This window comes from Molothrus aeneus, chromosome 1, assembly GCF_037042795.1.
Source record: "Molothrus aeneus isolate 106 chromosome 1, BPBGC_Maene_1.0, whole genome shotgun sequence".
NCBI classification, from domain to species: Eukaryota; Metazoa; Chordata; class Aves; order Passeriformes; family Icteridae; genus Molothrus; species Molothrus aeneus.
This window is the reverse complement of record NC_089646.1, coordinates 5908342-5969289: the sequence shown is the minus strand read 5'-3', so window position 1 is coordinate 5969289 and position 60948 is coordinate 5908342. Positions and strand designations below refer to the sequence as shown.

At 44.2% G+C, this 60948-nt stretch overlaps 1 protein-coding gene across 1 annotated transcript; it reads left to right on the top strand.

Moving 5' to 3' along the window:
* The first annotated feature begins 568 nt into the window (after positions 1-568).
* Positions 569-20774, top strand: EXOG (exo/endonuclease G). Its single transcript, XM_066550810.1, has 6 exons — positions 569-740; positions 1869-2018; positions 3604-3743; positions 5463-5539; positions 8582-8696; positions 19357-20774. The coding sequence occupies exons 1-6, from the start codon at positions 593-595 to the stop codon at positions 19816-19818; spliced, it is 1092 nt and encodes a 363-aa protein (XP_066406907.1). The 5' UTR covers positions 569-592; the 3' UTR covers positions 19819-20774.
* Positions 20775-60948: the final 40174 nt, after the last annotated feature.

Here is a 60948-nt window from a genome sequence, read left to right as displayed (position 1 = left end):
ATGTCTCCAGAGATAGAAAACTGTGACCTCCCTTTTCCCGTGCTCTGCCACCCTCAATGTAAAGAAGTTCTTCCTCACGTTGAGGTGAAACTTTTTATTTTGTGGCCATTGCTCCTCATCCAGTCGCTGGGCACCACTGAAAAGAGTCCAGCACTGTCCTCTTGGCACCACCTTAGAGAAACTTAAATGTATTGAGATCTTCTCTCAGTCTTCTCTAGACTGAACACACCCAGCTCCTGCAGTCTCTCCTCATAAGGGAGGTGATCTTTTCTTCTCCACCTAAAGACTTTAAAGCTCCTTTCTGACCCAAACCATTCTATGATCCTATGATTCAGTAATCCTCTGCGCTTGGAGCCCGGGCTGGTCGCCCCAGCCAAGCTAGATGGGTGCAGTTTAGCCACTACAGTCCCTATAGTCCCCATGAGGGAACTCACTTTATTTTTCCACAGCTATCGCGGAAGCCCCGGCCGCCTCGTCCCCTCACCGAGGCGACGCCGCCATGGCGCCTTCAGGGCTGTGCCGTGAGGGGGCGCTGCGGGGCCGCGCCCGCCCCTTCCCTTCCCTTCCCTTCCCCTCCCTTCCCGCCGCCGCTATGGCGGCCTTGCCCCGCCACCGCCGCTTCCTCGGCGGCTTCGTCTGCGGGGCCGCGGCCGGGGCTGCCGCGTCCTGCTGGGCTACATGGCGGCTGCTCCGCAGCCAGAGCCAGCCGGAGCCGGGCCCCGGGCGGGCCCCAGCGCAGGGTAAGAGCCGCGGGCAGTGGGGACGCCGCGGCCCGGCGAGACGGGAGCGGCCGGTTCAGCGCGGTCCCGGGTCCCGCAGCCCCGCTCCCCACAGCCGCTTCTATCCCTAAACTTTCTCCTTCCCCTCAGAAGCGCCTTTTCCTTCCTTCCCCCATTCCCGGAATGCCCAAATAGTGCCAGGAGATCGTGGGGTTCCCCTAGTGCCTCCGGCGGGCTGAGTGAGGAGGAGGTTATCTGGGGATGCTGGGCTGCAGCTGGTAATTAACAGCGCTTCGCTTTACACCTTCTCACGGCAGTGTTGGTGGCAGGAGAGGAATGTGTATTTAGTTTTAAACACACATTTCGGATCAGAGCATCACTAAATTTCAGCTGTTGCTGCCCTGAGCTGAGGTTCGTTTATCAAGTCTGGGGTCTGGTGGGGTTCAGGTGTGGGGAGGGATGTTTGGGGCACCTGAGGGAGTGAATGGTTTTCTCTGCAGCTTCAAGGCTTTAAAAGTACCGGATTGTTGGAAAGCAGAGGAAGAATGGCTCTAAAAACATGAGTTGCTGTTGGACAGATGGCTGGAGAATGAACAAGACAGTAAGATGGGTGTAAATATTCTTCAATGAGAAAAATTATTGCTTGAAAAAATAATGAAAATTCAGTGAAGCTTTCATTCATTCAGCAGAGTATAAGCCTTCCCAGAGAGGGCAGGACTGCCCAACTTGTAAATCTCAGTTTGTGAGGAATTTGATTTTCAGCTCCAAAGGGTGAAATGTATGTGTTGATCTCCTGTGTCTGTAACTCCTTGTTGCCTGATTTATCCCTACACATCTGAGACCTTTTCTTCTGTAGAAAGAAAATATCTCATAGCTTTTCTTCTGCCTTCTGTAGGCATTAGTGTAGATAGATGACTTAGTCCTAGAGCTGAGATTCTCATGTTAAAACATGATGAGAACTACAACTATTTTGGCAGATGAGAGTTTCACCGGATAGTTCTCTTAATATATTTTAGGTCTTAATTGTGGCTGTAACCTCAAGTAATTCCCTATACAGTACGTTCACACCCACTGAGATGTGTTTTTTTTACTGTCCTGTTTATGATCCCATTTCATCTTTGGATGGTTTTCTGTTTATTTTTTCCTTAGAACCTATAGAAGAGGCTCTGCTGGAAAGATATGGATTTCCTGAGGCTGGAACAGAGACCAGATGTTACACAAATCATGCACTGTCTTATGACCAGGCAAAACGGGTGCCTAGATGGGTGATTGAACACATTTCAAAACAAAAGATGCTGGGTATGTAGGTGTTTATTCGTTGCAGTAATAAGCAGACAGGACTCAGTTTCTTCATGCAGAAAAGCCAATCTTTAATGTTACAGCCCATTTTTATACAGTTTTTAAGACCTGGTGTATAACTCTAATCGGTTCATAATTTTCTTGCCACTCAGTTCATTGGTTAGCAAATGGCATTTTACATGTCCATCAAATTTCTCTATTCCTGTATAGTTTACATATTTTGTTCACTGATTGCCATGGGATAGACTTTATGTTTTTGCAGGTGGGAAGGGTTCTGTTTCCAGAATAGATTGTTGTGCTAACTGACTTTCATTCTTGCCATTTTTTCACATGGGAAGTTACAAGCTAACTGCTAGCTTAGCTAGAGTAGCAGGGCCTAAACCATATTTTATAAGGGCTTTCTTTAACAATATCTCTAACTGTATACAACATTTATCTGCTTACATTTGTGATGCTCTGAACGACCTTTGCTGCTCACAGAAGGTGGATCCTGGAGCAGTCAGGGAGAAAAGTCTGAGTCCTATAGTGATCTCAGGGAAGGAAGCTCAACTTGAGTTTTTGTAACAGGAATGGAGAGAAGATGAAACAATGAAAATTAACCTTTCCTTACTTGATTTGGATCTGCAAAGTTGCTCGAGTGCATTAGAATGGCTTCTGCTTCCTTAGCAGTGGAGTTAGTTCTAAGGTCCAGTTTATGTCAGTGGTAGGCAGAGTTTTTAATGTACAGATCTTAGAGATTTGCTCAGAATGGCAGGAGAATGTCCATTTGTGAGATGAAAACTGAGCAAAGGGCATCAATTGTTCAGAGCTAGATTGGGCATTAGCTCCTCACTGCAGCCATTATTTACTCTGATGCAATTCTCATACTCTCTCCCTGTTCTTTATGCAAGACAGAGGCTCAGTGATTTTTTGCTATCAGTGGTGAATGAAATATGAGTGGTATACAGTCATTGTAAATTAAGTTTATAGCATTAGTTCAGTTTTTATAAGGCAGATTATTACTAATGGAGGTAACCATGTAATTGTAAAATGCTTTATGAAAGCAATAGCCCTCTGAATGTATCTAAATCACTGTCTTCAAATTACCTTTGAAAATTAAAAGCAAGATCTTGAAAACATTATGACCAACCCTTAAGTAGCATCATTGATCCCACTTCTGTCTGAGAAGAAAACAGTAATTTCAGGCTTACTATCAAGTGGGCCTTAACAGCTGAATTGTTAAAATGTTTTCCAAATAATCAGATACAACTAACTTCAAGTTGAAATTGAGCATCTTGAGGCATTCAGTTCTGACTTATGTCTGTAGCTACTCAATATTTGAGGCAGACCTGTTTTGTTTTGGGCAGACTGAAAAGTCATGATGTAAAAACCCCATCTATTTTATTGGTAAGTAAGAACTTAAACATTTAAAACACATGGCAGAAAGAAATTAGCGTTGCCTGTAAATGAGATGTACAGAGTTCAGATTAATGTACTGAATCCTCAAACATGGATCATCTGGCAAGATATGACAGAATTAGATCTTTTTGTCTTGTGATTTTGATGGTTTCATGATAATCTGACCATTTAGTGTGCTGTTCTGCAGGTGATGCAGATCGAAGGCACTGCAAATTCAGGCCAGACCCTAACATCCCTCTGATGTTCAGTGCTGTCAATGAAGACTACCTTGGCAGTGGATGGTCACGAGGACACATGGCACCAGCAGGAGATAACAAATTTTCAACAGTAGGACTTTTTCTCCCATCTTTTTAATTTGTGTTTATCAGTTGGAAAGGGTCAAAAGACCCTTAGAAGTAATGTGCAATGTTCCTTATGGAGTTTGTTTTGAGGTGGAGCATGATGTCATTATTGATGCACAGAGCTGGATTTGGAGTTACAAGGTCTGTTCCTGACTGAGCAGTGTAGGGTGCTCTCACAGCCTCCTTCAGGCAACTAAATCAGGTGCATGCTCTGATGACATAGCTCTCTTCATTAAATCACACCTACATCAGCTTGTTTGGCAGAGATGATGTCTTGAACAGTGTGGTGTTCAAGTTTTCTCAGTCTCTTGCATGTCACATTGTCCACCTGTAAAATGAAGATGATAACCTTTGCCAAGAAAACCCTGCAAGGTTTCAAAGCTCAGTTAAAGGGAGACAGGGACAATGATGTCATTGTGGCCAACAGCTGCTGAGATATTTAAGGCTAGATTGAGCAAAGCAAAGATGCTGTTAAGTACTGTTCTGTATTGGCAAGGGGATTGCCTGGATGATTTAAAAGGCTTTTTCCTTCCTTGCAGTGTGTATGAGGTAAATTAGACCCTTTTGCCATAGTTCTTTCAGTCTATAAAATGTCTTCACCTGCCATTTATTCAGGCTGTAAGAGAAGCATGCCTTAATGCCTTGGCTGACTCACAAAGCAGCTTTGAATTTATTGGATCCTCTTGTGAAATGTGCCTAATGCAGCAATTTGTTAATTAAGAAGCAGTTTGAATTAGTATTTCTCCAGACAGATAGTGTTCAGTGGGGTGGAGTCACAGCACAGTGGCATGTGGTAAATGAAAGAATCAGTAGTTTTATTTCTATTGGAAATGTCTTTGTTGTTATTTATTTGTGATTCTGGGTATTTTTGCTGGTAAGCTACCTGTGCACAGATATCCTGGACCTGGTTTGAAATGCAGTGAGATGATACAGTCATTCAGATATAGGATTATAAAAATTGAATTTCTAATTAGTGGAGGTAGTTTGCTCATTATCCTAAAGAGTTCTGTCAGTCCCATCACTTTGCAGTAGTAGTATGTGAAAAATATTGAAAAATACAGGACCTGTGAAAATTCTGGATTAAGATCTTGGAATTTTTTCTCTCTGTATGTCTTGTGATTTATCACCAGGTCCTTCACCTCTGGAAGTAAGTGGACTTCTGTTCAGAAATGTTTATGACACTTCTACAAGATGAAATTAAGCAGATATATGGATGTTTGACCATTATGGTCTCATAAATCATTTTATTGCCTGTACATTATATATGTGTAAAATATTGATGAGTATATCTAATAAAACTTTTTCTTGTAAAAGAAAGAAAAAGTTAGCCATTAAACAGTCAAATAAATGAAAAGCATGCTTGGAAGTGTCCTTCCCTTTCAAAATGAAAAATGACTAGTTGCTTTCAAAGACATTACCAAACTGACACTGGGTGATAGTAATTCCTGTGCCTCTCAAGTTGGACATTCTCATGCTGTTTCTGCCAGGATAAAAAAGTAGATAGCTTTGCAAGATTTCACCTCAGTTGTGCACCTCTTAATCCTAAATAATTTTGTAGGTGTTCTGACTTCGGTTTTTCTGATTTTCTGTGTTAATAGGTGTTAAAACTAAACTAGAAATGGGATTCTGATCCACAAACTGCTAAAATGTGTCTTCAGCTCATGATTGTTTCAGTGAAATTACAGTATTTTCTTTCTCTATGCAGAGAGCTATGGCTGAAACGTTTTATCTGTCTAACATTGTGCCTCAGAATTATGAAAATAATGCTGGGTTTTGGAACAGGTGAGAAATTACTTGTAAGTAAACTAAGTGAAAAATACCAGGCAGCAGCATAAATCAAAAATGCTTTATTTTTAAAGGTTCTTCACATCCAGGTATTTTAGAGCAGTTTGTCTGTAGAGGTCATAGGAGCTTTCTCTGAAATAAAAGCCAGCTCAGTCCTCTCAGTGAAAGAACAGTGTAACAACTACTTTAGTTCTTCATTCAGTCAAACTGTTGAGGACATTTATTTAGAATAGACAAAATTATTTCTTCTGGCTGATTAAAAGTACCAGGTTTAACTGTCCTTAGGAAAGTTCCAGCAGAAGCAAGGAGAGGGTTTAGATCTTCCTCAAAGAAGCACTTGCAGTGTGAGAGTCTTCCCATGTCTGTGTGTGGATGTTGGTTCCCTTTGAATTGCAGAACTGAGTGCTCCCCACTGAGCCATCACTCTTCAGGTCTGAGGTCCCAAGGAGCAGTCAGGCAGGAGCTCTGTCACTTGTGAGTGCTGACTGGATTGTCTTTGAGGTGGAGTAGTTGATAAATTTAAACTTGCTTCATGTAAGATTTTTATTCTTCCCTTCCTTTGAGCAGAGAAGATAGTAAAAGTAGCATTCATCCAGTGCTTCTTGTATAGGACTTAGAGAATGTGAAGGCTCAGAAACAGGAGGGGAAAATGATAAATTTCTCAAGGTTCACTCAAGGGAAGGTCAGCAAAATTATATACAGTGTTGTAATAAAAGTCCATCAAAACTGCATCATCATTCATCTGCACACTGCTTTCCTGTTTTACAAGAATGTGTATAAAATCAGATGAGCCATTCAGTAAGGTTATACTGTTTTATAGACAAATAAAATGCCATAACATTTTAAGAGGGTTTTTTTTTCTTTTTTTAATAACTCAGGTATTTGAGCATAAATTTTCCTTATACCAAAGCTAGGCATTTGTATCAGTTCAAAGTAGGGAAACCCTCTTTGTTTCCCTTAAGCAGGATCTCTGCCTAATCGGGAAATCGTGGGGAGTGTTTGGAAATTTCCTCTGGCACTATCAACCCTGCAATTTAAGCAATTATTGCCACTTTTCCCCATCCCCAGCACCCTGTTCCCATAGTTTAAATTCACGAAAAAGGCAACAATGCCACTTTTTTTTGTCAGTCATTTCTTTAATAATAAATATTTTTAAGGATACCGTATTTCACATGCGTTACATTGTTTCCTAGCTTCAATATTCTCTTCCTTTCTCTTGTTTTAGTTGCTTGCTTCTTGACCTGTCTTCTGAGGTGCAGGCAGCTTAGTCAGTAGAAGTGTCTGTTGTTTTCTAAAGTGGTGTTTGCCCTCCTGCCTTGTGTTTTTGCTGCTTTCCCAGTTCCAGCTTTGGTAGTAGCCTGACTGTGGTGATTCAGTTTCATTTGCCAGCCAGTTAAAAACTGATTCTTGTTTTGTTTTGCTTGGTTATGTTTCTGCCATATTGGAAAATTGGATCAACTCATGAAATGAGTTCTAGAACCAACATGGGAGATGGATTAGGAGTGGTCAGCTGGGACAGACAAGGGGAGCAGTAGGAAAGGGGAGAGCAGGACTATAATCATCCAGGACTATAATCATCCATTTGGACTGGCTCCATGGTGTGCTCCATCTCCACCTTAGTATTCCTCATTCTCTTCCACCTGATATTTAACTGTTTTCTGTCTTGTTTTGAGTGTGATTTCATGGTCACTGTAATCTGACCTCTGTCCCTCCTGCCACCAAAAGCAGTTTGCTCCCTAGCTGCATTTATTCCCATTCCTTCCAGGAATGTGTTTGTATTTCCCTGCCATGAGACAGCCTGAGGAGCTGGGCTGCTTGGAAGCAAAGCTGGTGACAGTAGGAAAAGAATTCACTTCTAGTCAATGCTTCAGTGTAGCACATGAAGAAAAGACTCATTCTTGCTCATTCTCATTTGTGGGGCTCATTCTTGCTGATTTAACTCACTAACCCAGAACAAAAAAAAAAAAAAACCAAAAAAAAAAAAAAAAACCCAAAAAAAAAAAACCAAAAAGAAAAACCTACTGGTTTTGTTCAGAGTTGACAGATAAGGAATGCTCAAGTGGCCCAAGGGAGAGGTGTGAGGAACAGGAATTAGAGAAGGAGGTGAAACCTCCCCCTGTCAGAGGCAGCCAGATTAACTGGGATAATCTGTTTTACACTCTCTGTCCATTTGTGTGAAATGCAACTCACCTTTGTAGAGGACCAATGCTTGCTCACTGTATGTGATTTCTTTAACAGTTGGGCTGTTAAAACAAAAAAGTGCTATATTCATAGAATTATAGAATTATTTGGATTGGAAGGAACCTTAAATACCACCTAGTTCCAACCCCACTGCCATGGACAGAGACAGCTTCCCCTAGATCAGATTGCTCAAAGCCCCATCCAGCCTGGCCTTGTTAATCTTTTGTTTTCTGTAAAGTAGATGTGATCCAGGAACCTTCTTATTTGAGAAATATTATATGCTGTAAACTGAATCAGTTTAAAAGGCAAAAATATGGTTGTGTTTCTGGAGTTACTACTTTATTTTGGAAGAGTTTTATATCTATAAAGAAAACCAGTAGAGTTAGTGGAAATGGCAAACAGAAACTTCAGAAAGAACTGTGTTGCAGGACTTTGATTCCATGGGGATAAACACACAAATCCATTAATATCATAAAACCTTTCAAAGTAAAAATGCTTCAGCTTGCTGCTTAGAACAATTCTATTTTTCCAATCCCTAGTGACCACCAACAGTATATTTCTAGTGTCAAGTGTGGGAGTAAGTAGAGAACTCAGCTATTCAGCCATGTGCTAAGGCTGCAGAAACCATTTTCAGATGTGTGCAGTAACACATGTCTATCTGTGAATAAATGAACATTATTTACAGAGGACAAATGGGAAGCAGGACTTGGACCTACATTTTACCTACTTTTGCTTGTGAATCACTCAAATGAATCTGGAAAAATGCTCCCTGTCAATAGTTCACCCTTCCCTTCATAGTGTGTCTCAAAGACTAAATCTTCCCAGCTGACTTTTCCCTGTCTGACAAATGTGTTCCAGAATGGAAATGTACTGTCGGGAATTGACTGAGAGATTTGAAGATGTTTGGGTTGTTTCTGGACCTCTTACCTTGCCTCAAACAGATGGTGATGGAAAGAAGAGTGTTACTTATCAGGTATGTATATATCTTGCTGGGATAATAGTGCAGTAGTAATTATTTATTTAAAATAGATATCATAAAAGTTGGGCATCTTAGTACAGGCAAAATGTATAAAATGTTCAACACTTGTTAGGACAAGATTAGCAGAAATGTTATATCTTGCCTACACTTGAAAAAGCAGAATTTTAAAATAATTTGTTTATTTACAGAGATCTATTTAATGTCCACAGTCAGCAGTAGAACTCTTTATCCAGTCAGAGTCAGTGGGGTTTGCATCTATTTAATAAATTTCTTCATGTGTTTTAGAAAGAGTAGAATGCAAAGGTAGGATGGGTCTCTCAAAACTCTACAGGATATTGGAGTGTCAGTGCTCTGTTAATTTCACAAGCAGTTGTTTGCTGCTACACCATAGGCATCACTTGGATGAGGCCTTGCAGCTGAGATTCTGAACATGCCAGAGTCACTTGGAAGACTTCACTCAAGTGCAGTGTCAATGGTACTGATACTCCCCTTCTTTTAGCCCCTTATTTTTATTACCTGCTTAAAATACTCTGAAGATTCATCATGTACAATCTGTAGAAACCATCACTGACGGACAGATGGGACAGGCTATGAAGTTGAGAGGTGAATTTATTGTTGCTTACCCAGATTTACTCTTAGTAGGATTGTGTTTAGACATTGGTAAGGTTTAAGCATGGTAAGTTACTCAAGGGAGTGTTACTTCTGTGCCCACTGCAATGAGATATTATTGCCATGTGCAGTTGCAGATGAAAGCTGGCATAATGCAAATAATAAATGCTGCATTTTGCACCTCTTGAAAGAAACACTTTTCCTTGAAAATAAGTAGTTGGATCAACTGCAGCTTCAGCTTGTGAGCAATTCAGCTTCCAACCAGTTCTCTGAGGAGCAATGGATGAACTTGCTGAAACAACCCCCTATTTCACAGGGATGTGAGAGACACAAAAGGGAGAGATGTTATGTTCAGCTCCCAACACTGGCTTGTTTAGCAGTAAGAGTTAGGCACTATTTCTCCTTTATAAATACACAGCTCATTTCCTTTTGATTGAACTTGGAACTTGGTCATTGTAGAATATGACTTTTCCCATTTGCTTTTTCCCTTTTTACTTGAGAAACTGTCCCTTATGTCCCCAGCCACACATGTCAAACCTTAACTGTCACAAAAACACAGTTTTGGATTTGGATTTGTTATTTTTGGGGGCAGTTATGCATATGAAAGTGCAATAGTAATAAGTTACCTTCTTCATGTTTAGTGGCAGTTCCAGCTCTCACCACATCTTTGTGAGGGAGATGCAGACTGTGCTCAGTTTTCAAGTGGATAAATAAGCCATGGTTAAGGCGTATGACCCATGCCAGATGATAAATTAGTGGCAAAGCCAGCTTTAGATGGCCAATCATCCTGTGCCACCCACAGGTGCTCACTTCACCATTGCCCTTTCTACTTTCCAGGCCTTCCTCTGCCTTTCTTTTGTCTGCCAGCCCTGATGACTGTCAGATCCTGCCACAAAATGCTTGATAACCCAGTGCAATACAAAACCATCCAGACTGGGTTTGCTGGGCTGGTTTTGTACTGCTGTAGAAAGATTGAGGCAGCACACAGAGTAGTCCAGTGCTTCCTGGTGACAGCATGAGACATGTCCAGAAGCACACAGCTGGGAGCAGGAGGGAGATGTTCTCTCTCACCAATCTTCAGCTGAGCATTTGGCTTCCTGTCACTCAGAATGGTACAAAGTTCTCCAGGCTTACACACAGCTTGCTGGGATTTGCTTCCTTGTAGCTGTCAGGATACTGCATTTATTTTTCATCCTTAAAAAATATCTTCATCTTACATAGCAAGGAATTAAAAATCCTGAGCTGACTTGAACATTTTTTAAGTGGAAATCATTTCCAGGAAGACGTTAAATCATCTATCAACTGCATCTATCAATGGCTTCACTTTAATCTTGCTCATCTTTCTCTCATTCTTCTCTGGAGAAAGTATTTACTTAGAAGAGGAAGATTGCATTTTCTGAAAAATGATTGTCATTCTCAGTCTTGGTTTTGAAATGTAAATTTTAGTATTCCACAGGTAAAAATCAGAGCAGACACTGCATCTTACTGACTTTATTCAAAATAACTTGATACCTGGATACAGTGATGAAATAATAGTGGCACAAAATGCCCACACTGTTGTGCTTGTGATCTCGTTCAGTTCTTCTATTTTGTCTTCATCATCTTTGGGTTTGATGATAACACAGATATTCTAGGAATGTTTTACCAGTTTTGGTCTTACTATGAACTGAAGTTCAGAGTGGGATTCAAAATGGTGAAGTGATGGTGTTCCTGTCAGTGTGTCACCACTTTTTCATATCCATAAATCCTTTTACTCAGCTTCCTACAGTGAGATTCATTATGTAAATTGTTTTTTATTTGAGTACAGATAATGCTGTCTCCAGGTGGGAAAAGTAAAATAATGATTTTGTGGGGTTTTTTGTTTGTTTGTTTAAAATATTAAATTGTTTGCTTTGAGTCCTCTAAATAAATACAGGCAGAGAGTGTTGGGGTTCTTTTATTTTGAAATTTGTTCATGGCTTAAATTTTTGTGCTTTGCATTGCAGTTGTACTTTGAGGAGAGAGACTTCAGAATAGAGGGGTGTGTTGGGTTTGTTTGTTTGTTTGTTTTTTCTTTTATCAACACAAACACTTAGAGGAGGAAACACAAGGTGTCAAAGCACTGAAGAGAAGTTCTTTTCAAACAGACACCTTGGATATAATTGCAGTCATTGCCATTGATTTTGGTAGTCTGGGATTCTGCCCCTAAAGGAAGAACACTAATGCTTGTGAAGGGAAGATATCTCTTTGCTGTCTTTCAGAGTGAACTCAAAAGAGTTCACACAAATGACTTCAGACTGAAAGGGGTTGTAGTCCTCATTGTTTGGGCATGAGAAGCTGATGTGAGAAGATGTCCTTGCCTTTGTCCCTGCTGTTCAAGGAGAAGTGCTGCAGTACACACCAGAGTGCTGAAACTCACAACCTGTAATCTGCCAATGCCACTCTTAAGGCTCAGCTCCTCTCTAATGTTTTTGCTCTCTCAGACAGAGCTGTGAAAAGGAAAAAAGAAAACACTGAAGTGCTACAGTGAATGTGTCTGCATTGATTTGTTTCAGATCCTCTCTTCAGTCTTAGTTTCCTTGTTTTTGGCTAAAGGAGTGGTGAAATATGTATCTGTGGTTTTACATGCCGGTGTTTTTCTCATCAGGCATCCAAAAAGGTTATTTTTAGATCACTATAGAGGAGAAACAGAGCATTGGTCATGGCTTTGTTCCCAGTTCCTGCTTGGACTCTGGTACCATTTGCTCTTTAATTCCTGAGAGGGAATTAACCTTGAACTCCTTAGATGCCAGCATTGTTCTGTCTATTGGCTTAACTTGTGATATCCTCAGATATGTTCTGTCATTTCATCTGTCTCCAGTGGAGATTTTTATTGCAAAGAGGAGATTGATGATCGTGCTTGGTATGTGAAAAACATATTTTGAGAATATATGTAGAATAGAATGCCAACAGGAAAAATCTGTTCTGTGTCATTGGAGAGGCAGAGGCAGGTTTTTCATCTTTGTCCAAATCAAATCAAAATGGCATTGTCTTGTTTTATACATTACTGCTACCCAGTGGCTGTCACTTTAGTGATTTTCCTCTGTCAGCAGATTTGGAGTTTCACATACAAATTTTGCAATAATTAACCACATCATGCTCAGTGCTCCACCCTCCCCATTCCCAAGGCCATCCTAGTGAATGCTAATTTAATAAGAATTAGCTGTGGCTGGCAAATGAAAATACAGTTTAGATAATGTTTTGTTTGTTGTTTGAAAAAGACATTTTAATGTACTTTTTACTGGTACACTGGAATCGTGTTTGTTGTTTAATTTTCTAAATTTGATCACCAGGCTGGGCCAGAGAGACACAATAACCATTCCAGAAGGTACAGTTGTCATCTCTGTCTGTGACAAATAACTGGGAAACAAATTGCACTCTCAAATAGGAGATGGTACCTTATGGTTTTACCCAGATAATTTTCAGAACTAGAAGAGGTTGTCTCCTACTAAGATACTATAGGGGAAGGAATGCTTGTTAAAGGAGGAGATAAACCTGGGAACTATTCCTTGTTTGTTGGCTGCTCCAGATGGTACCAGGGCTGCAGAGGTTCCTGCTGGATGTGGGTCCATGATGGATGTCCCATAAACTTTATGCAAAGGGTTCAGTCTTAGATCAGCTGGTGTAAACCACCAGAGCTCTGTCAGCCCTAAATTTAGATGTGAAGTACAAATAAATGGAATGGACACTGGGTTAAGGTGGGAGGAGAAGAGACACTGAAGGTGCAGGAGAGATTAATTGGGATTGCTTTTATTTAGCACTGTACCCGTCCTGAAGGTTATGCTGTTATAGGAAAAGGGGTGTTAAGGACTTTGGTGGATTCTTTTTTAAGTTAATCTAAGTGAATTCTGTGGCAGCAGTAGTTTGTCATCATGTAAATACAGTTTATTACATACATGATATATATACATACCCTCTTCATTATAGAAAAATAAAAAGGGTTTGGGGCATCTGTCTTTTAATGTCATAACTCTATTCAGGAACAGGGTTTTTTTTGCCATCTCTTTTCTTTTTTCCTTCCCTTTTTAGGATTGCCAAATGATTTGGCAATAACAATCAGACCAGCCATAACAAATTAAATTTTCCTGAAGTACTTACATTTGCATTTTGGAGTGCTTGGCTGTGCAGATCATTACTGTGATTTTTATCTGTAGTGTTTTCTGGTCTGTGTGTTGCTAGGTCTGCCTTCACACCCCTCAGTTCTTCTCAGTGCCATCTGACAGAGCTGTCTCAAATATTGGGGGAAAACACTCTTGGCAGAATCAGTGCTGCCTAACAAACCCAGAAGGAACTTGAGTGAAGGCAGTTAATGCTGTCACAATGATCGAGTAAATAAAGTTACACTGATAGTAAATGGAATCTTTTGTACTGCCAGAAAGTCTGTTTCTGTACAGAATTCAGTATCAAATTAGAACAAAGCTCTGGGTTGTCAAACATGGGGTCACATCAGCAGGAGTGATGTTATATCTACAGTGAAAGACTGATGGACCTGGTCAGTACCATGCTTGGGGACAGGAATGATTCCTTGAATTCTGTCCACCAAGAAATGTGATGGAATTAATGTGATGTTAATTTTGCTACTGCCAGGTGGAGGGGGAAGGACTCTGTCACAGGAGCTGGGTGTGCTTCTTTTCAGACAGTTCTGTGTGCAGTTCTGGCTCACTTCTAAACTCAGGTTAGGATTTCACAGAGAGTGGGGTAACAGCTACTGGAGTGTCAAGGGAATTTCTGGAGCTGACATTTTAAAGTATTTGATGGTGGTGCCATCTGATGCAAGGACTCTGCAGGTGGTTAAGACATGATTGAGAGGGATTCCTGTTTGCCAGGTTCTGAGGGAGTCACTGGTAATTGACAATCCAGAGCTGGCTCTCGCTGATGAAGGGCTCCTTAGGCCCTTCTGCTGATTCTGTGCACAGTGGATTTTCAGTTTTTAGTCACTAGGTGGCAAAATACCACTTTTGGATTCATGAGCCCTTTCTTTTTAAAATGATCTGTACCCTTGCAGAGGAAGATAATTTTTTTGCAGTCTGTGAGGTTGTAACAAGTCCAGTGTAAAATGAAAAAATGAAAATTTGATAACATTGGTTTGTTTTTAGAATTTCCAGTAATAGTAACACTCTGTTTTCTTCTCATTTAATCTCAACTGTTCTGCCATTATACTTCTTATATTCCTTTTCACTTGTTCATGGAGTTTTCTATCTCATAAACTCCAAAGTGACATTTTTAGGGACTGCCTTGTAATTTATCTGATTACCACCATGAAGGTGGCATTAGTTAATGGCAGATGTTTAAACTTACTGTAGATGCCATTAGCAAATGTCTTCATTAATTATTTTGATATTTAAGACCCCACAGGTACTATCAAATTTGCTTCCTCTGTTTTTAAAGTCTGTAGTCAAGAACAGGATTTGGCCAAAACTGAGAGGAGAGCCAAGCTTAAGACAAATCCTCATCCAGTGACTTGGCTGAATTTATCAAAGCTCTGAATTCTCTCAGTTTTAAGAAATGTTCTGTCCTTATCTGTCCCTGTAAGCTCTTTAGGTTTCTTTTTCAACTGCTTACCAAACACGTTTGTTGTTTTAGTGATATGTAAACATCTCTGAATGTCAGGAATTGCACACATTTTAATGGCCTGCCCTCATGACAGCTGTCCACGTTTAATTGGGCTTTGAGAACAATAACAAATTCACACACACTTGTGGAATGTCAGTAACAATGTCAGTAATGAAAAAAAATAATAAACACTGCTCTGAAAATGACATTATGATAATGTTACATTATTAAAGGATATGAGGTCAGTTAAAGAAACAAAACAAAAATGAAAGGAGTAAGTAGCTGCAAAAATTTAGGGCAGTGCACATTTTTACATTGAACTGATACAGACAGCAAAGCATCTGAAATGTTACATTGGTTTCCCAAATGATGATGGGAAAGAAATATATTTAATGCTATAAAAAGAAGGCTTTTAGCTTGAGTGCCTTTTTTTTTCATGTTTCATGAGCCTGTTGAAAATTTGGAAGATTAAGCAAAATTTTATAGCAATAGCAAAATGGGGATTTTCAAAGGATTGCACAAAAATTTGCCTTGTTGGCTGTTACCAGCATGGTGTGAAAGCATGTGGGACAGCAGTGATTTCAACAGGCAATTGCTGTATTTTCTTGCTTGTATTGGAGCACAAAATTCCTTTTAGAATCACAGATACTCTTAAAAAACTGCTGTTCTTCTCCAGCTGGGACAGAGAGCTGGTTTAGGTCTTGATTTCTGAAAGATCATCTGCTGCCTGTGGATAGACAGGCACAAATCAAAGTCAACATCTGTGCATGGATAATCTTGAACCATTTTCCATCCTGTTACAATAGGAGCATATGCTCTCTGCCTCTGCCAGGCAAAGCACTGAGATAAATGGGATGGTGCAGATCTGGGTAGGGATTGAGGCTGCTGAAGTTGAGGAGGAAAATCCTCTAGGTGGCAATAGGAAATGGAACTGTGGAGTTTGTTTTTCCTACCTCTTTCTTCTATTCCAAATTTCACTTTTGCAGTGTCACACTTCTTTCTCTGGGAGTTGAGCCTGGTGAGGGGGCAACTCTATGGAAACATTTCTCTGCAGCTTCTCTATTTACTCCAATAAAACAGCAAAGTGTGGGATATTACAGGGAGTGATGATGGAGATATTTTGCCATGCTCCAGAACTGCATTTCGTTTTTTAACAGAAATCACTGGGTCACGCTGCAGAAATTACTGGTCATGCATCCTGTGCATGGTGCACATAAGTGTTAAACTGCAGAAAAAGACATTTATTCTTAGTCATGCATATTTACTCTGTCAGAGAAACCAGGCACTGCTCATTGATGGTGTTCTCCAGCAGAATTAGCTGGGGATAGAACATGTATGCCCTGTTTTGAGTAAGGAAGGGACACCTGTGCACTCTGGCAGTTAGGGCAGCTGGAGATGGTTTTATCTGCTGTAACACTGTGAACACTCAGTCAAGTTATTGCAGTAGTAGTTTGATGCTGTTCAGAGAAGTTGGTATGAAGCCTGTGCACTGCTAAATTTTATTTAAATTCTCAAAAGAGAGTTTGCACGGAACTGAAATGATACATAAATTACATACCTGACCATTACAGGTATGGAGTTGAATTTAGATCTACATTTCTCAATAGGCCAGCCCTACCTTCATTTTGAACTTGTCCTCTCTCTTTCTTCTCCTCTCTCTTCCTAGGTGCCCATACTGTGCATAAATGTGCATTATTTTGCATAGAATATATATATTTGCATAATATTACATAAGCACCGGGTCTGTTTTCCCTTAACACCCACTTGAGGCATTTAGCATTTCCATCTCACACCTAACTGTTTTGTGTGCAGCTCTATTCATTCCCCAGGCTCTTTATCCACCCACTCAGCCCTCAGCCTCAATCTCCAGTTCCCTGAGCTCGCTCCACATGCCTTCACCTGTTTGTTTTACATATTCCATGTACCCCCACTAATTGGAGATCCTTGTGCAGCTCCATCTGTGTGCTCGCCCTTCCTCTGGTCTTTTATGCAGCAGAGTGAGGATGCTGAGATGTGGATGTGTGTGGGAGGTGTGGAGATGGAGGGAGCTGAGCTAAGGAGGACCTGCTACATATCCATGGATTTGTAGTGGGAAAAGTGTGCAGAGAGGCCTGGAAAAGGCAGGAATGCTGCAGGTCAGGAGATTTTTGGCCCAGAGATATGCTGAGGACTCGGGTTTAGCCTCACTGCTGCCCTGTCTCAGCAGGCTATTGCCTCTTCCTCTTCTTCCTCACTTTCCTCCCTGTCCTAGGAATGTGCAGGAGGGGGGATTGCAGTGCAGGCTCTGCAAGCTCCCTGCTCCAGGGGCAAAAGGAACCTGGCCTGCAGCCTTTGGCAGTGTCATCACTGGATGCCCTTGGGTGAATATGGAAATATGAACTCCTTACTCTCCCCTTCAGGGATTTTCTTGGCTCCCTCCCTCTCACCCCCAGTATTTTGCAGGTACTCCCCAGCTCGAGTGCCACTGGTCTCTAGTAGATTAAAGCTCCCAGCACCATTTATTTTGTAATTCAGTGTTAACTCACCAGGTACAGCAGTGTGTTGCTGCACTGGTTTTAGTACATTTGAGCATTGCCTGTGCATCAAGTCAGTTTTGATTATTTATGGTGTTTGTCCTGGGGAGGTGTAGCTCTGGTTTCACATACACAGAATGCTAAATGCAAAGTGCTTTGACACTCAGGAGCTCTCATTTCCCTATCAACACATCTGTCATCATTGAAAGGGAGAGGAGATTTGGCATAAGGCATTTATTCCTTAACCAGTTTTGGTGACTGTTTGATGTCTAGGCAGAGTATTAGCTGGGAGAAGGTTGTTGGCATAACCATGACAATTTTTGTAAGAAAACAAAAACCAAATAATCCAATCACCCCTCAAAAAACCAAAACCCAACCCAACCAAACAAAAAGAACCCACAACAAGAACAAACCCACTCAAGACCCCACCCCCTGAAAAAACCCAAACAATCAAAAGGTTTAATCTACAGCAAAACTATTAAAAATAGCCTAATTTAGGGCAAGGGAGGGAGGTATTTTAGAACACACAAAGGAATTTAAGAGCGTGTGTTTTCCAGAAACAGGAGTAATGTTTCTACTATGTTACTGCACAAAACATGAATAATATTTATCAGAGTTTTCCCTTTCTCTGGTTTTGGTCTAACCATTAAGACTTCAGGACCAGTCATTTAAAAAACTGGCAACAGAGGTAGAGGACACAAATCACTGAAAGAATTTGTAACTCAAATTTAATTAATAATGGAATAGACCAACATGAATCTTGGTTCAATAGCCACAGGCAAAATTTAATTTTAAAGATGTATTTCCATTTGCAGAAGGGCTGAATAATCAGAAAAAAAGTGTGCATAGGAAGTGTTTATTATGATATTGAGTTCTACTCAATATATGAGTGGACAAGGCATGTCTGAACTGTTGACACTTTCAATTAATGTGATAAATACCTGCTTTCCCTGAAATGGTATTTTAACTGTATCTAACAAAAACTGTCAAAAAAAAATCAAAACAATCAGTGTTTGCTTTTGCAGGTATTGCAAATCCTAGAAACAGCACCAAATTGCTGGATTTTATATACAGAATAAAATGCCTTTGTAGTTTTTGTGAGGGATCTGCATCTTCTTCTTCCATTGCAATTAAAATAAAAGCATGGATTTGAGAAGGGTACTTACAGAAGAATTATGCAAAACTCAGCTTTTCCATGTGTGAGCCTGTTACACTCTCTTAAGATGACAGATTCGGTTCAGCAATAGCAAAGAAACAAAAAACCTTAATTGAGTGCATGCATGAGCATAACTTTTTGAGTCCTGGAGAGATTACATTTGCCATCAGTAGTTGTATTCCCTTGGAGTTATCCCTGGCACAGGGTGGGGTGAGGCTGTGAGACTTTATGCACTTTAAAGTGTGAGACTTGAACAGTCCTGATCCTCCACTCTTGGGGCTGCCCTTAAATCCCTGGATCCTGGTCTGAGTGACACAGGAGGAAAACCAACATGTACAAGCACTGAAATTGGATTATAGGGAATTTATGGAAGAAATAGGTGCATTTTCTTTGGATAGACTTCTCTTCCAAGAGGATACTGAGTCACTGAATGTACTTTCTATCTGGATCCCCTCAAAAAATGCTTACTTAGGTAAAGCAGCTTTTAAATGCTACCTGGATGTGGGTAATAGAGAAAAAATAAGTGACCGATGATAACTTAGAGTTGATTTGAAATGTATATTAAAACCTCCATGGTTTGGAACTGTCAAGGCAGGAACTTTTATTGTATGTTATAAGTTATTGTTGTTACATAAAGGAGAGGAGCTCCAGAGAGAGGGAACATGAAGATGTGGTGCTTAGGGACATGGTTAGTGGTGATCTTGGCAGTGCTGGATTCATGATTGCACTTGATAATTTTAAAGATCTTTTCCAAGCAAAACAATGCTGTGATTTTTTATCTGTAACAGTCCTTTCCTTTTGGCAGGTGATTGGAAAGGATGATGTGGCTGTACCATCCCACCTGTACAAGGTGATCCTGGCCAGGAGGAGCAGAACATCCTCAGAGCCCCTGGTGCTGGGGGCTTTTGTGGTGCCAAACGATCCCATAGGCTTCAGCCACCAGCTCACTGACTTCCAAGTCAGCATTGAAGACCTGGAAAAAATGTCAGGTTTAGTTTTCTTCCCCCAGGTGGACAAGACCAAAGATGTTAAAAATATCTGTGAGGTGGATACCTGCAAACTGATGGGCTTCAAGGAATTCACTCTGTACATCACTGCCCGCAAAGTGCAGAGCGCCCGGACGCTGCGCCGGCTGGAGAAAGCCATGGCAGAGCTACAGGAGGCAGGAATTGAGCCTGATGAGTATCTCCTGAAGCTTTACAAGAAGAAGGAGGAAGAACTGCTGCAGGAAAAACCAGTAGCAGCTAGAGAGGGGAGAGCTGGCTGAGGATTCAGGAACTTGTTTGGGTTTTTGGAAAGGGGAAATGAAGGCAGACGTGAAGACGAGGGCTCCTTGAATCATCCTTTTTTGAGTTGTGAGAACAATAAAGAAATAATTGGAAGCTAATGGGCTTGGAATAATGCTCATTCTTGTGTAACACGATGCAAACATATGGTTTGCTGCACTGCTTAGACATGGGAAGTGTAAATGACCCTTTTCTGGCCTGAGTAGATCACTGGACCTCCAGGAAAGGCTTTGTGCTATTTTCCACCTGGCATGTCAGACTTAGGATTTGTGTGGAATCTCTTCTAGGAATATCACAGAAATAGACAGTAGACACCTTGGGAGTACAACTGGAACGTGTTTAAATGGAATTCCACCCACAAATCTCTCTCACTGTGGTGCTGTAGAAGCAATTGTACTTTCTGGAATATTTTGAAAATTAATAAAAAAATATTTCATTTAGCACTCTCTTATTAGAGACATGTGAGACATAATCTGGTCTTCCCTTAGTTATATTAACCAAAACCTCTCCTGATCTTGTGTGCTTTGGATACTTCAGCATGTCAGGAGCTCACAATTGGTATCATTTGCAGCAAACTTAGTTCATCATGTATAATTCTGCAATTTTTTGGTAAGAGACCCCCAATAGAACTAAAGTTTAATCAAGTGCCTACCAGTGTAGTTTGGGTTTTCACAAATTAATGTAAGCTTAATATTTAATTTTCACCACTAAGTTTGGATAAACATGTTTTCTTGCATATTGTTTGATCTCAGAGGTGAGCATTACTTTCTTTTTGGTTGTGGTCACTGGCTTATTTCTCAACATCTGCCTTTGGACTATAAACTGCAACGAAACTTGTATGTTGACTGAAAATGTATTTCCAGTTCTTTTTCAGTGGCAACTGATGTTTATTGGATTTGCATCTACTTGGAAGATTAAATGACACTTTTTTTCATTAGTTTTGTACTTTATTTGTGCAACTTACTGTGACTGATATCTTACATCTGTAAAGAAAGAGTAAAATCTGGAAATATTTAGAATTTTTTTTGATGGTGAGAATTGATAGACATTTGGAGTTTGTGCCATAAAAACACCTTCAGTAGTTTTCACATGAAAGAAGGGTCATGTAGTGCCTGGCTGAATGGGGCTGTTTTCATAAAGGATGAGTCAGGAGCATTATTTGGATGCTGTGAATCATCAGCTGGAGGTTCTAAGAACTCTGTGGTTTCCTTCTTCTCTGCTCAGTTGCAGTATCTCAAAGCAGATCACATCATAAAGCAAGCCATGGTTGCCATGACACTTTTGTGTTTGCCAAGAGCATGTACTCAAAATCCAGACATTTAAATCCAGAGAAATGTCACTAGCTAAGGACATCATAAAAGCCTGCTGCTCACATGAATTGGAGAGAAGTTGTGTGAAATCCTGACAAAATGTTTGCTCATTTTGATTTTAGCCCAGAATTGTGGTTGTAAATCCCATCAGATGTAACAAAAGCAGTAAATTGCAAAACAAGAAGCCACGTTTCCCTTTGCAGAATGTGGGAGATGTTGGAAGGGGGAGTTGCTTGGAATAACAAAATGCCAAATTCTTCATGTGCCTCTTGGTGGTCCAGTGAGTGCTTCACTGGAGTCCAGGCAGCCTTTGAGCACTGCCATGGTGTCACCCTTTGAAACAGGTTCCTGTTCACTGCCCTTTGCATTCTCTTTTTCCACATTATTTGAATTATTTATGTTTTTTAATTCAGCTTTCCACCTTCCTCCTCACCCTTCAGCTGAGAGGTTACAGATCTCCCTTGGGGTGCTCACACACCCTTGGATGGCTGAAGAAGATCTCAGTGCTACAGATCTGGGTCCATCCATAGCAAAACCTTCCTTGGAACAGTGCCAGGTGTGCACAAGGAGCTCCAGGTGTGGTGAGGAGCTTCAGGTGTATGTGAAGAGCTCCAGGTATGTGTGAGGAGCTCCACATGTGTCTGAAGAGCTTCAGGGACATGTGAGGAGCTTCAGGTGTATGTGAAGAGCTCCAGGTATGTGTGAGGAGCTCCAGGTGTGTGTGAGGAGCTCCAAATGTGTGTGAGGACCTCCAGGTATGTGTGAGAAGCTCCAGGTGTGCATAGAGCTCCAGATGTGTGCATTGGGGCTCCAGATGTGCGTGAGGGTCTCCAGGTGTGTGTGAGGAGCCCTAGGTGTGCATGAGGAGCTCCAGGTGTATGTAAGGAGCACCAGGTGTGTGTGAGGGGCTCCAAGTGTGCATGAGGAGCTCCAGGTGTATGTAAGGAGCACCAGGTGTGTGTGAGGGGCTCCAGGTGTGTGTGAGGGGCTCCAGGTGTGCAAGGAGCTCCAGATGTGCATGAGGAGCTCCAGGTGTGTGTGAGGAGCTCCAGGTGTATGTAGGAAGCTCCGTGTGTGTGTGAGGAACTCCAGATGTGTCTGAAGAGCTTCAGGTGCATGTGAGGAGCTCCAGGTGTGTGTGAGGAGCGCCAGATGTGTGTAAAGAGCTCCAGAGGTGCATGAGGAACTTCAGGTGCATGTGAGGAGCTCCAGGTGTGTGTGAGGAGCTCCAGGTGTGTGTGAGGAGCGCCAGATGTGTGTAAAGAGCTCCAGAGGTGCATGAGGAACTTCAGGTGTATGTGAGGAGCTCCAGGTGTGCGTGAGGAGCTCCAGATGTGTGTGAGGAGCTCCAGGTGTGCGTGAGGAGCTCCAGATGTGTGTGAGGAGCTCCAGGTGTGTGTGAGGAGCTCCAGGTGTGCGTGAGGAGCTCCAGGTGTATGTGAGGAGCTCCAGGTGTGTGTGAGGAGCTCCAGGTACCATCCCTTGCTGCTGACAGCTCATCACTGTGACAGCAGTAGAAGCACTGAGTGCATTCCTGTGGAGTCCTGCTATGGAGACAGCTGCTCCCTAAGAGAACCTCTTCAGGCCTTACATGCCCCCTTGGATTCCTGTGAGCCCCAATTACCATAATTTCCATGCCTTGTGGCTTACAGCATGGCCTGGAATCAGTTTCAGCCCTATTTGAGCATGGTTGGTGTTCCTCAGCTCCCCTCAGAGGGCAGCAGCAGGTGGTGAACCGTGAAACCTCTTCCAGAGCTGCTCTGTGCCAAAGAGAACATTCACCTGCTCCCCTCCTGCTGCTTTCCTGATCTCAATTAACTGTGGAGTCTGGCATGGAGCAGAAAAAATGTGCTTTCTTTACAGTAGGAAATACAAGATGAGTAATAGCAAAGGGGTGAGGCTTTACACACTTGTTTGAGCCACCTCTGTGAGTAATTGATTCAAGGTCCGTGAGAACTGTGCTGGTGTCTGTGTCCATCTGTCACTCCTGTGGCACAATTAATCACCTGCATCTGTAGTGACAGTGGGAACAAACCTCTGCTGCAGCTAAACAGCAGGAGTCCTGGAAATGGAGAAATTTGGGTTTTTTTACTTCCACTGTTCTTCTGTGTTTGTTTTAGAAGATAAATAACCAAATCACAGGGGAAAGTTGACAGCTAGGCTGTCCACAGACTGATACAGTGATTTTCTGGTGCTCTCCTGGCTGGCTGCTCTTGATTGTTTCTGCTGGGCTGGAATCAGGGTGAAAGTGGTGGGAGACAAGAGGCAGACGGGAAGGGAATGAGCTGGCCAGGCTGAGCTGCTGCTGAGCTCATGGATTTCGGGTTCTGTGCACTTCAGTGTTTGGCCTTTTGAGGGCAGACTCCTTCCACAGTGTCAGCCCCGGCAGACAAAAATGATGGGGGACATGGCTCGAGTGTCTCTGACCCACAATAACTGTATTTCTCTTTGTGCTACTGAAATACCCGTTTAAAATGAGCTGTTTCGGGCATTATATTGAAGCATTCTATCAAGAGCAGTATGAAGCTAGTGATTTTTCCTAGATAAGGGTTTTGACAGCAATGTCTGGGAGTGCATTCACTTTGACCACCCATGCTGTGTATCTGCTACAAAGACAATTTTGTCTCCAGCTTCTTCATGAATTTCATTCTAGGTGAGGATTTAACTGAAGATTTAACCCTGCATTGATGTCCTGCAGTGCTGTTGATTTACATCTATAAACACAATTGGGAGGGGGTGGAATTAAAAGTTCTTCTTTTAATTTTTGTGTGGTTGGTTTATTTCAGAGCAATTTTCAATTTGTCCTATAGTTTCAAAGATTGATCTTTGCTAATTGTGTCGAGTGCTGCACTAACTTATGGAGAAACAGTTTCTTGCTTGATAAGGTGATGAATATTGGATACACCCGGCAACAATGGAAGGGCAGAAGATACAAGGGCAGAAGATACAAGATAACCAGAAATTTGAGGATTTCTTTCCTCAACAATTCCACGATTCCATTCTTCCAGTACACCCCCTGGTTTAGGGAGCTGTCCAAGCAGATGTGCTTTTACAGCCTTATTTTATTTGGTTCATGGACTGGAATCCCCTGACATTTCTGGTGGAAACTCCCAGTTTGTACAATTCCCACCAAACTGGGCAGCTAGAGCCATGCTGTCCTGTTGCTTTGATTTTTTAAGATTTTCTAAACTTTCTGATGTTTACATTTTTGTAAATGAACTTTCTCAAACAATTTCTGTAAATAACTTATTGTTTTGCATTCTTTTACGGAAGAAGAAAAATTTGATGGACTGTTGGTTTGTTCAGTGTCATTGGAGAGGTGGCACTTTTACCCTCCAATCCACTGCCACTTTTAAAAAAACTATAAATGTTAGAGTCAGAAAATAAACTTCCCTTTTTTCACCTTGAGAACAGCAGCGTGTGCACTCGTGTTGTTTCAGGTCCTATGGTGACACTGTCCCTGGGGCTCTCACTGGAGACACAGCCCTGTCAGCCCCAGAGGATTTGCAAGTCTCCTGCCTGCCTTTGTCACCTGTGCTGGTGGGTGCAGTGGGCTTGTGGAAGTACAGCAACCTGGCTTTGGCTGGTTTTGCTGGGAGGTCTCCACAGTGAAGCTGCTCTGAAGACGCTTCCCCAGCTAGGGACAGCCAGGTAGGTAAAGCAGAGGACAGCAGAGGAACAGGTGGAGGGGCTTTTTTGGGGCATTTTGCAGAACAGTGGCACCTCTGGCATCACCTGGGTCTCTTTATGTGTTTAACCTTTGCCAGGCTGGTGAAGGAAACCTCCTGTGCCCATCCTGGTGCCCATGTGTTTGTTTCCCAGCAGGGAGGCTGGGGAGGAATTGCATATAACTTGGCTCTGTGGGGAGGTGAGGAGCAATTTTGCTGTTATTTTTGAATTGTCTTCTGCAGTCACATAGGAAAAGCTTTTCTCACCATGCAGCAAAGGAAATGTAGGAAATGTTTCAATGTTTCTTTTTTTCTTTTTTTTTTTTTGTTATTTTTTTGATACAGGTCCATCTAATCAGCTCCACCCACACAGTGGTGGTGCAGCCAGATCTCCCACACTTCCTAATAACCATCTGCCTGTGCAATTAATGGCTTTTGGAGGAAAAGACTGAACCAGAGCTTTGAGTGCTTGCTTAAAATAACTGAAGTGTGTGTGTGTGGATGCTCTGGGATGGATTTTGGTGCTGAACACCCCCACTTGGCCATGTAAATTACAATGGAGCAACTGGCCCTTCCCATCGCGCCATTCAAACAGGGCAGGTTCCCCACCTGCTGTGTGAAAAATGAACAGCTGTGGCAACATGGTATTCCCAAAATACTCACTCCCAAGAGCTGAACACGGGGCTGATAATGTTGGTTTGAGCAGTACCATGGCTGCCATCCCGGTGTCTCTATCAGTGGGTGGGGAGAGAGGCAGGAAACAGGTCTGGAAGGAAATGCTTCCAAGTCTGCTTAAGAAACAGAGCAGAGATATTTAGCAGATCACAGAAGTAAGTTTGGCTTGTGTCAAGAATAAATATTTCCCAAGACAACAAATAAAAGCCCATGCAAGTTTTCCCTAGAAGCTCTCTAAAGGGGCAGGGGAGGGAATCACATGCTGAGCTACTGCTGTTCACAGCCCTCAGTCCTGTCCCATCTTGGAGACGTCCACATGGAGAAAGGCCATCCCATCTCCCTTCCAGTCTCCTTTTTCTTCTCTATATTAGGAAAAATAGTATTTCTGTCCACATGACCGTCTGTTCTGCAGTGCCTCCAAAAGCAGGAGGCCTTGGCCACCTCCTGGGGAGCCACAGTGGGACACAGGATTAGGCAGCCTGGCTGTAAGACCTGGCTTAAACTTGGATTTGGTCACAGAGTGTTGTAAGGTGCAAGGTAAGCCAAAACTGGGAGATTTGAAAGTGGTGAGAGAGCTGACCTAACTGGTGGCATTGCTAGAGGGGAGGATGCCAAACTGTGCCCCTCAGCAGGTCCCTTGGACTGAACCTGAGCAGCTTCAGTGGGAACTGCAGGACTGCAGAGCATGACCCTGACACCAGGCATCAGCTCACCTCAAGTTCTGGTGTGCTGGAGCTCCAGAGAAAGGTTTGTCAGCACCTAGAAGACATCTGTACTGCTACTCCTACTGCTACCCTGTGGCATTCACATTCTCTGGAAAAATCCCTTTGCCTAGGATTTTTCTCCTGGGAAGCTGAGAAGCCTCAGAGAAAAAGGAAAACAATTCTTATCTCATTTGCTTCTCCTGTGCTGTGCTCATGTGGAATGTGTTTGGAGATTGTTTACCCACAGGTGATTGTTTCACTGGATTCTGCTGGGAGTTGTTTTCACTCTTTGGCCAATCAGAGCCAAGCTGTGTTGGGACTCTGGAGAGAGTCAGGAGTTTTCATTATTATCTTTTTAGCATTCTGTAAGTATCCTTTCTGTATTCTTTTAGTATAGTTTAGTATTGTATTCTTTAATATAATATAGTATCATAAAATAATAAATTAACCTTCTGAGGACATGGAGTCAGATTCATCATTCCTTCCTGCCACGAGGGACCCCACAAATACAATACTGCCCTCGCATTTTTGTATTATTAGTACATCAGACTGACTTTCCAGCTGAGGGAAATCTAACCACAGAATCCAGTAGTGCTCACAGAGAGTTCAGGACCTCACTGGTGGGAGGCATGCTGGTGACAGGGCTGCCTTTCCCCACTGCCCCCCACTACCTGTGGGGGTCTTTGGAGCCCTGCAAATTCTGCCAGGGTTAAAGAGCAAATGCAGAGATTGTTTGGTGTGTGTTATCCCAGAAGACAACACCTTACTCCTTTCTTTGTCCTGTGTCACAGGCATCCTGGAATGTCAAGCAAGTTTAAAGGGAAAAACTACACGGGAGCAGCAAAAACCTGCATGGAAAATTCCTCATCCTCTTGTCTCTGCTCCAGTCTTCAGGTGTTTTAAAGTGTGGGGAGATTCCCGTGGGTGGGAATGTAAAATGTGTGTTTGTGTGGAGCTGGGATTGGTGTGTGGCTCTGTGGGAGAGGAGTTTTGGCTCCAGGGTTGTGTTTTTGTTATGTGAGATCTGTGCTGTGGCGTGTGGGAGATTTCAGGAAAGAAATTGCTGTTTCTGCCATCAAGGTAACTCCCACTGGGAGCAGAGCAACATTTTCACTTCTTCTGGGCTTGTCCTGAGCCCTTGCCAGGTGTTTGGTGTCCAGGGCACGCTGGAGATCAATATTCAACCAGCCTTGTGCCTGATTTGCACTGGGGATTTGAACTCCACATTCCCAGTTTCTGGGGGACACATCCTTAGTGGGGATGTAGGAAAAAGAGGGAAGGGAACTCTCCTGCTAAAGTGCATCTACTGTCTCTAAACTGCTCAGAATGTTTGGCTGCCACTGGGCCAACAGGGGAGGATGCAGTATTCTCTGCAGAGCTTGTGGGTGCTGCAAGGGGTGAGTCTGTGCCCCACAGAAGCTGTAAGTGATGGGAGTAGGTGGGTGAGGCTGTGCAGGAGCATTTTTGGGGTCTCCCTCACAGCAGCACCCCCAGTGCTGCACACATGAGCAGGAGAAGCCTGGAAGATCTGGGATTTCCCATGGTTTTAGGAGTCCTGAGTTAGGGACACTCCTGTTACATGTGCTGAGATTTCAGGGACTTGAAGATTAAGCCAGGTGAATATTTTTTTAATGCAACATGTGACAAGCACAGAAGATGTGAAGTCCAGGCACTTTCATGCTCTTTTCATGCTGAACTCTGCTGGAGCATGACCTTCCTCACCCCCATGGTCCTCCTCAGCCCCTCACCCCCCCATCCCCAGGTACAAAGCACAGTTTCACTTCTCTCTTACCCCTTTGTCCTCTCCCTCTGTTGGAAGCTGCCATCACCAAAGCCAGAGTGTTGCTCTTACTAATAGCAAGGTAATCAATTTGAGTCACTGTATACATTAGTAATGGCCATGTAATTCTAGTGCAAATTAGGTTTGGGCAGGCTGTGAAGCCTGAGATGTCTCGTCTTCCTGAGCAGAGCTTGGATTTACTGTCCTCTGGGGAAGGCCACAGTGAAACACCCCTCTGCCCCCCTCACAAATCCTCCCTTGATTGGATACAGTATAGTCATCTGATTAAAATTGTGCAGTGGTTCAGAAAATGATTTTCAGCCAGTGCTTCACAGTAAATTACTTTTTTTTTCCTTTCCACCAAGACAACAAATTTTTACCTCAAGTACAGCTGTACTGTAATACTGAAATGACAAGTATCAAGAAAAGCAAGATGCCAGTGAGGCAAAGATGGAGAGGGGCTGGGAAGCACCTGGCAGTGGTGGCACCCTGCCAAGGGACATCCCTGGAGCCCAAAGCCTGGTACCTGCTCCCAGCATGATGCTGCCACTCACACCCAGATCCCTTTTCCCACTGAGTCAGGTCTGCCTGTGCCATGGTCAGCATCCAGTGGGCAAATATCTGATGCCTTAGGATTTTAGCTTTTATATTTTAATTTATTTGTAGTCCTGTAATTCTTTAGTGAATAACTCTATCTCCATGTCCAGTGTGAGCTACTGCTTTCCCATTTTGGTCAGACACAACAATTCCTCTCCAGGCCTGGGAATCAAGGAAACCTCACTGTCTCAGGACCCAAGAAAAACTGAGTTGGGAGGGAGAAAACTTGGGATAAATAACTTAATTACCTGAAGCTGTTATTGGCATATGCAAATGGACCAAACTTATAAAAATATGAAAACCTGTGACCTGTTGCCCATTTTGGGTGTAGCCCCTGGTGGGGGGTTTCAAAATGTACTTGAGGGCCCTTCAATAAATATAACTACTTTTTATTCTCTTAATTTTGTCTGGCCTCTGTTTTTAGGTAGGCCAAGAATTGTATTTACTGGGACCCCTGTGGCAGGAAGGCAGGAATGATGAATCTGACTCCATGTTCTCAGAAGGATAATTTATTATTTTATGATACTATATTATGTTAAAGAATACTAAACTATACTATACCAAAAAATACAGAAAGGATACTTACAGAATGCTAAAAAGATAACAATGAAAACTCCTGACTCTCTCCAGAGTCCCAACACAGCTTGGCCCTGATTGGTGAATGAGTGAAAACAACTCACAGCAGAATCCAATGAAACAATCACCTGTGGGTAAACAATCTCCAAACACATTCCACATGGGCAAAACACAGGAGAAGCAAATGAGATAAGAATTGTTTTCCTTTTATCTGAGGCTTCTCAGCTTCCCAGGAGAAAAATCCTGGGTGAAGGAATTTTTCCAGAAAATGTGAAAGTGACCCCCAAGAAGGCACCATATCACAGTACTCACCTCTGTGTCCCTTCATGGGATGCCCCCTATCTTGTCCATACCTGTCACCAGACTGCCAGCTGTCACCAAAGTGTCACCAAATGGGAGGTGGATGGGAGGAGCACAGTGCCTGCCCCTCCTGACCCTGTCCTCTCCACCCTGATGGCCATGGCTACCCCTGGGGCAAGGAGAGCCCCAGGACAAGGTGCCCACCAGGGCCAGCCATGAAACCTTTCCCAGCTCCAGGTGTTAAATCAGCCACTTAACACTGAGCTGTCACGGAAGGAAATGCTCAGTTTTTCCTCAGTGCATGGAATGGTGTCTCCTGTTTTCCATGTGAGCACCCCAGTGATGCCTGGAGGCCCATCTGACCCTGATGCCTGATCCTGCACAGCTTGCTCATTGAAAACACTGCTGATCCTTCTTCTGCATGGGGAGAGCCTCCCCAAGGGGAATCCTCCTCTCCTTAATGTGCTGAGCCAAGGCCTTGGCAGGGAAGGATGAAATTTATGAACCCAAGATGAATCTCACCTTTCTTGCACTGCCCAAAGGAGGGTCAGGAGGTGCACCAGCCTGAAAAACTTTCTAAAAATCATCTTGTCTGCAGGAAGGTGTCTTTGGAGATGGCAACACTGTCCCAGTTTTGGCATGTTCAAGCCTTGAGTTGAACATGCAGCAGGCAGCCCTTCCTGGTGGGCTCTCATGGACCTTGTGCCCACCTCGCCAGTGCAGAGCCTGTGCTGGGTCTCCAGGCACTGGGCACCCTGGGCTGAGCCTTGCTCCCAGCACTTCCCACCCCATGGCAGAGACTGGGCCTCTGAAAGGAGGCAGGAAAAGGAAGAAAAACAGAAAAAAATAGCCCCTGCAGCAAATGTGTGCTGAGAGGGAGTGGTTGGTGGTAAGGAAAGGGGAGATGAGATTTTTTTTTTTTAATTAGAGATGGATAATTTATTATCTGTGTGCTCATGTGTCAATGTGTCTATGTGTCATTTGAAGTGCCTTTCAACTAGTGGCATTCCACTGCATTTATGTGGGTTGACACTGAGGTGAAGGTCTGAATCTACCATAATTTTTTGGCTTTCCTGCAGGAGCTGTGACAGCCTGGGGGAGTGGACAGCAACAGGCAGTAAAGCAGCTTTATGTGTGGTGTATTGAAAATATATGTTTGCATTCTAATAAATGTGAAACAGATTTCCTCCCTTTTGAGATTAAAAAGAATTAAATGGGAACTGCAAGTCTGCCAGTGGCAATGAACCACCTGCCTCATTAACAGCCTGGAATCAGGAGATAATCTACACATGGCACACACAAGTGGAGGAACTTTCTCACAACCAGAACCAGCTTCCTGTCAGAACTCAGTACATCCCTCTGGGGGTCCAAAGTTGCCAAGGACCCCGTCGGGGGGCTCAGAGACCCTGGCATGCTGCTCAAAACACCTGGGAATTTGATTTTGACCCTTGGAGCAAGTTACTAACTTTGTATGAGGACATGAAAGTCACACAGGTTTGAATAGTGTGATAACAAAATGATCACAGGGTGAAAATGTAGATTTTAGGATTTTTGCTATGAGGGTTATGGGGACAAGATTGAGGAATCTGGGCGTGTCTAACCTTTCTTCTTCTTGTTCTCCATTTTCTGCTGTGATGCTGGCACTTTGGGATTGGTCTAGAGTAGAAGTTCACTGTCTAACATAGGTGACAGGTATTGGGAATTAAGTGTAAATATGTGATATGTAGTTTGTAGTATAAAAGGACAACACCGCCCCGGGGGCAGTCAGAGTGCCTGTGGCTGCCCTGCTGAGCAGATCTTGGCTGGGCAGAAAGAAAATTTTATAGATAAGAATTAATAAACAACCTCAAAACCTAAAAGTGAAGAGTCCAGACTCGTTCTTCAGCCGCGCGGGCCAAAGCAGAGACACCCTGCACATCCCAGGGCAGCAAATATCAACAGCAACCTGAGAGCTTCCCACCTTTGCTGCAGCACAGGCTCTCCCCACTGTGGATTTGCTTCCTGAGCAGTGGGTAGTGTGAGGGAGGGAAGGCCTGTTAATTAAATTAAGAAAATATGCTCCACAGCATGTTGGCACTGAGCTGGAAAGGAGCAGCTCCATTGCCCACTCCCTCTCCTGATGCCCTCAGGACCATTCCTCACCAGGGATGATTTGTGCCTTCATCCACCCAGTCTGAAATGTCACATTTCCTGCTGCAATTAGAAGGATCTTGTACCCACAGGGTATATGTGTGTGCATCTTTTGGAGGGGGTGTTTTTGTGCCCTTTAGGTAAATGTTTTATTGAGCAGTGTCCAACACATAGCACAAGTAGAAAAGAGACAATGCTAAAGACTGTTATTGCAGCTTTCATGACCTTTCAGAGATTCCTGGGAGCTGGACAGAAGGAGTGGGCTTACAAAAGGAAGTGTGGTTTTGTTTCTAAGCTAAGGGACAGGAGAGATGTGGTTTCAGAGTGCTCAGTCTCCAAAAGGATCTGCTTTCACCCTGGCAGGGCTTGCCAACATGAGTCTGCTGGGACACAGCAGGAGCAGCTGCCCAGTCCCTCCTGAGGCCACCTGTGGGCAGCTGGCAGCAAAAGTCCATCACATTTTAGTGGAGAGAGGACAAAAAATGCCAGAGTTCACCTGGTGCAGGTGAAATCCCCCCATGGTGACACCCCCTGCCCAAGGGTGCCCAGCATCCCTGGAGGGCGTTGTGCCCAGGCAGTGGGGCTGCCTGAGCTGGGCAGAGGGCTGGAAAACCCGGTTTGGGGAACTCAAGGCAGCAGGGAGCATGCTGGTACCATGCAAAGTGGCAGCACAGTTTCTATCACAAGCTTGGCCCATGCCATCTGCCACTCTTCTGTGGGACACCTGGGCATAGGTGGGGTGGTGACAAGGGCTAGGGGCTTTTCTTCCTGAGAAATCTGGATAAAAGCAGCCAGAAGGAAGAGACACAGGCATTAATACAAGCCATTCTGTATTCACACTATTTAATTTACTAGTACAGGCATACCTGACCATGCCTCAAAGCCACCAAAGGACAGGCTTGCTTGAGGAGTTCATCCTAAATATGGGGTCCCTATGATTCTGACAATATATATGCAAAAACAGGATGAGATTTTCAGTTCCAGTAGCTGTTGAGTAGATCCTCTTTTTTAATGGAGCACAGAACAGATCCAACATGGTCTTGACTATGACATATAATTCAACAGGAATTATGTGTTTATTTCCTGCACGTGTGTAGGCATAAGATGTTCCTACCCAAATGGCTTAAAGGTTTTCAGGGGTGATCCTACAAACCCTTATTCACACAAGTATCATCAATTACTTCCAAGAGGGCTCTTCATAAAAAGGGAATTTTTCTCTTTGGAGATAGAGCTGTGTTGCCACTTCACTTTTGGGGTGACTTTGCACAGGTACCGGAAAATGGCCCAAAGTGTTTGTGGCTTGCAGATTGTTCCTCACTCATTTTTCTATCTATCTTACTGTTTTCATGTACTTTTCCCTTTTTTGTTTTTTTTTGGTGTTTTTTGTTTTTTTGTTTGTTTGTTTTATTTTGTTTTTATTTCACTTGTTCTTCCCCAGTTCCTTGGTGTTCTGGCACTGCCTTCACAAGGGGTTGCCCACTTCAGACAGGGCTGATCAGCAGAGAAAAATGACCAGATTTTGAATGTGCAAAAGGAAAAGCATGAAGCCAAACCTTAGTATGGGGAAGTTTTAATTACCCAGCCATGATTGCATTGCTCCAGCCCAGAGGAAATATGATTAATGCCATGGCTGTGCTTCTGGCATATGACTGCTGTCACATTCAGTGAGGACTTATTGAATATTACAGAGGTGTGACTAAAGAAAATGGTGAGCAGAAAGTGGAAGTGAGCAGACACAGTCCTATTCTGTGTGCCAGGAATTTCTAATTTGGGATTATGGGGAATGTCTATGTAGGAAGAGCAGGAATAAATTGCCATATTTTGTCATGAAAGAAAATCAAAGTTAGGCTTCAGGGAAAGCCATCCTAAGTATGAAGTGAGATGTGACACTGGCTCAAGTGATCCTTGGGTGTTGCTGAGTCTTCTCTGAGGGTGCTGGTCTCTGCTTTAAGCATGGCTTATTCCCTTTGGAGGTGACAGACATTGACTGAAAAACTCAGGAATGGTCCTGTGAGGAGAGGCCAAGGAGCAGCTCTGTCCTCCTGTGTGTGGCCTGCACTACAGGGTGGTGGTCTAATTTTCCATCTCTCTGGCCTGGCAGTGGTCCATCTTGGCCATTCCAGATCCAGAGCTGCATATGGAGAAAGCCTGAGTCTTGGCACAGCCACAGCCTGTGGGAGGAGGGAATTGAGGAGCTGCAGGTTTGACCCTGTCCTTGCTGCTTAGAAACCCAACCTCCCATCTGACAAATCCTCATTGTGCACAGAGCCAGCACATCCTGCCCAGGCTGAGTGCTGGCTCCCTCACTGGTGGTGTTTTGGAGAGCAGGAGCTCCTGTTTGATTTCACAAGGGAGTTCAAAGTGGCTGAAGATATTTGATGGGAGACCCAAGCTCCAGGAAAGGCAGGAATTCAGGTACCTGTCTCTGCCTGGTGCCTCCTGCTCTGCTGGTTCAGCTTCAGCTTCCTGGCTTCAACCTTCAGAGATCTCCTCCTGCTGAAGGCATGAGAGATTTAAGCACTCAGAATCATCCAATGTAGCAAGACAGGATTTAGGCAGTCAGGATCATCCCAATGTAGCAAGACATGATTTAGGCAGGATCATCCCAATATAGGAAGACATGATTTAGGCAGTCTGGTTCATCCCAATGTAGGAAGACCTGATGAAATAAACAGGACAGGAAACTTTTTCTCCTTTTAATGCCTTTATTAAAAGTGATCTGCTCAAGGTTGGGAAGCTCTGGGAGGAGGAATGTGCAGCTTTGTTCATTAGGAGCAGAGCTGGAGATTCCATCCTCACAAGAGCAGTGGGCATAGCCCCACATTTCTCAACATTCCAGTGCCTCCAGCCATGATCTTGCCCTCAGCTGAAGTATTTGCTTAGGGCAAGGGGCAACAAAGGTTTTCAGCATCTCTGCAGGCTCGGTACTCTGTTCCTCACGTCTAGACATCACTCTAATTTCTTAATTCTGTATTGGCTCGTTGTTTTTGGGGTCTTTTCGGTAAGTTTGATGGAGTTGCCTCCCATGGCATGCTGGTCTCGAGGCTATTTTGCATTTTCTCTGATGCCCCCCCTCCCCATGTCCATCCCCCCCCCAAAAAAAAATTGACCGATTTTTGTTTACAACACACGACTTAGGCAGTCAGGATCATCCCAATGTAGCAAGACATGACTTAGGCAGTCAGGATCACCCCAATGTAGTATGCACACAGTATTTTTGGTGTCCCTGAGCGCACATCAGTCCCCTCAGCAGATCACCCAAACGGTGCTGGCAGCCTCTGCTGTCAAACCCTTCTGGGATGCACTTTTATTCAGGAGTCAGCATCAAGGATTGCTCTGCCTGCCTTGAAACATGCAATTATCTCCTCGGAGAGGTGCAATTGTGGAGCCGGATTTGCTGCTGATGGAAAAGCTGTGTGCTGACCCTGATGGGGCAATGCCAGCCCCTGCCAGTGGCCGTGTGCCCCTTCCTCCCCGTGTGTGCCCTCTCATTATGGGCTCTGTCTTTAAAACAAAGACAGAGATGACAACCTCGGCCCATTTTCCTGCATTAGACAATTAGAACAGCAAACACAGAGGCTTTCCATCACTTCTCCTCTCAATACCCACCGTCAGTGTCTTCCTCCCAAATGAGTTTTTAACAGCTGTGTTGTTTCCAAACACGGTGCAGCACCATTAGCAGCTTCCCATAACAAGTGTATTACCTTTGAGCCGAGCATCACGGGGCTGAGCACCATTTCTTTCAGGGATGCAATTAGGCAGCTGATGGGGCGTGATATCTGCTCAGGTAATTGATCGAGGGCTGCTCGGCTGCTGCCCCCGTACCAGCGGAACAATCAATGGTGATGAGAAAAGTTTACTAAAAGAACTGGAAATGAGGGAACAGCGGGTGCTTGTGTGGTTTCACAGGCACTGCTCCCGTGTCCCTGGTGACAGGATTTCCCTGCCAGCTGTGCTGCAAACTCGGTTTGTGAAGGGCACCGAGGTGCCACTTGTCACCTGCTCCTTGAGGTCTCCCTAGGCAGGACTGGAAGCTTGCAGCACGTCCGTAATGCAGGTTATCATTTTTGATAGGAAAATTAACCCACAAACACCAGAGCTTTATGTCCAAAAAGGAAACAGAGGAGTCCTTTCTGGTTTCATTCGAATAAAGGGAGAGGCCATGGGGCATTCCCCTGGGATCTCTTGAATTTTTGGAAGACCCAGACTCCCTTTTTATCCCAATTTCCCGGCTGCATTTCCCGTCTCTCTTTCCCCATTGGCTGAGGTACTCGAGAGGTACAGACTTCCCAAAACACCTGATACCAAAGATTTCCCAAAGATTTCCCTCTAATATTTATATAGCCCTCCTATATATATGTATAATCCTCCTTGAGGTCTCCCTAGGCAGGACTGGAAGCTTGCAGCACGTCCGTAATTCAGGTTATCATTTTTGTTAGGAAAATTAACCCACAAACACCAGAGGTTTATGTCCAAAAAGGAAACAGAGGAGTCCTTTCTGGTTTCATTCGAATAAAGGGAGAGGCCATGGGGCATTCCCCTGGGATCTCTTGAATTTTTGGAGGATGCAGCCTCCTTTTTATCCCAGTTTCCCGGCTGCATTTCCCTTCTCTCTTTCCCCTTTGGCTGAGGTACTCGAGAGGTACAGACATCCTGGAATGCCTGATACCAAAGATTTCCCTCTAATGTATGACCCTCCCTTTTAATTCTTAATTCTTACAGAATTTAGGGGTTTTTCTTCCCCATTGTTTCTTTCATCTCTCAATGTCTAATTTCATTTATCAGCAAACTTAAAGTTTATTTGTAAAAGCAAATATCTTTTTCCATTCATCAATCAGTGGGATCCTTCCCATTGTTTCTTTTATCTCCCAGTGCTGGTTTTGTCTACCAGCAGACCCACAGCTTGTTTGTAAAGACAAATCCACTATTCCTCTCATTTTGAAGATGAATGACCAGATGGACAGGCTGTCTCAAGGTCAAACCAGGAGTCAGTGAAACCCAGAAGCCCTCGCCCCGTTTTGCAGGCTGAGCCTCTTGATTGAGTTACTGCACTGATTTTTTTCCCTTCTTTTCCTGTTGTAATGTTATTATCGCCTGCTTAATAAACTGCATGCATTAATGACCCATTACAACATTCTGGAGAAGTAAAATTAATTGGAAATTTCAATTGCTTGAAACTTGAACTGAAAAACCAAAAGAAAAACATTAAAGACAGTCATTTTGGCATAAGCCAAGCTCTAAAAGCTGCAGCTCAGCTGCTCTCTTATTTGTAGGTGTCCCAAGGGTCTAAGTTCCTTTTGGTCTACATTTATTCCCTCATTTTGAGTTTATATTAAACAAGATATATTCTGTACCCCATAAAGAAACCCAACCAACCAACAAAAAATACTCAACCAAATAAAACCTCAAAACAAGCTATGTATCAAAATGTTTTATTTCACAGGATTTTATGCACAGTAACACAATTGATTTGGAACTTCTCTCATCAACGTATGGATGACTGAGATGTGACAGGAACCCATCATGTCACACTTTGACTGTATCATCAGTCCTGATCAGTGATCAGTGATGGTTCACATCAAAAGAGCCCAGTGGTGGGCTGTAAAGATATTGAAAAGTATCAAAGAATCAGAAAAAATAAAGGGCAAAATTTATTTAAATTAAACCCAGGTCTTGCATTACACCCTTCTAAAGGATTAGGGGCATTGGCTGAATCATTAACATCACAGTATCCACAGTGGGACTCTGATTTTAGGTATTAAACTTTTCAGCGAATCATAATGTGCAAGTATGTAGGAGAAAGGGAGAGCAAGAACACAAACCTCAGCTCTGGAAAGTACTTCCTTGCTTGGCAGCAAGTGTGTTTCTGTGACATTGCATGTATTTAGCTGAATTTTATTTTATTGGGCTTGATCTTGAAGGTCTTTTCCAACCTTAATGATTCTACAATTCTGTGAAAAGAGGTGAATCAGGCACATGTGGCAGGAGGAAAAAGGCCTGTATTAAACCATGGCTGGAATTTGTGGCTGAGTCATGGGAGCAGTTTACAGATCAGCAAGGAGAATTTCAGAGGTACAAGAGGCATTAATCCAAATCCTGTGCTTCCCTCTTGAAGTGTCTTGCTCACAACCATTATAAATTGAATTATTCCTGGTCAGGAAAAAATGGGATGACTTCTTCCCATCTTATCAATCTTGTCCGATTTGTGAGACATTTGAGCCTAACTCCTGTTTATGATTGTCTTGTGCTTCTTGTGTGGAACCAACCACAGCTTCCCACCCTGAGAGGTTGTGGTTTCTGGGAGATTTTGGCAATGCTTTTGCAGCAACATTCCCACAACAGAACAAAAGATAAAGATGTGCTGGGCTTTTCCAGCTTGGGCCTGGCTTAGTGCTTGAGTATGGGTGTCACTGTCATATTTTCTGGAAAAATCCCCTTGCCAGGATTTCTTCTCCTGGGAAGCTGAGAAGCCTCAGAGAAAAAGGAAAACAATAATTATCTCATTTGCTTCTCCTGTGTTTTGCTGCTTTGGAATGTGGTTGGAGATTGTTTATCCAACATGCGAATTGTTTTAACTTAATGACCAATTACCAGCTGTGTTGGGACTCTGAAGAGAGTCACGAGTTTTCATTAGCATCTTGTTAAGCCTTCTGTAAGTATCCTTTCTCTATTCTTTAGTATAGTTTTATTACAGCATAATATCATATCATATCATAAAATAATAAATTAGCCTTCTAAGAACTTGGAGTCAGATTCATCATTTTCTTCCTGCCACGGGAGACCCCAAAATACCACATATGGGGGCAGCCTGGTACTACTTTTCTTTCTCTTGCTTTTTGTCTCTGTTTTCCAGAGTTTTTCATGCTTATCTACATGTTTGTGAGCACAGACACTTGCCAAGCAAAGGCACTCTTGCTGTGTAGTTTTTACAGCAGTTTTTAGGGACTCTCTTTGGTGCCCCTTTGGATGATGCTTGGGAAAACTACCAGTTCAAACCCCTCCCAGTGAAATGTGAGGTGAAGGGGTCAGAACTTTGCATCTTTCCAGCTCACAAATACCCCTTGACAAGCCACTTTCTGGCCTGACCCCCCTTTCAGACATCAGTTGATTGTCCTTCTCCTGACTTGAGGAGCAGCCTGAGAAGGGAAGAGAGATTTCTGAAGTGAAAAGTGCCCTGTGATGAGATAGAGGAGCCAAAGAGACACAAACTGCTCCTGGACTCCCAGCCTGTGGATAAGAAACTCTCGCTGACACTTATGAGTGAGAGAGGAAAAAATGCCTTAAACCCATGTGACACTTATGTAACTTCAGGCCTGGGATGTTTTTCTCACAAAGGAAGGACGAGTGTTGCCAGGGGCAGCTTTCATGACAAGAGCAAGCCAGTAACCTCTGAAAACAGAGAGTTCCCAAAAAACAGGCCTTCAGGAGAAGAAAGGATGTTCCACATCAGGCTCGTGCCCCTCTTGACTGCAGCAGGGTACAGAGGCTGCTGGTGGCTCCCAAAACTGGTGTAAGTCAAAGAACTGACACAAATGAGGTTTTGAGTGGAGCAAGGAGGATTTTTGATGTGGAGGATGCTGAAGAGTGGGAACACACAAGAAGAAGGGGAGGGAGGTGTTGGGAATGGGGTCACTTTGGAGCACAGGAGACCTGAATTTGGTGAGGTGGGCTCAAGGCAGTCATTTTTCTGGGAACTTCCTAAACCCAGCAGTTCCTCCTTATTCCTTAAAATCCTTTAATTTTCCTCCAAGAAACAGAGTGGGAGAGCACAGGAGGACTGGAGCAGGTCCTGTCCAACCTGAGTTTCCCTCTGAACCATTTGGGATGGTGCAAAGATGTAGGTGCTTAAGAGAAACCATTTAATACTGCACCTTTGTAGACACAAAATATGTGACACAGGAAGGGAAGGGAGGTGTGGAGGGTGATCACCATGGGTTAAATGTAGACCTGGACCTGTACAAGTCTTTGCCCAGGGCGTCCTCAAAAAGCTGCTGTTGGGTGGCCCATTAGCTGGTGATGGTCAGAGTGACATGCTGCACTCAGGAGGGGACTGCCCAACCTTGTCCAACCACATTTTGGCAATTTTGGACAAGTACTGGCAACAGAGAGAGTTCAGACTGACTGACCACCCACTTTAGGTGTTTGCTCCCTTGCTGGTTTCGTGAGAGCAGGAGGTGCCTCCAGAGGGGTGGGTTGGCAAATCTTACCCAGATGTCAATGAGTTCCTGCTCTGGGGCTTGTCTCCCCTCAGAGCTTTGCCTTCCTCCTCTCTCAAAGCACAAGAATCACCTCCACACTGGATTTCTACATCTTTCAAACCATGCCCTGCACCTCCTTCTGCTTCCCCGGCAGTGATGGGTTCACAGTCCTTCTGGAAGTCCTCTGCACAGGGACTGGTCTTCAAACTCCCCAGCCTGACTGCTTGGCTGTTAAATCACTATTTCTGTGCACTAGAGAGGTGTCTGGAGGCAACACAGGTAGCTGGCAGGGGTTGAAAAGGGATGGGCCTTTGTGCTTTCAGAGAATTTGGTGTGTCCCCCACAAATACTTCTCTGTAGTCCCTTCTACTGATATTTAATATTAGTGTGTCCCAGCTTGTCCTGGGCAAAAAAGACACCCCAGGGCAACGAGGCTCAGCAGGGTAAGTGTCATGCAAGGGGTATGTCTCACCTCACAGACACATTTCAGTCTCAGTGCTCTTGTTCTGCCTTGCAGTGCCCTATCCCTGTCCATGCTAGTGGATCCAAGGCAGCAGGAGAGCAAGAATCAGGGGTATCCGTGCAGTGACAGACCTTCCTCTGCGAGCTGCACCTTGTCAAGCTAAAATCTCCTGACCCTGGTGTGTGTGCTTAATCACGGTCCTGTTCCTCCTCTAAATCCCCCACCTCAGGTCAAGCTTTGAAAGAAAGGTCAGATCCGTTTGAAGGCTGTCCAGAGAGGGACTGAATCACTCAATCATGAGTCATTGAAAATTAAATTGATGCAAATGTTCATTTGACAACCTGTAAGTCTGGGGAGAGTTCCAGCCTGACCACACAGGCTTTGTGCCAATGCAGCTGGGCTTCCCCTGGCTTGGAGGAGGTTTTTGCAGCAGGTAAACAAGGGGTGGGAGAGTCCTCAGAACACCAGAATTATCTTTTCTTCCAAAAGCCTGACTCATGGCAGGAGGGGAATCTCTGCAGAGAGCCTGTGCCATCACTGTGTCACTGCCTGGCAGCACTCCTGATTAGTGACCCTCATTCTGGGCTGCTGGGTTTTCTGTTATCAGCATCAGAGGTGCTGGGCACAGCGATGCTGGCTGACTTGAAGAGCAGCTGAACATTCCCAGCTCTCCTAATAAATCATTAACTGCTCCAGAACCATCACTGAAGTGTACAAGGAAATAAGCAATTACCTCGTGCCCTAGAGGAGCAGATCCTGTCCAGAACTAGAAAGTGTCTGGGGATAACAATGTAACCAAAATAATCAGATGCTCTTTTGTGTTTGTTAAATTCAGGATTATATTCATAACTTTGTTCCTCCCTTCCCAAAAGTAGGGGGTGATTAACTGTGAAGCAGCATTACTGGCATTGACTGACCTTGCATGAGCACAGTTGTGACATTTTGCTCTGACCTTTGCATGGGTCTGAATGACCAGAGCAAAAATAAGGAAAAGGAGAAATAGGATCTGTATTTCACAGAATCCCAGATTCATTTAGGTTGGAAAAGACTTCTAAGATCCAACCTTTGAATGATCACCACTGTGTCAACAGGACCAAAGCCCAGAATGCTGAGTCAAATCATTCCCTGGGCACCTCAAGGGATGGGGACCCCATCACCTCCCTGGGCAGCCCATTCCAGTGCCTGACCACCCCTTTTGTGAGGAAATTTCTTTGTGGTGTCCAACCTGAACCTGCCCTGGCTCAGCCTGAGGCTGTGTCATCTCATCCTGTCACTGTTTCCCGGGAGCAGAGCCTGACCCCAGCTGGCTGCACCCTCCTGGCAGGAGCTGTAGGAGTGAGAAGGTCTCACTGAGCCTCCTTTTCTCCAGGTTGAGCCCCCCTGAGCTCCCTCAGCTGCTGCTCACAGAATTCACTCCCCAGACCTTTCTCCAGCTCTGCTGCACTTCTCTGGACATGTTCCAGACCCTCAATGTCCTTCTTGAAGTGAATATTGCCACATAGAGACAAGGGGTTTAAGGCTGGGCAGCCCAGCTCAGACAAGTGGAAAAAGGCCAGAATTGAGGTTATCTCTGCGGTGCTGCAGCAGAACATCAAAAGGATGCTGAGTCCTGTACAAACTTTAAAGAGAAATCTAGCTAAAGATAGGTTTCTTAGCAAAATACAGCCATGTCAGAGAGCTACATCACTGTGACATTTGAAATGCCCTTTATTTTCAGGTTATGATTTAATGCAGACATAGGATGACTTGTTTTGTCAAAGGCAGAGCCCACTCAGAAAGCCTGAACTTCTCCTTTTTTTAGGACTGACCACTAAGCCTTGGGACTTTTATTTGCCCTTTATCTAAAGAACAATTCTGGCCTGATACATTTTAAGTTGCATTTTTCATTGCTTTTTAATTTTTAATTGCCTCCCAGCTCAGGAGGCAGTCAGAACTTACTTTCAAATAAGATTTACTGTATTACTTGTATACCTAATCAGACAATTGCTATGTTTATCTTAATCATGTATATTACTTCATTTATTTCAACACAGGTTCCCTTTGAATATCATTTCAAAGCATCATGACAGGCCTCCAGTTAGTAAACAAGAGCTTAAAAGAACTTTTATGGGTGATACTGTAATTAAATATTAAATGAAACACTGACCTCTCTTATTTAAAGATGGTAAACCCATACCTTCTTTATATTTGTAAATTTTTTCTTTTTACATATAAATAAATAAATAAATAAGTGTAGAGGCTTCATAAAAGCTTTGTGGGTTTCTTATCCTCATGTTTTCCACATTTTCTGACAGCTTTGGACTGTATCTGACTGCGTGGTTATTTCATTTGGGAACTGATAAATTGCTGCAAGTCAAACAGAAGCAGTTCTAAACTTTGGCCCAAGAGGTGAATGATATTTTAGAGGGAAGACTTTCCTGCCACTTTTCCTTGTGCAAGCTGATTTATTTGCTCTGGAACAGGCTGCACTCACCGCATTTCCTGGCTGGAGTGGAAGTCCTGGGATTCCCATAGGGGAGACTGAACTCAACAAGCTCTCAAGACAAAAATTGTTCAAGACAAATAATTTGGACAAAGCTGGGAAGAAGTACTAAATAGAACTGAAATCTCTGATAACCAGCCAAGGGTAGGGGAAGTGTAAAATACCAAGGGATGAGTTCTGCTCTTTTTTTTTCAGCATCATTTCTCTGCAAATAGCACAAGTAACATTCCTGCAGGGCAGGCATGCTGGAGATGACTAAAATTTAAAGTGTTTAGTTTGCTTAGGCAGGAAAACAGGAAAGAACAAAGTTTCTCAGTGTAAACTGAAATTTCATGTCTGTCACACTGATTTTGTCCCAGAGGAAAAAACTCGATCAGACAAACAGAACCTATGGGATAAAATGTGAAAGCCAGAGAAGTAAAAATTTCCAGGCTCAGCCAGTTTATTGATTTTCTTTCAGCAACACAGAGATCATTTGCCACATTACCAGCTACTGCAGATTTACCTTACATTGCAAAATAACTTGATGATTGACTTGAGGCTCTGAGCATCAGCAGCAAGGCAGAGCTGAGTCTGACTTTCATTACAAGGTCTCACCCAGATAAAGTCCAGCTGCTGTGGCAGAGGTGAAGTAAGCACAAGGCCAGCTCTCCTGAAACCTAAATTCTCATCAAAGAACAAAAAAAAAAAAAAAACAAAAACCAAAAACAAACCCAAAAAAACAAACCAGAAAAAAACACAAAGAAACCCAAACCAGAAAAACCTCCCCCCCCCCAAAAAAACGAAAGAGAAATTCCAAAATGAAAATAATGAAGTGCACACAGTCTCAGCCATTAGATCTTGGTTCTTCATGGTGTTCCTCAGTGAGGATGGGGTGGATATTGGTGGTGGCATAAGGAGCATCAGTCCTTGGAAGGGGATTGAGGGAATGTATGAGTGCTAAGAGCAGACTGCATCACCCCAAACTTACCTGGCAGTGAGCTTACACCCCCTGGGTCTCTGATTTGTTCATACAGATGAAGGCTTGGCTAGCTTGTGCAGGCTGAGGATGAGGATGAAGAAAAGGTCAATGGCAGTGAGCAGCACTGCCACCTTCACAAGACTCCTGTGGTCCTTGGAGGGGCTTGAGAGGCATCACAGCCCCCCAGGGATGCAGCACAGTCAGAGTCATGCAAAGCATCCCGCATCCAGCTCTGCCCTCACTTGATTGTTTGTTATTGTCATTGCCATTTCCCTCTTTTTGAAAAAGAGGGGAGGTTTTTATTTTATTTTATTTTATTTTAATTTTATTTTATTTTATTTTTGGATCTCACTGAACCTTTGGAAGGGAAGGGAAATGTATGTGGGAGGAGAGAGGGAGAGGTCCTGGCATGGCTGTTACTAGAGCCAGGGCTAATGGCTGGGACATTTGATAAATAATTCTGTTTAATTTAAGCCTCAGGAGTTTCTAATCAAATTGCATCACCTGTGGTTCTGCTGCTTTTCCCCAGGCTGGAGAGAGGGAAGGAAAAAAAGCCGACAGAAAACCCTGACCTTTGCTACAGCCAGCTGTGAATGGAGAATTTCCAAGCCTGAGTGAGCCAGGGCAAGTTGAAGGGAAGCGTGTTCTCTCTAAGAGCCCTTTTCCTGGAGAGCCCAGGGGATGGATGCTGAGCCAAAGCACTGTCTGAAGGAGCCTGGCAGCTGCTGGGGTTATCAGGGGCACCAAGCCAGCCAAACAGCAGAGGGGATGTGGAGAGACAGCTCTGCCTTGCTCAGTGGCAGAGCAAGAGGCACATGGTCCCCCAAAAAGCTCACCCCAAAATCAAACCCCAGCTTTTGCATTTCCCTCCATCAGCTCATGGGTAGCATAAGCCTGGAGGTGAAAGGGAAAAAAATGCCTTGATGCTGCTGAGGTTGATGTGCTGTAACATGGGTAGGGCAATAATAGTCCATCCTAGAGCTAGGAGGGCTACAGGACATCTGATTTTAATAGTTGCTGCTCTTTTAAGGGCAAAAGCAGAGTTATCAACTGGAAAATAAAAGAAAAGAATTTTCTTTTATTAAAAATATAGAAATAAAAAAATATTTTATTTAAAAATGAAGAGAATTTTTAAAGTTTTTCTTCATTATATTGGTTCAACTGGCATCAATGTCCCAGAAACTGCAACTGCCTTACTGCAATATTTTGAAAATATCTGAGACCTCAGGTTGGGAAAACAAAGCTTGGAAAGCAATGGTTGGAGAAGGCTGTGATGACCTGGAGGGTGTCTGATGTCCATCCTCACTGAACTGGCAGTAAATCTGAAAGGGATAACTGCATTTTGACCTTGGTATGAATTCTTTAGTTCCCAGCTCCACAAGCACAGGGTTAGATTTCTGCTGTGCAGACAGAACTGGGCACACACCTTTGTTAGCTCTGAGTCATCCATGCAAGCTCTGCTCAGGTGAGAAGGGGCAGGGGAGATGTGGAGTGGCCCCAGAAGCAGATGCTGCTGCACAGAAGCCCTGGTCTCTCCTGCTCACTCTGCACAGAATTTTTCTCTCTGTGTTACTATTGGGAAGTGGCTGGGCTGTAGCTGGGAGCAAAGAGGGATGCAGACATTATGAGTTAGCCAGAAAAAGACATCCTTATTTTGGGTAAAGAAAAAAAATAATAAAAGGGAAGTCTGGAGAGGGATTTAACTCTAGAGTGCTCACACAGCTTAAAAATGTTCCTGTTTGAGGCAGAGCTTCAAAATTTGGTAAGTCTGGACACAGTGAAGGGAATGATGTGGGGAAAGCCCAGGGGATGTGTAGGAAAAGGGGACAGATTTGCAGAGGTTCATCAGAGGGGCCAGGAAACCCAGCAAAGGGCTCAGAGCATGCATGGCAAAGCAAATTTAATATTGGCTGGGAGAACAATGTGATGAGTCCCTTTTAGGGCTCAGGAAAGAAAACCAGCAGGAATTACAGCACACAGCACATGTTCAGAATCAGCCCCATGGTCCAAGGCAGTGCACAGGGAATTACTGAGAAGGGGAACATGAAGGGACATGGATTGTGGGCATGGGAAAGGGCAGAAAAATTCAAGAACAGAGCCCTGTAGATGCAGATGACACTATGAACCACCCACAGAAACCGATCTGGGAATACCCATCCCATCCATGGAGAGGAGAGGAAGCAGAAGCATTTCTGGTGGGTCATCCAGGTTGTGCTGGGACCCCACCACCATGAAACCACTGCTCAGGCCATCCCTCCTGCAAGGGAGGGCTGAGACTGGGAGACAAAGGGTGCCTGAAGCCAAGTCTGAGGCACGGCTCTGTTTGTGGACGGGTGAAGCTTGTGCCAAACAAGCCGAGGGCTCACATCGAGCCCCAGCCCTTCAAACTCATTTTGAGGGATAATTTTTACTCTGTTTAGACCAAAGACCAGGCCAGCCCTTAAAGACAGCCCCATCCCAAGCAGATCCACAGCCAGCTGTCTCTTGCAATCAGATCAGGGCAGGCAAAAGCCCATCCAAACTGCAGTACATGGGTTTTTGGAGGAGCCATGTGAGAGCCAGCCCTTGCCTTTGGGAACCAACCACGGGGTGAGGAGCAGGGTGACTTTTATTTTAGCAAGGACACAAGCAAGAAGACACCACAGTGATCATCTGATTTGCCTTTCTGCGTGGTGAGGGAAGGTCATGAGGATGTGCCCAGCGATTCCTGCAGCATTCCCAGGCTTTTTGGGTGAGGTGATGGGCACCAGCTGCAACATTTCTAATTCCCTGCCTGCTCCCCTAGTGTGTGCCTACCCATAGCCCAAAAAAGAGAGATAAATGCAGATTTCAGGAGAATATTATGCTAAGGATAATTACACTAGAGCTGCACTGCTCACATGGATGTGTTTGGGGGGTGTGTGCCATCGTTTGGGAGGATGGAGCACATGCTCAGGCAACACTGACCCTGCCATTTCCATGCCATTGATTTTTTAAAGGAAACATTCAATAATAATCCCATTTAGTCTGGTTAGGCAGAGGCCTGTATTATTCAACTGATAAAGAGAAGGTAAGGCTTCGGAAGCTTCACACTTGTTGCAGGAGTAACAGCTGAAGTTTGGGCTAGGACATAAATCCTCCTGGAAACCTGGGTTAAATGCTACAATATTCATACTGAATTTTTATTTCCCTGACATCTGCAGCCTTAAGCTGGGCATGAGGGAGCTGCACACAGAATCTGGAGAGGTTTGGTGCCTTAGTGTAGGACCAGGAAGGCTGAATGGCAGAAAGCTCCCTAGGCTGTCTTACAGGAGCGTGAAAAAAGTGCCAATGTCTTCAATTCTGCCCTTTGCCCAAAAATTACAGGTCTTCCAGTGGGAGTTCCTGCACACTCAGGCTTTGTAAACTGTAATGAAGGAACTGCTGAATAGCAATTTTAAAGAAGCACATTTTCAATGTAGCTCTTGGAAGTTGGAATTAGTGATAATTCCTGTGTAGATTTAAACATTTATAAAAATGCCATGCCCTCTGCATAAGGAAACCCTGGATCTGAGTTTTTTGAAGTGCTTGGACCTACATTATTAGAGGATCTTCAGGCTGGACTATCACAAGCACTGACCATTTATTTTGGTGTCTGTACACAATCTCTTTAAAAATGCAGTCCTAGTCATACCTACATAAATTCCCCCAAATAATCTGCTGATAAATATCCCCTGAAGGCAAAAATGCCAAATTTACATAGCCTTCAATTCAAAGCTGAATTTACTTTCTTTTCTTCTATGTCAGACTACTTGAATTACTTGAAACAATAATGGAGCTGGATTATTGCAACATCTACATCCATATTTTAGTTGCAGTTAAACTTTCTGAAGCAAAGCCCCCAGTTTATTTAATGGAACCAAACACTTTGTTTCCAAACGAAAAAAAAGAAAAGACTGTGCAAATACAATCATTATAATCCAATTCCAGAAGAACTAAGAAAAAGATCAATCCAGAATTCATTAAATACCTTATGTGTCAAGATGACCTTTAAGGTTTGCTGGTAGTCTACATTTTCAAATTTTTAGGCCTTTTTTTTTGCAGACTCTCGGAGTGAACAAAGCAGCACTGATGATATTTATTGCTTAGCAAGTGGAGGATTTTCTGATCATTTTACATCTACAAATTATTTTCTGCATCAGGATAACAGTTCTGGGCTTCAGACTACAAGAGACATAAGGTGCCCTGGACATTCAGGCTTTGTGAGCTCCTTTTCCACCAGAGTGGAGGAGAAAGAGTTGTTTCAAAGAAAGCATCAGGGCTGCATCTGCCACCCAACCCCCTTGAAGGAACACACACCACACCTTTCTCATCCTTACACCCAGAGAGAAAGAATTTTTCTGACCAGAGAACTAACTTGGCCCAAATCTGGCATCATCCTCAGGGGTTTTCCAAAATCTGGCATCATCCTCAGGGCTGCTCCTGGATGGAGTTTGGTCCCATGTCCTCTTTCCCCTGAAAACTAAACTGTTTTGAAAACAATTTGTGTTTTACTGAGGAGAATTCTGCACCAATCTGTTACATTCTGGTGTCTCCCAAGACAGGAAATTATTGTAAAATTGGGTATTTCAGGTGACTGAATTCTAGATTAAATACAGAAGCCCAAATTAGGGAGGCAAACCAAGGACAGGATTGGCAGAAACAAGGCTGTTGGCATGGGAAGTCACCCATCCAGAGAGAGAAAATGGCCTTGCTCCTGCCTTGGTTTGGATGAAAGCTCTGAAACTGCTGATACTGGTGACTGTCACAGACATATTGTCTGAAAAATCCTTTCCTTAGGATTTTACTCCTGAGAAGCTGAGAGGCCTCAGGAGCAAAATGTAAACAATGGTTATCTGCTGCTGTGGAATGCAACAGGTGCATCTGGGATTGGGCTCATGTGGTTGTTTCTAATTAATGGCCAATCACAGTCAGCTGGCTCGGACTGTCTCGGTCAGTCACAAGCCTTTGTTATCATTCCTATTCCTTTCAAGCCTTCTGATTAAGTCCTTTCTTCTATTCTTTTAGTATAGTTTTAATATAATATATATCATAAAATAATAAATCAAGCCTTCTGAAACATGGAGTCAACATTCTCATCTCTTCCCTCATCCTAAGACCCCTGCAAATACCTCCACAGGTGACCAAAATTCTGGCTTGTGACCTGGTATCTCCTGTGATGTGTGACACCTGGCACAAAGTAGAAGTTGCTGCTGGATCTCGTGCCTGCTGGAAAAGTGGAAGTCTAGTTCTTTAGGGAAGATCCTCTCTACCCCAAGGCATGTCCCATACCTGCAGTTTTAGGGCTAAGAAAATCAGATTTTGCCCATACAGGTGAGAAGTCATGAGGCAGGGCACTGAGCATGACCCAAGGCTCCTGGGTTTCTTTGAAAACCATCTCCCTCGGGATTTCCATGTGCCTCATCACTCCAATGCCTGGCCACAAGAGAAAGAGAGAAAATAATCAATAATCATTTATGGAATTTGCAGGCAACCCCCGCCAAGGGGAGAGGATGATGAGGAGGACTCCACTGATATCAGAAGGCTAATTAATTACTTTATTATACTATATTATTCTATACTATATTACATTATGTTACATTATATCTAAAGTGAACCTGCCAAGCACTCCACTCTGCACACACTGCACAGAATCTCGTGACTGTCACCGACAGTCCTGACACACACACACACACCTGGCCCTGCCAGGCCAAGGAACAAAACACCATCAATGTGGGTAAACAATCTCCATATTGCATTCTGCTTTGGCACTAACACAGGCACAGCAAATGGTAAGAATTGTTTTTCCTTTCTCTGAGGTTCAGTGAATGTGAAACCCAGAAATATTCTTAGGAAGAATTGTGCCTTGCTTTTCTCTGTGAAGAGAAATGTGGTGACAGTAATTTGCTTATGTGGGATGGGAATTGGGGCGGCATGGGGAGGCTTTGCCCATGGTTTCACATAAAGGCTGGGGCAGAGCAGGACACACATCCAAGCACTGTCATTGTGTTTTTCCTGCAGCAGAGACCTTTCCTGCCAGAGAGAAAGGGCCTGATTGACAGCACAAAGGGGAAAGACCTCGCTTTCCCCTGCAAAACAGGTACATCCCTCTTGTGAAAAACCACCTGCCAAGCCCTCAGCTCTCTGCTATGCCTATTAATAATCACTTCCTGTGCTTTCCACAGCTTTCTGATGCAGATACTTGACCTCTTGTGGTTGTGTCCAGATGCCCCACTCATGTTACAGGGGATATCCAGCCCCATGGTGCTGGGGCTGGGTTGGAGCTCCCTGCTCCTCGCTGTCCCTCCCTGGGGCCCGTGTGCCGCTGGCCCCGCTTTCATCTCCGCTGCCACCCGACGCCGTTCCTCTCCTCGCTGCCCTGGCAGCCCTCCACAGGCCCTGAGCAGATTTAAACACCAGGTTGCACCTGTTGGTTGAGCTGTTGATTGGGAGGAACCCCAGTGGAAAGTGAGCCCATGTGTCCGGCTGAGCCGGCGCTCTGCGCTAATGGAAAAGCGCTAAAGCCACCAGCATGTTCCTCCAGGCTATTTGTATCCCGTGCCCCTGCCTTATTGACTGCCTCCTTGGAGAGGAATTCTGCTGCTTAACTGATTGTAACCCTTCTTTCTCTCTTTCTTTTTTTCCCTTCCCTTTTCTGCCCATCCAGCAGCGTCAGGACTGGATTTCTCACATTTATTTGGTCACTGCTGTGCAGCAGGAGGTGATTTTAGGACAGTAGGCAGCACATCCTCCTTCCTCCGCACCATGTGTTAGGGAGCTTGATGTTGTCCCAGCACAGTGTCTTTCCTCAATGAAAAACAAGTGGGGTTTATTCAACCCTGGCTTTCCAGAACCACTCCATTCACCTCCATACTCTCTTTTGCACAAAGAGTTGCATTTTCCCAAGTAGTTTCCTCATTTTGTGGCTTCATATGTATCTATGTGTGGGCCCCAGGAATGGGGGCTTCACAAGCGAAGGATGTGAAAGAAACACTGGCTGGGCACCTTCACTCAAGGAGCAGAATCACAGAATAAGCTGAATTGGAAAGGACCCACAAGAATCATTGAGTTTAACTCCTGGCCCTGACAGGACACCCCAAGATTCACACCATGTGCCTTGAGAGCATTTTTCAAATGCTTCTTGAGCTCTGCCATGTTTTGTGCTGTGACCACTGTCCTGGGGAGCCTGTTCCAGTGCCCAGCCACCCTCTGGATGAAGAACCTTTTCCTAATATCCAACCTAAATTCCCCCTGACACAACTTTGAGCTGTTTCCTTGGGTCCCTTCACTGGTCATAGAGAGCAGAGATCTGTGCCTGCCCCTCCGCTTCCCCTCATGAGGAAGCTGCAGATCATGATGAGATCTCCCCTCAGTCTCCCCTTCTCCAGGCTGAACAAACCTGCCTGCAAGAGTCCCTAAAAACACCATATCAACACAGCAAGCTGAGTTCTCCCTGGTGAGAATATCCACCAACCAGGAGAACCATAAACCTGGGACCTTATGGCAACCCAGAAGTGACTCTGGAGGGAAGTAGGGACAATGCATTTTCCTTTTTCCTGTTAAAAACTCACATATTAAACACAGTCTCAGGCACCCTGTGGCAGCCTGTATCTGGATACCTCACAACAGGCCATAAGGAGCTTTCAGAAGTCCCTCAAACAAGCTTCTTCCTATCTCCCATCAGCCAGCACCTTCTCAGGGTGGCTCAGCTCTGATAAGAGATGTCCTCATTCTCTTCGGGTTCGCAGTGTGACAAACGTGTTCGTCCAGGTGCTGCTGAGGAGGGATGATACCATGGGTATTAGGCAACAAGGAGAGTGGAGAGGGAGGGCAAAACAGCCTGACAGCTCCTTCTCAAGTAGACCATCAACCTCTATCTGCTAGGAAATTTAAAATAAATCAGGGAATAGTTCTTTTCTACAACTTTCCTTCATTTTTCCACTGGCTAGCAGGCAGGCTTTTGCATCCAGCAAAAATAACAGGCATTTCCATGAGCTGTTTATTTGACAGGGTATTAGAGGAAGGTAAATGATTAGGTCTCGGGGGGTGTTAATGGGGCCATTTCATGCTGTGGTGATTGGTGGACTGATAGAATGGATTATGTGCCTGTAATGATCATTTTTTGCTGCTGGGTGGTCACAATTTCCCATTGAAAATCTGCTTGTCAGGGCACCAAGACATTTTCCCGTGGGCGTTCCTTATTGTTATTTAAAGGTAAAAAAATACTTTCAAATGCACAAATTAAGCTTGGTTGCCAACAGGAAACAGATAAAGTTTGGAAAAAAAGAAAAAAAAAACAAAAAAAAGAAAAGCCGCTGGGAATCTGACAGCCGTCCCCACATGCAGCCACACTCCTGCGGGATGGGGGGATGCGTGGGCTGTCACCGGCCCCCACACTCTGCTTTGACGTGGAGAGCTGGGAATCAATCACTTTGATGTCTTATCTTATCCCTGAAGAGAGATAGCAGGGCTTGCTCGGTGGCTGCAGCAGTGCCTCTCCAAGAGCCCCTTTTGAAGTGCTGGAGCAGCACTCGAGAGGCTGCTGCGGGAGCGGAGGAGCTGACACCAGCCCTGAGCAAAATGCCTGCAAGAGTCCCTAAAACACCACATCCACCGGGGACCTGGGGAGGGGGATGTCTTTGTGCTGGGGGGCATCTCCCCTTGTCACCCATGGGTGTCACAGTGGGGGCTGGCAGTGGGTGGTTTTGGGCAAACATCTCCCACCCATGGGTGCCTCTGCCCCGGGCATGTTCACGGCTCTGCTGGGTTTGGTTTCCACAGAGATTCACTTGCTGAGTGTGGAGATGGCAGAAACAGGCAGGGAGGTGTTCACATGTGTTCCTCTGAGTCTCAGGGCTGAGCTATCTCACTGGCATTTGGGCATCCAAACTCAGCTGCTGATTCCATCCCTGGCAAATCTCTGTGGACAGCATGAACTGGGCTCCTATCAATGCCCTTAGTAAGAATCTTATTCTATCCCCACCCAGTCAGTCCCTACACAGGTTGTTTCTTGTTCTTTCTGGTTTGTTCTTCCTACCATCCAGCAGACACAACCTCTTCTATGCTCCCACAGACCTAAAAGGCTAAAGTTTACTCCAAATTTACATTATCCAAATTTGCAACAGTATTTTTCCTGGCCTTTGGCAAGCAGAGTACTACTCTGCACTTCACCATCCCTTTGTGTTGGCTGGCACACCTCTCTGCTTTTGTCTTCCTTTTGCATCAGGCAGAGCAGTCAGATTGTGTTTTCAAGACCTCTCCTGTCCGTTTCTTTCTGCCTCTTTCTGCCCAGCTCTAACCTGCCCCACACCTTCTCCTTGTCACGCATGCAATTTTTGAACAAGCAATTTTGTGTTTTCCTATAGGCACCTAGAAATATCTGTAAAGTGCCCTCATTGCCCTCCTTTGAACTTGCCTTGCTGCAAGAGAGCCCTGGGTAATAATTAAGTCTTTGATGGACGAGTATCATGGCCACGATGCTGACAGATACCACTTCATCATTTCCCAGTAATCCATTGCACCTGTTATTAAATGTTTTCTTTCCTTCAGCCTGGAAACTCTTGTGAGGGTTTTTTATTTGGCATTTTTAGACCCCGGAACAAAGATATCCTAGACTTTCTCAAGTGCTATAGGAACTTAAGTGCCAAATAAAAGAATAGTCATTTAGAGCTGACCTCTTCTATGTAGTTCAGAGCTGAGGATAAAAATTGGTTGAGCTGCTTTCAAAATTTTCTCCTTTATGCATCATTTGAATGGAATCCAAAGCCTCTTTCCTTTGTCAGCTTGGCTAGTTTGTTCACAGTGCCACTGTGAAAATTCCTTCCTTCTGGTGGGTTTTTTGGTGGCTTTTATTTGTTTCTTTGTTTCTTTGCTTTGTTGCTGTTTTTGCTTGAATGCTTTTGTTGGGTTTTGTTTGTTTGTTCATTTTTTGTTTCCTTTTTTTTTTTTCCCAAAAAATTGAAGTCTTGAGGTTTTAACAAAAATCTTTTCCCTGCCTGCCCCCCACATCACTGCTGTGGTGTATCACAGCCCCTGTGTACCATGCAGATCCTGAAAACAGCATTTTGAGACATGACCAGATGGATTCACAAAGTATAAACTGCTGCCATCCGTCACCAGAAACCTCCTGAGTAACATTTTTTCCCTTGCTTTTAGTAATCAGTCCAAATGGAAAGCACAAAGCAATGGAAAGCAGACCCTCCTTGGTTTAAAGAGAATAAAGTGCTGGGTCAAACCCCTGACAGACAATAGCTGAATGAATTTCACAGAATGAATTTCACAATGAATTTGCCCCCATCAGCCTGACACCCAGATGAGATTCCAGCTGCTTTTTGCAGAGCTGATCCATGGGTGTGTCCTGGTGCTGACACAAAATCTTTGCACCAGGAGGAGCCATTCCTAGGTCTTGTCCTATTTCATAGAATAATAAAGCTGGAAAAGACCTCTGAGATCATCAAGTCCAACCATTAAACCAGCCCAGCCAGGTCCACCATTAACCATGTCCCCAAGCATCACACCTGCACATTTTCTGAACATTTCCAGGGATGATGATTCCACCATTTCCTGGCAGCCTGTTCCAATGGCTGGCCACCCTTTCAGTGAAGAAAGACTTCAACATCCTCCTTCCTCATCCGCAAACCCCAACATTTCTTGCACACCCTGGTGGATCACATTGCCCATTTATCCAGCCCAGGCCTCCTTTATGAGCTTCATCCTTGGTGATCAGCAGAAACAACTGTCCAAGTGGCATGATGAATGAAATGTCTGCCTCCAGTACCCCTGCTGGCAGTATAAAGTCCAAATTATAAACCTGAAGGCAATATCAGGGTAGTGTCTCCTCAAAGCTTTCTCTGTTGGCCCGTCTACACCTCATTTTCTCTTCATCAGTCTGAGTCATTTTAAAATGTCACATTTTCCTGGCCTTAAATGAGAACACTCATAGCATTTTATTCTGTATTTTTTTCAATTTTGAATCCTATGGATTCTGAAGGTGAAATTGTTTAATTAAAGGAGTCCAATTCTGCTTCAATTTATATAGCCAAATATTAGAATATAATGCTGTGAGATGAAGTCACCCAGATCCCAATATTCACCTGGCAAGAGTATTTGCTAGCAAATCATGGCTGAAAGTTGTTGCTTTAAGCTATTATTACACTGTGGAGAAAAAGTGACTTGGTGGCAGGATTCCTTCAGGGCCTGGGCAAAACTGATTGCATTTTTTACTAAATTACTGTTTAGCAATCCAAAGATGTTCTTTGCTATTTGCTGGCATGTGAAAAGACACACTAAATGGCACTTGGGGGTTAATTTTCATGACCCTGACTCTACCTCTCAACAAGATAGATTACATTTTCAATTCTATTCCTTGGTGTATAAGAGAGAATCATTTTGTAGAAAATGAGAATTGATCCAAATCTTCACCCTAAAGTCAAAATGCAGTTTTATTGACCAGAAAGGGGAAAAAAAAAGAAAAAAAAAGGATGTATTCTTTAGAGGAAAGTTCCCTGTGATATCCTCCATGACAAAACAGCATTAAATGGAAGCAGAGCTGCCCCCTCAGTGGAGAAACCAAAGGCTGGGGAAGGACAGACCATGGCTGGGAGATCCAGCTCCTCTCACAGGCTTGTTTGTGTGCAGCCTCCATGCATTTTCTTCTCTTCAGGATTTGGTTTGCTGCTCCCTGCCCTCTGTGCCTCCTCTTCCAGCCTGACACTATCAGGAGCCATACATGGTGCAGATAAAAGGCCAAGAGAGTTTCCCAAAACATGAAACTTCCCTTCTGCTGGAAATCCCTGGGAGGTCCTGTGTGTGCTGCCCTTCCTGGGGTGAAGGGAAGAGATGACTTTTGGGTGATTTGTGGGCACCCCACAAGAGGTCCAGGGGCATCAACAATGGGACACAGCTCGTGTACCCTCCTGGGGCCAGCTGAGAACAGCCTGCAAGCCAAGCAGGCTTGGGGACTTCATCTGTGCTCCAGACAGAAGCACAGATTTGACTTCTGGACATGCCCTGGGCCAGCTGTCACTTTGGGAAACATCATTTCATTGCTCTGCTCCCACATTCCTGTGCTCAACTTTGGCTTTGCTGTGCTTATCTACACTGCTGGTCCTCCAGGAACACTCTGGGAATCAGAGCCAGGTGTCTCTGATTGGGTATTTAGGTCTGATGGCATTTTATATTCCTCTTCCCTTGAGAGATTCAACTTAGTTGAAACCAACAAAAACATTCCTAACCTTTCCCCTAGGAGAAAAATGCTGGAAAATATGACCCTAAAGGGCAAAACAAGCCCAAATTTCTCCCTTTCACAAGACATATAAGAAAATCTCCAGGTTTTCCTTATTGTAGGGCTGAAGAATTGTACAGCCCACTCACCACATGGCTCTGAGTATTTGGGCTGGCACTCCCAGAGCCAAGCTGGGCACGCCAGCATTTTGCTCTCAACATTTTATGTGCTGGCATGCAGCCAGGCTGGAGGAATCTCTGTAATCATAGGAGATGAAAATTAAAAATCCATCAGATCCCCAGCCCAACAATAAAGCCTTTCTGCAGGAGGCAGAGGGCAGTGTTTGCACACACATAGTCATTAGCAGCACGAGCAGGTCAAGTGCACATCCCTGGTGTTCTCCCCAGGATTCTCTTTGGGGTGAGGGTGGTGGGTTCTCTTTGGGGTGATGATGGTGGGGTTCTCTTTGAAGGAGGGTGGTGGGTTCTCTTTGGGGTGATGATGGTGGGGTTCTCTTTGAAGGAGGGTGGTGGGTTCTCTTTGGGGTGATGATGGTGGGGTTCTCTTTGAAGGAGGGTGGTGGGTTCTCTTTGGGGTGAGGGTGGTGGGTTCTCTTTGGGGTGATGGTGGTGGGGTTCTCTTTGGGGTGAGGGTGGTGGGTTCTCTTTGGGGTGATGGAGATGGGGTTCTCTTTGGGGTGATGGTGGTGGGGTTCTCTTTAGGGCCAGGGTGGTGGGTTCTCTTTGGGGTGATGGTGGTGGGGTTCTCTTTGAAGGAGGGTCGTGAAGTTCTCTTTGGGGTGATGATGGTGGAGTTTTCTTTGGGGTGAGGGTGATGGGGTTCTCTTTAGGTTGATGGTGATGGGGTTCTCTTTAGGGCCAGGGTGGTGGGGTTCTCTTTGGGGTCAGGTTGGTGGGGTTCTCTTTAGGTTGATGGCGGAGGGGTTCTCTTTGGGGTGATGGTGATGTGGATTCAGTGAGATAAAGGTCAGCTTGGATGTGTCTGGGAAATGCTGTGGGGGTGGTTGTAGTGCTCACCTGGTCTGAAAAACTGCCAGAAGACCCCATGGAGCCCCTTGGGACTGATGGTCACAGCTCCTCTCATGGGACACCTGCATCAGGGAGCCCCTGGGGTTTTTTCCCCATCTGGGGGAATTGCCCTGCACTGAGCAGTCAGAAGCTGAGTCACAAATGTTGCAGGCTTCACAGGAGGCAGCTGCTCACAGGTTCAGCTCTTTGGTGCTGTCCCTGGGGCACTTCTGGATCTGGAGAGGGGAAAAGGGCCCACTGCGTTCTCCCGCTGGTCGCGTTTAGTGAGGCTCTCTTAATGTGAGCCCAGTGCAGGCAGCTGATCCTGGAGAGGCAGGAGGGGGGCAATGTGCATGTATTCATGCCTAGGAGGATAATTTGATCTCCTCCCTGCCTCCCCCCTGCCTGCCACCTCAAAACAAACCTACAGCGTGGCAATGTGCCTCGCGGATTAGCGAGAGGAGCCCACGGCACGGCCTTGCTTCTGGGAAATGACAGCGGCTCATGGCATGGCAGGGCACTCACAGCTCCCTTTGGCAGGAGCCTGCAGGTCTGAAATCAATACCCCTGTGCTTCCTGTGCCCTCTGCTCCTGCTGGTCCCCTCCTGAGACGAGCTTTGCCAGGGTCGGATCCGCCTCATCCGGATGCTCCCTGTGACAAAACGCCCTCCAAGGCTAAACGTGCTGCCAAATGCAAGGAGAGCTTTCTCCCAAGGTAAAACTCTGTGTTTACAAACAGGGCTGCTTTAGGAAACCACTGAACGTCACACTTTCCTGCTGGTAGCCTCAGGGAAAAAATATCACAGCTCTGAAGGGCTGCTCCTACAAAAGGAGTTGGTGTGTGCTGACAGAGGCCACTGCAGTTTGTGCCCATCTGAACAGGGAGTACATAAAATCTTTCCCAGGCACCTCTTTGGTGTTACCTGCAAGAGGCAGCTTCCCCTCTCCAGCATCATTTCACATTATGGCAAAAACATAATGTGAAAAAGGGAGCAAAGGGAGACCCTTCTGTCACTCCATACTAACCATCCTGTGATTAAATCCATCCTTGCTGCAGCTTCACTGTGCCACTGGAGCTGAGTCAAGGTTTAATTTACCCCACATAGTTTAGCAGGTCCTCCTGAGCTTTCAGCAGAGGAGAAATGACCTCCCTGCCCGTGGTGTGCTCAAACAGCTGATTAAACATCCCAGCTCTGAGCTGAGCAGGATCTGGGAGGAGAACCCTGCAGCAGGTGGGGTGTAAAGGGATCTGTGACACAGGCACAGGCCTGAGAAATGCAAAATTATCTCTGAGACAGCCTTTCTACCCATCAGAGCCATGGCACTGTTCTCCTTGAAGGGTGGGAATTGCTGTTCCCCAGTTTGAGACAAGAAGTCACTGAATGCTGAGGGGTCCATAGGCTGCTTCCAGGAGGGATGGGAACTCTCTGTCATCTTGCACGTGTTTGGTGCCTCAGTGCTTCAGGAACCAAATAAGATCACATGTCTCCTTTTCCAGATTCTCTCCTCCAGTCAGTGCCTCAACCTTTCTCTGTGATTTTTTCCTAATTTGTTCCAAACATTTTAAACAATAAACAAACAAACAAATAAATAAAATATTACAACACATACTTACATATTATATACCAATGTGCAAGTCTAATTAACCATATATTAGAATTATGATAGATTATAATTAATATTTAATTATATATACTATATAATAAATAATAAATTTAATAATAATTCTCTCCTCCCCTAATTTTTCCTAAACACACAGTACTCTTCCAGCACCAGTGCACGGGTGTCTGCTCTGGATCCAGTCCTAAAGCCAGATTCTTCTTGCATGGTATCATACTTATCACCCTCACATGTTCCTCTGATCAGTCTTGCAACTCAGCTCTTTTCATTGTAAAAAGCTTATTTTCCACCTCCATCTCTCCTGAATAAAGAATGACCATCCCACCTTCATGGAGCACAGCTGGGACCAGGTCCCAAAGCTCTTAAACACCCACTTGTCCCCACAGGGGGAGAACAATCCACTCTTAGGTTCACCCCACACAGGATGTGTTTTGTTAGTGATTTAAAGAGTTACAGGAAAGCAATTATTTTTATAAGCATTTCTCTTGGGACATTTTGCCACTGATTTTGGTCCTATCCAAAGCTCATCAGCCACTCCATGTCCCTGCACAAGCCCACTGCTGCCCTAGTGCTGGATGATGGATTCCTGGAGCTCCAGCCTTCTTGTTCAAGAGCCTTTTTATGGAAAATCCCACTTTGAAAAGTCAGCATTCACAAAGGAGACAGAGGAGTCCTGCTACTTTATTTGAATAAAAGGAGACATTGTCCGCGGGGTTTTCTCTCTCAGGTTTCAGAAGGTGCAGCCTCCTTTTATCCCAAACTCCCTGCCACACATTGCCCTCTTCCTTTCCCCATTGCTGAGGCACCAGGAAGGTACAGCCTACCTCATATTTCCCCCTTTAAACATGTCCTTTTCCCCCACAGTTCAGTAACTGGGGCTTGTACAGACCTTTTGTCAAACTCTCAGGGTTCTGTAACAACTCTGTGGCTTGAAGTCGGTAGAGACCAAAGATTAAGAACCATTTCAGAGTCAACACCCATCCCCTCACCCATGGAATTGTTTGTAAACACATCAGCACACATCTTTCCCATCACCCTCACACCCACCCCAGCCTTTGCCATCCAAATTACCTTCGTAGTTTTGGAGGTTTCCACTGTAAAATCCTGTCCAAAACCTTGCCCCCTTCAAGCCTTTTTGGGTTTTTTGTAGGGAAAACTTGACAGGCAGATCTGAGCACAGTGACCTCCTGTACAGAAATTAACTTTTCCATGAATCCATCTCAGGATTTCTAGTTTGCCTTCCTTCAGTGTTGTGGAAGTAAAAGCAGTCTTGGGTTTTAAGCATTTCACAATTTAAACTCATTCCCTCTAGAAAATGAACTAAACCCTTTTGCCTACGGAGTTATTTTAGCAAAACTTCTATCTTTCAAAATCCCTGGAGTAGTAAGAATGAATTTTAGAGAGTGATGATGATTGGGAGAGACTTGTGGGGTTTGGCTGCAGTGTGGGGAGGGGGTCAGTGGTACTTTAATGGGCCATATTGCTTTCCCTTCCATGGGGAAGGGGAATATGGAGGCCAGAGGGAAGTGAGGATGGTGAACGACTGCACAGGCAGGACCCAAGCAAAGAGCAAGTCCCAGACTCCTCTGACAAGCCCAGGGACCAACCCGCTTCCTAGTGAAGTGCCTCCTTTAATTAGGACAACATTTCTGGTCAGCCAAGCTTCCACCTCAGGTGTTCTTCAAAAATTCAGCAAAGCTGCAGGCAGGGGAACTCTGACATTTGTAGCACAACCTCTGTGGTGCTGGGGCTGCCTTGGCTGCCCACAGCAGCTCACACTGGTGGACACTGCTGGTCCACTGTTGGGAGGGTTCCAGGAATGCTCAAATCACCTCAGGAAAGAACCTTGAAAAACACAGCATTTTTGAGGATAAGATGGAGTGACTTTACCCAATCTGATATTCAGAGCTAGAGATAAGCCCAGGGGAGGGGTGGGCCCCATGGGTGAGGATGTGTGGGAGCTCACAAGAGCTGCCTGCTCAACAATGCCTCAGCAGCACTTTGGGCACCAGCCTGGCAAGAGAGAGGCTTCACTGTCACCATGATATTTTCTGAAAAATCCTCTTTGCCCAGGATGTTTTCCTGGGAGGTTGAGAAGCCTCAGAGAGGAATGAAAACAAGAATTATCTGATTGCTGCTCCTGTGTTTGCTGCTTTGGAATGTGGTCTGGAAATCGTTCACCAACAGGTGAATGTTTGTTTGGTTCCATGTGAATTGTTTTTTTCTTAATGGCCAATCACAGCCAGCTGTGTCAGACTCTCTGAGTCAGTCACGAGTTTTTATTACTCATTCTTGTTAAGACTTCTGATGTATCCTTTTTCTTTCTTTAGTATAGTTTTAGTATAGCATAATATAATATAATATAATATAATATAATATAATATAATATAATATAATAT

Coding starts and splice junctions, on each gene's coding strand:
- EXOG (XM_066550810.1), top strand. CDS start 593: ATGGCGGCCTTGCCCCGCCACCGCCGCTTCCTCGGCGGCTTCGTCTGC. Junction 741..1,868: donor CGGGCGGGCCCCAGCGCAGG/GTAAGAGCCGCG, acceptor TTTTTTCCTTAG/AACCTATAGAAGAGGCTCTG. Junction 3,744..5,462: donor GAGATAACAAATTTTCAACA/GTAGGACTTTTT, acceptor TTCTCTATGCAG/AGAGCTATGGCTGAAACGTT.